Consider the following 69,366-nt stretch of genomic DNA (forward strand, 5'->3'; position numbering starts at 1 on the left):
CATACGTTAAAACCTCTACACATTGGAATCCATCGGAAATGTAAAAACAAACGAACGGTGGCACTTTTCTAGGTTCAACACAGTTTGAACTTTATTCTGTAAATGCCACTGAAAAGTTCACCCAAACTCCACAGAGAGTGAAAGTATTTGCTTTGATTACTACAGGCTCTGGGCTTTTCCAAATTGAGTTTGGAGGTGTGTGCGTCTCCCTGTGTGAGTCCTACGAAAGGGTTGCGGGGTAGAATCCCTGCCAAATCCCCTGTGACCAGCTGCTTACCACTGACAACATGTCCCACGAGCACTGTGGAATTTACATGGATGGATGGATGCATGGATGGATGGATGGATGCATGGATGCATGGATGCATGGATGCATGGATGGATGGAAGTTGTTCTACAGGTTGAGCTGTAGCTTTCCGTGAATGCTGAGCTGGTTTTTAATCAAATAACAAACAAAATATTTGGCCAGTGACTTGTGTGTTACGCCCCGAATGACTGTATTTGCTGCTGCAGTATGGTTGAATGATCTCTGCTTGCAGTCGCTGTTGATCGCCACTCACACCGTGATAAAATCAAGGATGGTTGAACTGTCAGTTTTACTATTTCCTGTGCTTTGTCAGTTTTATCACAACCACTAAATACATCAGCCGCTCATGTTTTTCATCACCCTGAGCTGTCCGTTGCCGCTGGTCAGTGTTTGTGAGAGGAGGAAAAGCTTTTGTGTAAATACATTGTGTGAAACACACAAACTGCTTAAACTGACAAAAATCACTTTTGGCCTGGTTTTTTTTTTTTTTTTATTGCCCCAGAGGACAAATAAGGTAATAAAACATGTTTATATGGAAGAGGTCAGTGTATTAACAGCATCAATAATGTAGAGATAGGACGAGTTATTGAATATCCTTCATCAAATACCTAATAACGGCTACATTTCCCTAAATTTGTATTAAAACGGTTTTAACGATTGCTTGGGACTCAGTAGATAGATAGATAGATAGATAGATAGATAGATAGATAGATAGATAGATAGATAGATGGATGGATGGATGGATGGATGGATGGATGGATGGATGGATAGATAGATAGATAGATAGATAGATAGATAGATGGATGGATGGATGGATGGATGGATGGATGGATGGATGGATGGATGGATGGATGGATAGATAGATAGATAGATAGATAGATAGATAGATAGATAGATAGATAGATAGATAGATAGATAGATAGATAGATAGATAGATAGATAGATAGATTTGATTCTGATTCTCCTAATATAAGTTGATAAGTTGTAGGTCTAGTATTTTGTTTGGATATTGATGTTTTAAGAGTTGCTGATTGTGGTGGGTTGTCTCTCAATCTGAAGGTTTTGTGGACTAGAAAAGACTAGAAAAGCACTGGTATAACTGAGACCCCATCGCTACTGTTTTTATTTTTTGAATAGAATAGAATACAATAGAATAGAATAGAATAGAATAGAATAGAATAGAATAGAATAGAATGCATTGTTGATCTCAGTGAATAATAGGATAAAATATTAATACGATATTAGAATATTAGGATTAGGGTTATTGAATGAAATAGAATATTAAATAGTAACATCAGTAGGCTATGCATACTAAAGGTGGACACTAAATTTAAAAAAAATGCAATATTTACACAGAGAAGGGTTTGAAATGGAGATAAGTGTACTACCATGAGATATAAAAAGAAAGAGAAAACACTTTTTCTTCGGGGTCTCTCGTGAGACAAATTAGGAATATTATACAGAGAAGTGTTGATACATATCTTGAGGGTTTAAATAGCAGCATATAAGAGACAATTAAAACGACCGGTTGACCTATAAGCGCAGTTTAAAGGGTTGCTGCGGAACCTGGAGGCGAACATAGAAGCAGGCCGGCCGGCAGCTGCTGGATGAGAGGGAGGGAGGGAGGGAGGAGGGGAGAGGGAGGAGGGAGGAGGGAGGGAGGGAGAGAAGGAGGGAGGGATGCAGGGCTTGTTCACATAATAGCCGGCGGGTGAAGGCGTGGTGAGTGTGGCTCAATACGAGGCGTGCGCGCGCGCTCCGGTACTACGGGAGGATGAACGTGGACAGCGGCTGCACCGCCAAACCGGGCGTGGAGGAGGGAGCCGCACGGGGCTGATCAATATGCCGGGGAAGATCTACCTTATCGACACCCGAAGCTGCTTTTGAGGAGTGCAAAGGTAAGAAGATATGTGGCTGCGATGGAGCAGAATTAACACGCCCCGGTGAGACAAAGTAGACCGAGTCATGCATGCTTGAGAGCCGAGCTGAGAGCATCAATGAATAGTGCTTTTTATTTATTTATTTATTTATTGCTTTCTCCTCACACTGTTTCCTCATATATATATAAAAGAAACATACAGGAGTGTGGTTACGTTTGACACATCTGTCCAGTCATGGGCTCAGGTGGAAACCACCCATGTACAGTAGCCTACAGTAGCACATTCATTGTTCTCCCTGCACAGTGGGAACTGGCCCTGGTGGGCTTCTCTCTCTCTCTCTCTCTCTCTCTCTCTCTCTCTCTCTCTCTCTCCCTGTCTCTCTCTCTCTCTCTCCCTCTCTCTGGTTCCCTTTTCTCATCTTACAGCTGATTGTAGTCTATAAACCAAGTGTGCAATAATCCTGTGAGACGCATGTTTTACTTGATGAAATCTGTATAAGACAACAATGGTCAGACAATGTCATGCAGTGGCTTGATTTAGATAGTGTGACTTGGTGAATGTTAAAATTGCTGGATGAATCATCATTTTACCCTTTGCAGCACTGTGAATCATGCACGTCTGGGGATTTCTTTTTGTCACTGGGCATTTCTGCAGCTCACATGCATAATTACAGTAATCGGCTTCACCGCACAGTGGTGTAGTGGTTAGTACTCTCGCCCTCACATTGAGAAAATTCTCAGCTTGAGCCCGGTTGGGGGCCTTCGTGTAGTGGGTTTCCTCCCACAGTCTTAAGATATGCGTTCGAGGTCACCTGGTCACTATAGATTGCCTGTAGGCAGGATGTGAGGAGTTCTCTCCGTGGTTGCAACTGTAAATGTTGTAACCTGACTTCGCCCATAGCCCAGTGCTGTATGACCCTGGATAGGATGAAGCGGTATAAAAGATGCATAGATGGATGGATAGTTTTGTACTTGGGTGACAATCGGGCCCGAGTGAAGCATTTTTATGATCAAATAGTTATTGTGTGTTATATGCATGGTACGCCTCTCCGCACTTTTTTTCTTCCTTTTCTTTATATTCATTGTTCCAGCTTCTATTCCAGATTTGTGTTTTTCCTGTTCTTGAGTCCAGCAAAGGCTGAAGGAAGAGACACACGTGTGGGTGTATTTAAAGCACCAGGCGGTGTAAACAGGAACTGTTGTTGCAAAGTTTGCGTCTGTGTGACACACACGAGTTCAGCATGAAACTTCGCCGCTCTTCCTCCTTCTCTCAGTGGAGGATGTCCTGGGTCATACATCAGCTCGGTTGAAAATGTATGCATCTCTGTCAAACTCTTTGACAGGCCCAAGAGTCACTGATGTCATGTTTTGTTGTTTAAAGCCGCTTCTTTGTCATACATCTCGACCCCCTTGTTGTCGGGGGCTTAACGACTTGTTGTTGTCAGGGTGTGAGTGATGCGCCATCACTCTGTTTCATGCTTCTGAGAAATTTCTCGGTTGGCAGCCGTCCATCTAGAAATCAAATCCTCACGAGACTTTCTGAGAAAAACAGAGAGTTGAGGGGAAGGCATCTATTTTCGGACGGACAATCCTGTATTAATATACTTAACTCAGATGGACAAAATCTAATAGATGTCGGAAGGTGGAAGACTTACTGCAGGGCAGCACAGCTGAAATGAAAAAGGTCGGCAGGTGACGATTTCAAACTTTGTCTTGTTCCACTTTCCTGGAAATCTCCAGAATTGGATTAAAGGAATTCCATGTTTAAAATATCATTTAATCCCTTATCTTCACAGACAAACTCATACAGTACATCTTTTTTTTTTTATCTCCCCGAGTATAATAATGTGACGATTCTCACGGTGCAGACACCCACCCACATGTTCTCCTTTCTGCACCCATCCACGTCCGAGCCTCAGTGCCACCTTCCTGTGCTCTGCAGAAAGTCACTGCAGCACTTTGTGATGAAACTCTGCAGTTTGTGTTATCAGGGTTGTCAGTGGAGGACAGATTTAAAGCCCTTCGAATGAGGACAAAATGTGGGAAAGCTCTCTGAATTGGAAGGGCACACGGTCTACAGAGGCGTCTGTGTGTTTTCAGACTATTCTGTGTCCTGTCCTGTGTGTTTTTTTAAGGAAAGCATCAAAACGTTTTCTGAATTTAGATAGCTGTAGGGAGCCTGAAAAGAGACATGTTTTATTGAACCAGATCAAAGTCATTACAACTTTAAAGAAATGACTAAATATAACCTAAAAAAACAAAAGTTGGAGAATCACTTTGGTACAAAGCAAAATATCTCAATTTCTAAAGCATGACCAGCGTCACCATCAGGACTTCTATTAAACTTGTTCATGTGTCGTCTAGATTTAACTAAAACAATTTCACATTTCCATGGAAATATTCACCGAATGCCTATACGTCATACTGTGTTTGTCAAACGCCTATTTGCAACATTCAAAGTTCTCTTCAAGTTTATAAATAAATGTAAAAGATCAGGTTTCTTCGTACGTTTTGATCGGGATTTACATTTCAGTGGATGTCTTTGGCTGCGCTGCTGTTTTAGCTTGAAGAGTGACAATTCCTATTTTTAGATTGGTGGGTCAATAATATAAATATCTCAACATCAGATAGTGAGCTATAATTTTGTTGCAGGGGCCCCACAGGGATGTATTTCTCTCTGATTGACTGTTCAAGGTGTGCGCTGCCTTCGCTCATAGCCAGCTAAGATAATAGTTCCACAACCCGCAATTAAAGATGTATAAATGATATATATAGATATAGAGCAAATAAAAGCTGGATGAATGGATCACCTTCTACCTTCTGATTGAATTGTGACTTTTTCTGCTCCAGCAACACATCAAAAGGACGTTTCGTCCAATACGTTTATAAGCAAATGCAAATAGCATAAAAGACAAACAACATTAAATTTGCTTAAAAAAATACATATTAACAAAAATATATACTAGTACAAGAACTAGTAGATTACACCAGTAACCGCCAGGTTCTAGATTGACTTATACATTTAGTATTGTCTGAACGTGATTAAAAGATATTGATCTTTTTTGCTAAATCTCTGCATAAACAGTGTGGGTTGTGGCACTTGTGAGCACGGTCAGTGACTTTTTGTGTCATGTTGTCATGATTTTGAGCGCGCTGCAGTGTGTAAGTCAGGTTTTATTCAAACTGAACAAAAGTAAAATGTCCCCATTTAGATTCTTCAGTTTTCCTGGCGCAGTCACGATCATTTAGGTTCTTTGTTTTTTTATTTTTTTTTTACAAAAAAAAAAAGCTCAAACTTTGAATTTCAAACACTTTGAGCTCAGGAGGGATCAAAACTTCACTAAGCACGAAAATATCACAAAGGCTCCGCACTTATGTTTCATCTGTTTATTTATTTAGATTCTCTTTATCCATCAGTGTCAAACTGAAGTGAATAATACAGTAAATTTGGACCACTGCTGTCACAGTTGCTGCTGATGGAATAATGTTTTTTTTTTTTTTTTCTCTACACTTGCAGTTGTGCAGCCACAAGGAAAAATGTGTCACAATCTCCTCCTGCCAGTGTAGACGCCCTTTTTGGAGGTAGAAAACGGAAAGATTATACTGCATGATGACATCACTCACATGAATCTCTCGTCTGTAATGCAGCCTGTCCTTGTTGTGTCAAAGAGGCGTTGCGTTATAAAAACAAAATTATTTATTCCCCTCAGCTTTAACATTTTCCACAATATCCTGGACCTCATCGCGTCCATGAATTTCCCGGATATCACAGACGGCCAAGACAGGCTCTCTTTGTGTGATGACGATAGACGGATACGTTTTGACCGCCGACAACATGAGTCATGATGAGATAAGAGATGGGCAGATAATCCTGAGCTGTATCCATCAGCCCGCTGCCTCTCTAAAAATCGCTCTATTCAATCTATGGCTGAACTCCTCTGTGTAGCTTTACTTGAAACGTCTTGGTTTGTGTGGGCACGTTATTTTTGGAGTCACACGCAAGCGGGTCCAGTTACCTTGATGACAAAACTGCATACATGCTCATGAGAGATGATCATATTCTATTACATTTTACGGGGAGAAAAAGGAAAACAGATGCCGCAGAAACAGAAATGTAACCTTCTCCATGGGCGAAAAACATGACACCTCAATAACACACCTGTTCAGGCGTGTTCTGATAGTTTCATAGGTAGATTCAGTCACAGGTGAGAAGTGAGCGGAGGCCTGATAATTTACATTCAATAACCAGGGACTTGGAGACCACAGGGTGCCGCTGCCTGGAACATCAGTAGAGGAAAACCGTCATGAGGGACAAGATGTAGCTGTTGTTGTACTTTACTCTTTTTAATTCAGACATGAGCTCATTTAATCCTCAGTCTCATTTTCAAGTTCCAAACACCAATGATTTACTGACTTCACGGGTGACTTTCACTGCAGTCGAGCCAGATTTAACATAAACGTGGCATCAAATGCATTTTAAGGTGAAAAATATGAAAAGCATGCATCCAGATAGTTCTCTCTTGTCATTAAATTAGTAACCACAATCTTATGCGTCTTGCTTGAATGGTGCTCGGTCTCAGTATGGCTGTGATGATATCGAAAATGAGATTCATGGGATCCTCATCTTGATAAAAGTTGCACATCCTTGTTCTCGGGGTGGTAAAGGTCAGCCACGGCTACAGATAAAGATTTGCGGATTGTACATTGTTTTAACATTACAGAGGAACTGTAGGATATTGTGTACTCTAAACACAGATATTGTTCTGTTTCCCTGCACCATCACAGTGTATTGGATGTCACATCCTGTTAGCTCGTCTCTTTCTTCCCACTTGAATTCACAAGCAGATTTTTGTTTCCCTGGGCTTCTTGTTTCTGCCTCTTAGCGTTGGTCACGGCAGCAAATGTTGATTTCATACGTTGATCTCCACAATTTAGATCGCTTTCTTCAAAATGAGGCGTACGTCCGCACTGGGCGTATTCATGAGAACATGTAAGCAGAGACAGCAGACACTGACTCATGTGTGATACGACCCTTCATCAATAATGCATGAAAACGGGAAACTAAGATAAGACAGGCTGCGCCTGGACATGACATTTAACCAGTCTGATGTATTAAATACTGACAGCCACTTTACTCAGGAGACTGAGAAAATCTCTTGTTAGCCTATTGTACAACTTTCAAGCTTGGCATTTTTTTTTTTTACATTTTCGATATTTTCTCATCATCAGAAAGACGTAGATTTTTCCATCTCGCCAGATCAGATGGCCCAGACATGACGAGTCTTTGTTCTAATGCACATGCATGTAACAACCTGTCTTTTATGCCAACCTCCCAGGTTCCCTGACTAAAGTCAAACCTGCACCCTGAGGCGCAATACTCAGCCAGCGTCTGTCCGATCTCTGGAGACACTCAAAGACTGACACTTCTTTCATCTCTTTTTGCTCTGTGCTTTTTTTTTTTTATACATAGGAGGTTTAATGCTTGTCTTAACCCCGTAGGGTCAAAGTCTAACCCCTTTGTTGAGGTTGCATAGGTTGTGTGTGGCTGACCGATCTGAGCTGTCAGCCGGGTTATAATGAGATGGAAAATATAGGCCTGATTCATTATAAGCATACATCTGTAATCGATTTGCATTCCGTAGTTTTTAAGACTGCACTGCTGTTGGTTTGCTTGTGTGATTTAATGAAGATGGTCTTCTCCGTGTCACACTGCAGGGTTAGTCAGCACTGCTGAACCACTCTGTCAGATATAAATAGCAGATCTTGTAGTGATTATTGCCCTCGGGTGTTTAATGGTCTAGATTACAGAAGAGTGTTGCTCCTTCCTTCACTCATCTCAACACTACTCATTTAGTCATCCAATGCTTAATCTGATTCTCCTGTGCCGAGCTATAATGTTCTATATAAGAACGTTTTCAGCACACAAACTTCTTTCATCATTTTGACTGTATTTGTTCACGTCTGTCAGTAACTCAATTCAAACACACCGCAAACAAAATACATGAAGCAAGTCATATTTAGGCACATTATATTGAGGTATGGTAGGAGTCAATGGAGTGTAAAGATTTTAAACTTGGAATACATTTTTGTAGGAATAAATGTCATGCAAAAACAATCAACAGGTCCTACAATATGCTCGAACAACACTCTTGGATGAAAACGTAGCTGTTGCTTTTTTTTTTTTATAGGTAGTTAGGCAGTAGTAAGGTAGTAGGAGTGGCTTATAAAGGGTTAACTTCATGCATGTAACAATCCCTGCACCATCTAGTGGCCAGTTCCTGTTCTGTACATACAACATCACCAAGAGTAATATCATGCTTACATGTCCACTAGTCTGACCCCTCGGTGATGAAGTGGTAACTAAATCAAACTTAAATCAATGTAATAATACTCCTGTGATTGTAACTGGGAGGCACACTCAACAATAATTGGATTCATTGAATGTGCACTTTTAATTTAGATCATGAAAGACAATTTATGGCCGTGACGATAAGAAAAGTTATCCCGGGTGCCACCATCGATGTGGTGCTCATTAAAGCAGTACAGATGGTGTAATTTAAAGGAGCGACTGGGAGTGTCCTCCTCATTTAGGAAGCAGGGCAATCACTTTAATTATTTATCAGGGCAGTGTGAGAAAATAATTAATTAGACGCGCAGTGTTGAGAGTAGAGTCCTTTTCCGAGGTGCCCCGTTAGTTCCGAGGGGATTTCTCTTGCTTCTATTATCAAATGACACGACTCAGTTAAAACGTCCAGTAGCAACGACGTGGGAGAAAGCTGATACTCACATTCAAACCCATTTGTGCTCAGAGCAGAGTGGTGACATTGCAGCCGGGTTAAAGTAAATTAAACTCCATTAGCAGACAGTTAAGGCATGATTGATCGCTGCTGTTTGTTGGTTGACCCCGTAATGTTTGTATTAAGAGGCAGTTAAACCCTCGGCTGTGATCAGGAGTCTTGGCTTAGCCTGGCCCTCATTGGGTCCGCTGTTGCTTCCGCACTGTGTAAGCCGTCATGGCTCGCAGTGAAGGCCCGGCTCCTCGCTGCTGCTCAAGTCAACACTAACAATTTCACCGTCTTGATCTGAGAGGAGTTGCTTTTCTTTTTTTTTTTTAATAAGAAGATGAGGTCCGGTCATGGATGCATCCACACCTGCACTCTCCCCGGAGAGGTTTACCAGGTACAGCAGCTGCTTGGTTCATGACGAGTGTTAGAAGCTGTGATCAGCCTCATTCTGTCAAACGAGGGAGGCTGCTGGATCCATCTGGTACACCTTTTCCTTCTGTTTGTGAGAAAGGCCTTGTTGTAAAACTGGTTAACCTCAATCTGTCATCTTTACCGGCTATTTGATTCATCTGGTGTGCGATGCTCTTAGTGTCTTCCAGAAGGTCGGCCCGGCTGTATTTTGAGTCAATTCTGTGTTTGACGAGTGAAAGCAGAGGAGATCATCCTGCGAAATCAAACACAAAGAATTTTGTTCATGTGTTCTTTGTTTGAATGTCAGAGAATCTTAGTTTACCAGAATTTAACACGCAAATAGTTGCAGGCTGTCTGCACGTTAAAGCCTGAATGTTTTGTGCTTCTGAAAACTAGAAAATACACAAGGAAGGATTTTCTTATTGCAAAGTGGCGATGAAACTTTCTATCAAAGTTATGCCGTCTTAAATGTCAATAAACCCCAGATTTCATATTAATTGATTATTATTTAGATCCAAATAGTTCAATCATAGTCAAACAGGCTTCATATGTTTTATTAAGAAATTTCATTTACTTCAGAGTGATTTAATCAGTTTCTGTCTATGATTTTTAAAAATGTTTCCGCGTAAAGTCCAAATGGGCAGAACAGTACGCGACTTCAGATAATTGCAGTAGAGTAAAAAGTAACAAGAATTTAAACTACTTGAATCAAGTCTGAGCTCCTGAAATGCGCATTTCTCCAAAAGTTCAGTGTGAAAGGTTCAAAAAGGAACTTAAAATCCTTCCTCTGGTTACCATGGAAACAAATCCTTAAAACAAAGGTTTTCTTGTCTGTAACTGTGTTTTGTTTTGTTTTTTCTCTAAAAGGATCACTGTATTCAAAACCAATTCCTTTATTTACCGGTAATAAACACAGTGTCCCTCTTTCGTGAGACTAAACATTCAGATACACTGATAACATTAAAAAATAAGTCTAAATAAAGTTATGGGGCATTTGGGATGTATTTCTTTTTTTTTTTGGACATTCTGTTGAAGTAATAAAAAACACTCTAAACACACTGGATCCTGTGTCACAAGCCTTGAACCTCCTGTTTTGTTTCCTCTCCGCAGATGACTGAGGGGAAACTGTGCCAAGTGCAGTTGCTGGATGACAGGAAGCTGGAGCTGCTGGTTCAGGTGCGACTGCTCCTCACGTTAACGCCACTATAATCAATATTTTCTTATAACAATAATAACGGCTCCAAGGACTCTGACGTCCATCTTAGTCATGTGTCAGTGAATGCATCTTCTGGTGGAGATAAAGGCCCTCTGCAGTTCCGCTCATCTTAATCTAAAGGCGGGTTTCAGCATCTTTCGGTCTCGACTAGAAACAGCAGCTGGAAGACAAAGTGTCGCAGTTAGCGACTGAAGAAGCAGGTAGTTCTCTCTTGAGCTTGTGCAGACTGAAACCGAGTCAGAGAGGCCCGAAGCAATATTTACTGTTGCTCACATGTTTGCTTTAAAAGGTGAGGATGTGTCAGAGGTGTACTTACAGCATGCTTCCACTGCCCTCAAGTGGGGAAAATATGGTTATCTTTATGCCTAATGAGAGGGAAGAGCACCAGTCAGAGGAATAATCAGGTTATCTGCGCTGTGAAAAGTACTGAGAGAACATCATTTGTGTAGTAGTGTGACTTTTCTCAGGAGAAACGATAGACAATAGATCTATGTATTTGCAGCACTTTGAGGCAGCACAATTCATGTGAACTCTTCGAATGAGATTAGAAGTCTAAATCCAGATCTTCCTCCCCACAGCCTAAGCTACTGTCGTACGAACTCCTGGACTTGGTGTCCTCCCACTTCAACCTCAAAGAGAAGGAATTCTTCGGACTCGCATTTTTTGATGACAAGTACGTTAACGGCTGCGTTTGTTTAGTTTCTACCCTCTTCAGCAGTACGGAGAGTCCCAGATGTGTGTCCGCGTCCGACAAGCAGCTCTCTGACGGTTTCGCTCTGTTTGCTCCTGCAGTGGTCAGTGTAAGTGGTTGCAGATGGACCGCAGAGTCCTCGAACATGACTTCTCCAAGAAGGCCGCGGTCGTTGCCCTCAACTTCCTGGTCAGGTAATGGCTCATAGTGGTTCGCACTGTTGCAACAAAGACAGAAAATCCCTGGCTTGTGTCGAGAGTTTTCTGTTGTGGAGGTTGCATGTTGTCTGTGTGTGTGTGGGTGTGTGTGATTGTCCTGTCTCTGGACTGGTGACTGTAGTGTAAAGAGCAGACGGCCCAGCAGGGAGCGCTACTTTGTTGACCTCAAGTTTTGTACTTAAGCTCCCAGCAAGTTTCTGTTATGTTTTACCCAACTTTTTAAGATCAATACTATATATGATTGTCCCGCATGTTTCCTTTCATTTGACTGTATTCCATCACTATTCTAACAAACCCAATATCTAATAATAACCATGTCTTTGCTTTCACCGTTCACAGGTTTTATGTAGAAAACATAACACAGCTTAAGGACATCATAACAGTAGAGCTCTTCTACCTGAATGCAAAATCTGCTGTCTACAATGTGAGTACCTCTTTTCCACCGTTTTTTTTTTTAGGTTTGAATAAATGAAAAATGACCCCGCTTTTGTTGTTTCTTTCTTTATTTTTTTTTACTTCTTAGCAGCTCCCTGATGATTCACTGTCTCTGGACCCTTGCAGCACCTCTGCTTAGCAGACAGTGGCTGCAGGGCATAGTTTTCTTACTGTGCGAGCTGGAATGTAAAGCAGACAGTGTGAAGAAGTAGAACATGGTGAGAATAGGCAGAGGTTATAATAGGGCGGCAGGAGAAGATTCTGTCTTTTGGATCTGGAGAGTTTTATCCCCGTGCAGCACATTATTTTCTGCATCCTATTTATCTTGTTTATCTATTATGTTTCTCAGGGGATTATCGAGGTGGAAAGCGAGAACGTCTTCAAATTAGCTGCAAATGCTTTGCAGGTTAGTGCTTTTAATAGACGAAATAAGCTGTGCATCTAACACCAGTCATCTAATCAGATTTCTTTTTTTTTTTTTTTGTGTCTTCAGGAAGCTAAAGGAGACTACACGAGGTAAGAGCACATTACCGGCCTGGTAAGAAGTATTTAACAGCTGCACGATGAGTTAATAGTGAGCTTTTAGCGAAGACATTCAATAGGTCACTTGTTTCTCCAGTGCAGACAACAGAAATCAATGGCGGAGTTATGTGAGGCTCACCACAGAGTGCTGAGACGCTCACACCGGGCAGCTAATGAATCTCACAGTGCCGATAGAGGCCCCGTACGGCCGAGCAGAGGCACCTTCACCACGCAGCCATTCGCTGTGTTTGACAGAGCTGCCGTTTGATTTGATATTTGATTGTGTTCACTGGACATACTGCAGGTCTTTATGCAGGGCGCCACCTGGCTTTGGTCAGCTGCTGAAGTCTATATAGACATCTTTGTTCTTTTCAGTGAGGTTTTGGTCGTGGTTTAGAGCTAAGTTACCAGTGAGGACACAGTGGCTGTATTCTTTGTAAATTATCTGGGATTTCGGTGCAGCCATAAGGAATATGAAGTAGTTTCAGATCAATAAGAGAGGACAGTTCAACTGTGTCATATAGTCTTATCAGTTTGGGTTTTTACTTATAAACGTTATTTATTAGCAACATGAACAAACTAATTCTTGATATCAATGTGAGGAAAATACATGAATACAACGTAAATGTACATAGCCTAATAAAGTCAATGTATCAAATGTGAAATAAATGTATTTTAGTCAATAGTGCTTTATATTATAGCACGTATATATGACTATAAGTCCAATAATCCTCATGCAAAAATGTATTGAGGGTTTTGTAATGCTGAAGCAGATAATATGAACTGCTTTGCATTCTATCTATCATATATGATAAGCAGGTTTTTAAAGGAAACTTAATAAACATAGAAAGTATTGTTAGATTTGTTGTACAATGATTGATTGAAACCAACAAAGCTGAAACAGGGTTTCAGGTCAAAAGTCTGGACGTCGCCTAACATTTGAAAACGTATTAAACTTCAATCTTGTGTCTGAGCCCACGTGCCTATTTCATTCCTGGAAGCCATAAATATATTAAACTTGTGCACTCTGTGCAATCACAAACTTGAGACACATATTCGCTTGTGAGTATTTGGAGCAACACTCTGGATGATGTATATGGCCCAAATCAGCTCTTTCTATGTTGTACTGGTTCATATGTTTGTTTAAAAAAAAAGTTCAAAAAAATCTATAATGTGAGACAACTGTGCTTGAAAAAAGATCTGATTGTTTATTTTATTTGTCGCTGTCAAACAAGTTTCTAAGAAATCCCTGGAACATATAAGCATGCACAACTATTTTTCCTATGTATTTCAGTGATGAAAACACTCGAGCTGATTTGAAGAAACTACCGACTCTTCCCACCAAAGTACTGAAGGAGCATCCATCTCTTGCATACTGGTATGATAGGACGCTTTTTCTTTTTTTTTAATGTCGAAAACGTCACACATTTTCCAATATATTACAATATAGCAAGACATCATCAATAATAATGAACCATAAACAAACAAAAGTGGATGTCAGGAGGTATTAAAAAAGATCATCAAAGATCAGAGCCGTAACATAAAAGAACAAGTCGAGGTTCCACAAAACAGATTCACCCCCAAACCCTGAATAACGTTAATTTTTGATGTATTTTGGGGGGCAAAATCACATGAAATTTTGAAGATTTCCTTTGCAATAAGCTTCCTTTTACCACAAATCATTTGTTCAAATCAATAAAAATTTTATTTTTATATGTAACTTTCACCAATTGAATTTATGTCCCCCCCCCCGTCTCCTTTATGCAACATCACAGTGAGGATCGTGTAATTGAATATTACAAGCAGATGAAAGGCGTATCCCGAGGACAGGCCATCGTGCAGTAAGTATTGAATCACCACGCGCACTTTGCCGCAATTTGTTCGACACCAGTAAGCAGCCAATGAATGTTATTAAGCTTTGAGTTCATTAATCTTCCTCTCACCTCCATTAGCCCTCCCTTATCCCTTTTTCCTCTCTGGCACGCCTCTTCTCATCATCTGATAGAAATCAATAGCTCCTCTTCAGTTGCAGTGAGATCACACTGGTCCGCTGGCCAGAGAGGAAAATCCCCGTTGAGCGTTTCTCACATTGCAATAACAAACCACGAGCAGACGGTAAATAGCAGCCGGAGGTTTTTAATAAAAGTCTTTCGTTTCAGGTATTTGACGTTGGTGGAGTCACTGCCGACGTATGGCGTGCATTATTTTGAAGTCAAGGTACGCCGTCCCGTGTTATTAGTGAGAGATGACCGTTTATCCAGCTGGACTGACGTCAGCCATGTAAAGCTGTGTTGTTGCTTCACAGGATAAACAAGGGATACCGTGGTGGCTCGGAATCAGCTATAAGGGCATCGGCCAGTACGACCTGCAGGATAAATTAAAACCTCGAAAGGTAAATGCTCCCAGCCTATAAAATGGCCGCTGAGGTTTCACTGCTCCGTCCGTCTGTCTGCGGACATGACGGCAAAGAGGCAACTGCTGCTGAGCACCGTGTGGTGATTCACATCATCTATTTCACTCCAGCAAAGGCCTCACTTTAGCTGCGGCAGACGAGGCCGGGCTTAAAAATCTCAAACTCTTTGTTTAGTGAAGTCTGTCCGTTCACTTTATGAAGGATTGAGAGGATTATATAAACCTGGATTTATATAATCCTGTTTGCATGCGTGTCTTAACATATGTCACTGAGGAGCTGCAGGCTATATCAGTCTCCCGTTGGGGATCTTTGTGGCCTGAGGGGGTGTTTTTTTGTTTTGTTTTTTAACTCTCTAAAGTTCACTGCATTTTGAGGTAAAACACATCACATGCATGCACACTGATGAATTAAACACACAGCTAGTTATATTCATGATATTATTTAGCATGATCCTGTTATGGCTCTATGGTAAAAGTGTGTTATCAACATTCTAACCCCGGGTTGACAATACAGGAGGAAAGTTGTTTGTCACTCATATCGATAGTATCAACACACTTTCCCTGTTTGTTTGGTCTTGTCTTAGCCGAGGAGTTAACTGGGTAGACGCCCAACATGTGAACACGATAGCACAAGACAACAGACTGCTGCTGCAGGACACAGTGTGGTGATTCAGCCAATTTATTTCATGCATCATCTATTTCATTCCTGCACTCCAGCTGCAGCACACGAGGCCAGACTTGAAATACCAGAGTGAATTTTCTATTCAAGGAAGTATGTTAGATGACTTTATAAAGGCTCGCGATGATGATATAACTCTAACATATGTGGCTGAGGGGCTGCAGGCTATATGTCTCTTATGATTTCGCTGGTGAAAGAAGGAGGGCGATTGCACCACTTTTGCACCAAATATCAGTTATAATTACTTTGCAATTAAGGGGAATTTTGAAGGGAAATAATAGCGCATGTATGTTTCAGTTAATTTAATGAAATTAGTAACCATATTTCTCTTATATCCTTGAGGTGGAAGTGTGTTCTTATAATTCTGCCCCCTGGTAGTGAGGATAAGAGTTGCCCATCCTTGATTTCAACTATATGAACCTGGATTTCCTGTTCTATTTGGATTTAGTAAATTGAGGAGTCACCCATGTGAGTGATCTGTCAGGTATGTTCTCCACTATGGCACGTCGACGTGGACTCGTGTGGCAACGTGCAGACATGCGGCAGCCCTATTATGAAAGAAGGTGAAAGTTCGGAACAATATGCATCAATTTATTTCGCGCTGCCTCGCAGACAAAGCCTGATAATCACTCACAAATGGTGCAATCCATCTCTGCTCGCTGCTCTTCAAAGTTGTGCAAGCCGCCAGCTGCCTGTTATGTCCTGGAGAGGAAAAGAGGGAGTGAACTGCTGATGTCAAAGGGAGCGAAAAAAGGGGGCTGGATTTGGGCGTTATCGTGCATATTCTGGGAATACCTGAGGAGACAAGTCGGGAGCTGACAGGAGACGGAGCAAAATATGTGTTTGTGTTGACAGCAAAAGAAGTGAGGACTTAAAAACTCGACAAACAAGTGGTTTTGAACATCCATTGTGCTGGTAAGACTGGATAATGTGCTTCTTTGTCAGGTCGACTTTCTCTCTTTGTCTCTTTAAGTTCTCACCCCGTGCCAAATATTGTGTGTCCTTCATTGACTTAACTTGTTTGCTCAGTTGAAAGACAGATCGATGGTTCTAATTGTTACTGTTCTAGAGGAGTAAATGTACGTTTCTCTCCCCATGCGTGTGAAGAATGTGACGCTCCCTGAAGCGTCCACATGTATTACATCTGTTTAAGTTTGTGCCTCATCCTGCTTTTGTACAGACATTCCATGAGTCAGGGACCCAAACAGGCTGTTCATATCTGGTGGTTGTCAGTGAGCACCTGGGTCCTGGGGGGTGGTGGTGGTGGAGGGGTTTGAACGTGATGAACCATAACACTACAATGACTTGTCCCGTTGTGGCGTTTGTCTCCCCCCAACACCTGCATTATTGCAGACTTGGCATGCAGGGCAGCCCAGACAGTAATGACAGTTCATGTTACAGTCTGGCTCTTTAATGAGTGTGAGTGAGGCGGGCCAGCCAAAACACCTGTGCCACTAATGTCTTCTGTTAGTTGTTTTTTTGTTTTTTCGCTCTCACGTGTGACGCTCACGCTGAGAGTTTTCTTGATGATTTTACGGGTGACGATGTGAATCTTCACCAGGTGTGAGGAAACAAAGAGGATGAGTTCCAAAGCTGTCGATTTAAGCATTATCCACTCACTCGTGCTGCTGATTCACACTGAAATTATACAGCACATTCCTCTAATCAGAAATGTGTGTTTGCCTAATTTTCCACCACCAGCTTTACCAGTGGAAGCAACTGGAAAACCTGTACTTCAGAGAGAAGAAATTTGCTGTTGAAGTTAATGATCCACATCGGTGAGCAGCTATGACCACGCACCACATTCTCACAATGGACAGTGCACTGGACGATGCTTCTTTTCAGCGTTTATCCATCTGTCCTACCACAACGTTTATCGCCACTGTGACAAAGGCGCTCAGTTTCTCTGTGCTGTGTGTTCAGGAGAGCAGTGACCAAACGCACATTTGGGCAGACAGGCCTACTCATCCACACGTGGTATGCCAGCCACTCTCTGATCAAGACGATCTGGGTCATGGCCATCAGCCAGCACCAGTTCTACTTGGACAGAAAGCAAAGCAAAGTAAGTGTCAGTGATGTGTCCATGTCTGTTTTGGTTTTTTTTGTTTGTTTTTTTAATACGATACCCAGTATGAAAAAAAATTGTCCACTGATTTTTAACACGATCTACTGTCTTATGTTTGCCAGGCTAAAACAGGAACAGCGAAGGGTGTGGAAGAAATAGCCATGGATCTCACAGAGCATGGAGGAGCGAAGATAAACCGACTGGGAGACGTCGTCCTAAAGAATAACCTGATAACAGCCAGCAACGGGAGCCTGGTGTCTACAGGTCGGTTGTAACTTAAGCCCATGCAAACCTAAGCAACTGTTCAACCTTATTCTGTATATAGTAGGTTTGCAGGAGGTAGAACATTATCCAAGACGTTATTGAGCAAAAAGCAGGGTACACGCTGCACATGTTGCCAGTTTATATCGAGGCAAATGCAGAAAGTCAATCAATATTATTCACTTTTTGCTTCAAAGGCCAAATAAAGCCCCATTTAATCTTAGTTAGCTGGTAGAATCATACCATGATATAAGTACTGAACAGAAATGTAGTGTTATTTTATAGCTCGCATGCGTGTGGTGTCTGAAATGTGGTGAGTGGGTGGACAAAATGATGCTTCTTGGATTTTGGTATTTGGTGATTCATTTGGTTTGGTGTTGGAGTTGGAGTTGTCTTTTTCAACATGTAAAAATGGCTTCAATCTGTGTCTCATGTTTAGATTGATGCGTGGCAGCACTATATGTTTACACAGTTAGTGCGTTGTTTCAGGCTGTCCTCCAGTTGGACGACCGTTGTCTTTAAAGGGAAAAGGTCGTGAAAAGACTGTCACTCGGCAGGCTGCTCAATTTCTGCAGACTTCAGGCTGAGTGATCTCACAAATTCGTCCTTGCAATTTGCATTTGAGTTTCAGATGTGAGTGTCTGCAGATATCACTAAAATAGCACAATATAATTTTGGACAAACTAGAAACAGCAGGTTTTTTTTTAAGTCAAATTACAGTGAAAGGGTTTTCCATAATTCTTACTGTTTCCAGTACAATGCTATCATTAAAAAAAAACAAAAACAAAAAAATAAACGTATTTAAGGACAAATTCCTTCCGACATTGAGTAAAAACACAGAGCTGTTAGAGAAAATAATGACATACTATGATCTAAGCGTGCATTTGTTTCCACATAACGTAATCAGGTAATTTGTATTTGTAAAGACATGACATGTTTTTCTGTGTTTGCAGGTTCCGCAGACTCTGAAATGAGCGAAGAGCAGAAGAAGGAGAAACTGTCTGAGCTGAGAAAAAAAGAGCAGGAGATTCAAGATATTTTGGCCAAGAAAACAAAGGAGCTGAAGAAGATCTGCCTGAGAGAGGCGGTGAGAAATCATCTTCTGCTACTGTTATTCTGCGTTTCCGCTGCACGGTGCAAATAAAGAAAAAAGACAAACCTGAACAGCTCCATTCAGGCCGCCGAACTCTCCTGATTAAAAGCGTATTGCTTTGCGGCAGGTGGCTTGTGGTTCGTTTTCTGCTCTTACATTCAGTTCATCACAGTGTCTCCTGTAATGGTCGATTCCGTGCTTTCAGGAGCTCACCGGCAAGCTGCCAAAAGAGTATCCCCTCTCGTCAGGCGAGAGACCACCGCAGGTCAGGCGGAGGGTTGGCACCGCGTTCAAGCTGGACGACCTCTTCCCCTACAATGAGGTGCGTACTTAACAGGCACACTTTAATCAAACGCAGTGGGAAAGTGTCCGTTTAGTTCCCTGTGGTTGCTTCAGCCACGTTTCCAAAAAGGTTGATATGATATGGAAAATTGAAAAAATAATAACAATAATAATTGAAATGCAATTATTTGCAAATCTCACAAATCCATATTTTTTGGATTGAGTTAAGGCTTAACCATTTATAGGGCACTCATTTAATTACTTAGAAAAAAGTAAATTTTACTTTTTATGTTATTGTAAAATATTTTAAGACTCTTTTGAGTTTAATGGCTTTATAAAATTTGCAATTTGTATTTAACAAATGTTTAATTAAAGACACATATTTCATGTCTTAAATTAAAATAAAAATGTCTCTACATGGGAAAAACAATGTCTAAATCATCAGATCTGATGACAAAGGGTTAAAAAACAAAGGCGACACCAGATATGGTCACTTTAACAATAAAGTGTAGAAAAAAGTAAAAAATTTGATGTAATTATTGAATTGTGACAAATGCGAAAGATGTTTAATACTGAAACAGACAAGATTTTGTGAATTGGTTCCAACTCTTGTATCGTAGTAATGAGGCTACATGCTCGAGTCCTTTATTTGCAGGAATCGCTGAAAACTAGTAGTGATTTTTGTGTGGATGTGCGTCTGTTTGTCGCAGGATCCCTTTCTGAGAAACCTGGAGAGCAGATTTGCCCTCCAGCAAAAGATTGTGGAGGCGGCCAAGAAGCTGGCAAACGAGTCGGAGCTGTGCAAGACAGTGAAGAAGAAGAGGAGGAGAAACTGTCTGGACGCCATGCACCGACTCCAGCAGATAGAGGACGAGATGAACCAGTACCGGATCAAGAAGGGAAAGAAGCCCACGCAGCGGGCCTCTGTGATCATCGCAGGTGTGGCGCAGTTTCAACCTGTTGTGTGTTCTGGCATTAATCACTTGGTGGTAAACATGGAGTTTATTCTCTGTCTCTCCGCAGATGAACTCATTCGTTCAGACTGTAGCTCTCTGTCTAGTCTCCCTCTGGATGACGGTGAGTCAGACGACACACATTCTGCGGAAATCTTCAGACCCGCCGGAGCTCTGACGACGAATACTTTAACCCATTAAAACCTGAGGCGATGTTCACGTTCATTGATTGGTGATTGTTTGCAACATCTGAGTGGCACATGACTTCACTTCTTTTTTGTAAATGTATTTTGAGAACACAGTCATGAGCTTTGATTCTCTACTCATTGAAACGTGTAGAAACATTTGTTCTTCTTGTGACTTCTAAAGTCAGAATGATATGTGAGAAATTGACAAAATGCACAATTATTTTGTTCATATTTACATGTGCATCAATTATGTCCAGTGAATGGGAATATAATCAAACAGCATTTATGAACTATTATAAACTCTGTGTATTGTGTAGTCCCTGATTGATTACAAATGTTAGTTTTGAAGAAACAGGAAGAGCTGAAAATAACCAAATATGGCCACTTGATTGATTATATGTTGCAAAAATGGCATCATGACGTTGCTTTCCTCTGTGTAAGATGACTTCACCGTTTTCCACATGTATTTCTGCAGAACATAATTTTGTCATTAGTCTTTAAACCTTCATAAGGGACCCATTGAAATGTGTAGATTTGGACATTTGCAGACATTTATAACTTAAAACGTCCCTTTGTTTTTTTCATATATGTGTGTGCATTAATTAGTTGTGATAACTGGGTGTAACAGGTGCTTCACCAAAGCAAATGGACCTAAACCCAATGATGATTTTGATATTATGAGAAATATGCGTTATTCATTGTCTCAATTTTGGCATATCCTGAAAACCCTACTCAAACAACAGTTATCTCAATGTTCAGGACAACTGATTAATTGTGTATTCTGCGATTATTGTTCGTGTAACATTATCAAATTGGGACAAACTGGAAGAATTGTGTAAGTTGCCAAACACATTCACTTCGCTTCCAGCTCTAGCAGGAGGATAATCAAGATGTTTTGGGGCAATTCATCAGGTTAAACAAAAAATAAACAAACAATGGAGTGACTTTTCTCGCTGTGTTTGCCCCCAGATGACTCAGACAGTGCCAGCCAGAGGCCAAGGTCACGCTCGGTTCAAGGCTCGCCTCAGCTCAGTCCACTGCGGTCGCTGGGAGCAGAATATGACGGGGCGCCTTCACGAGAAAACCACCACAACAAGAACCACAGCAGGTAGGAAAATGTTCTTTGAAACTAAACAGTTTATTGTTTGCATGAGGTCTATTTTTTTTATCGTGTGAAGTCTTGGTACAGTGCAACTTTTATCATTTTGCTTAATTGTTCCTAGAAAAAAAAAATAAAATGACTGCATGAGTTGGCATAAGCCACAGTATTTGTTGTGTCGTGTCTGCTGCCTCATTTTTCTTTCCTCACCACCCCCTCACTTTTTTTTTCTATTTTTGGGGGGGGATCCTCCTCTCCTATTATCACGTCCTTTTAGATTAGCTTTTGATGGCCAGGAGGCTTCCCATTACTACCAGAATCCACGAGAGGTCTCCTCCACCCACAGTAGTCCCTATAAAACCCTTCCCAGACCTCCCAGAGATCCACGCAGCATGCCCCCTACCCCGGCTATGACACGCAATGCCTACAGCAGCAGCCAGCTCAGGTGTGACCGTCGCTCCCTCGCTTTTCTCTCCTTCTTCCCTCCAGTCAAATCCCTGCTCGTCTCCAAACCTTCTCTTTTCTGACCTTTTTTCGTTCATTTATTTCCCCCGAAGTGATGATCTTGTATTGAAAGCTGTGTCCTCGGTCCAGGTCGGAGGGGTCTCCTCATTGCTTCAGGCATCGCAGTGGAAGTCTGGAGTCTCAGCCCCGGCTAAGGAAGGAGACAGACACCGACAAGCCGGTCTTTATCTTGTCGCCAGCCCATCGCAGCAACAGCACAGAGGTGTTGGAGGATTGCTCCTCCTACACCAGCCAGTCCAGTCTGGACTACTGCGGCGCGGCCAACTCCCACTACAGCACGCTGGACTCCCGTACCTCCACCATGCACCGTCTCCACAGGAAGGTGGAGGTGTACGGTAACACCGGGAGCATGCCCAACCTGGTCCAGCACCACTCCGGTTGTAACTACTCTTGCGAGAGCTCTTCACACTATGCACCCAGTGCCTACTACGTCGCCGGTTACCCCTGCCCGGACATGGAGCCTTACAATAACGGTGCCTACGTGTATGAGGACGAAGTGGAAGGCCACTACAACGTCAACCCGTCCTACCAAATGAACGGATACCACGGACACGACAGGTTCAGGCATTACAGCAGTGACGGGGCAGACAGTCTTTCTCAGAATCCGTACGCGACGGTGAGGCCACCGCGGAGTCGAGAGGGGCCCAGGAACGAGCTGCTGGCCAAAAACATGCAGAAGGCCCTGGTGGCAGAGCACCTGAGAGGCTGGTACCACCGCAGCAGAGGCCACAGGGACGGAGGGAGGGGACTGCTGGCCGGATATGACTTTGACAGCGGCTCTCAGATCAGCCTGGGATACCAAACCATGCCGGCGGGCTTCAGCCACTCCAGTCGGACCACCTCTTTCTCATCAGGTGGGACGATGATGTTTCTTAAACGATGAAAAGTGCATTCAATGTTTCTCTGATGGGCAAATCAAACAACAATACAAACTGCGTGACGATGTGATCCACTTTGGCTTTGTGCATTTAAAAATGTGCCAAAGTGTTTTGCCTTCATGACAGGAATATCGGGGGGGGGGGTGTCTGTCAGATCAAACTACTGGGAGTTTATTCTGATAGAACGACAAACAATGCGTTATGATTGTGTCTGTTTTCATGGTGTTTGACGATGATGTTATTAAGCTGAGCGTCGTTTGCTCATCTGCACCCCCACATTGTTTATTTATGGACTTTGATATTTCTTCTGATTACCATGTTGCGATTCTGCCTTAACGCTCCAATATTTTTTATAACCGCTCCCATTATATCACATATCTTCTTTTCACTTGTGTTTTTTTTCTCTTTAAAATGCATTAATTAAAATAGTAACATCAGTGGAATGCTCTTGGGAGTTACGGCAACGGACCATGGGATTTGATTTAGCCCAAGTGAGAGTAATTACAATTTAAATGGGGTTAAAATGTGGTTAAAATTATGATCTTGCTTCCATCAACAGTGAAGCCAATAAATAGTAAAAACACAGAGAGACAGACATTTAAAAATAACATTAACATCTACAGTCAATTTAGAGACATGTAGTAAATTAATTTGCATGAGTTTGGACTGTGTGAAGAAATATATACACATTTAAAATGTTAAATGTGTTTTGCTGCTTAAGACAAATTACATTTTGTAGGTTTTTTGTTGTGTAAATAGCAATGTTGACAAATATCACTAAAAGCCTTTTTTTATTATTCTTAAAATTCTGAGGACATTTTGTTGTATACATACATACGTAGTCGGAAATTCTGTCACAGCGAGCAAAATAACTTCAGAAGAGTTTCTATTTAAATGCTGGCGCCACAATGGGGAATTTCGGACTTTTTAAATCACTTGTCAAATAAATTTTTGTAGATTATCGTATAAAATTACTTTTATAATACTTTGAAAATATAAAACTGCCACACTGGTGGCAATATTAAGTCCATTATAAGAGCTTTTTGTCAGCCTTTGGTCATAAAATGGCGCAGTTTCCATGTAAAGCGTCAATAGCAGAGCTGTGATGACATACTCCCATGTCATGCGAGAGGTGTTTGTTTGTTTCACAACAAGTGACACTGTTTCCAATAACAACAATTACCACTGAGTTGCGCTTCCCCCATCAGCTGAGTGTTGTTGCTCTCTTCTTGTTTGCAGTGTCTTCGGCCGAGAGTGCGGGTAACTGGCGCAACCAGCTGGCAGTCGGCCTGGCGGAGTTCGACTCGCCTGACGCGTCCCTGTGTCCTCATCCCGGGGCGCCGGCGTCTCTGTACAACCGCAGCCCCACACACCACAGGTAAAGCTGCAGACATCAGATATTCCTGGTTGCCCGTTATGAGGAGAATCCATGTGGCTAAACAGACAAGAAAAAAAAAAAAAAATGTCTTTGGTTATCTTGTCTGCCGCGCCGCTTGTGTATGTTTCTATATATCTAACAAATCCTTCCATCTTCTGACTGTGTGACCTGGAATTACAAGCTTGTACTCACGAGGATCTTCTCTCTGTCTCTCTTCACTCTTTTCATTTACGGTTAAACGCTCTGGCGGGCCAGATTCTCTCCAGAAAACAAAGAGTCTGACACGTTGCCTAAAAAATCTGAGTCAGTAGATGTGGTTGGCGCTGAGGTCACTAGTTCAGACGAACCAACAGAGAACCATGCTAGCACTTAAAGGGTGAGACCGAACACGGCGAAGGCGTTTCGTGTTGTGTTGCCACTCATCTCCATCTCGACACCCCCTTCCGCCATCTGTGTGCTTCTCCTGTGCAGCTCAGTTTTACTCAAGTCATCCGTCTGTTCTCACCGTGGTTTGCTGATTTTATTTTATTTTTTATTTTTTTTCCTTTCCGCAGAGTGTTTTTGAGTTTTCTCACAAATGTGTCTTGTCATCAAAAGACCGATCACGCACTTTGCATACAAAAACAAGACTTGGAGAGTTCGATTGGACGTACCGAGAGTAGAAGGCCCAATGTCCGGGGCTGTAACTGGACGCAGAGATGTTGCGAGGTTTAACACGTCAGCATGTTAACACATGCAGTTTCAGTGTGATGCAATGTTATGCTGCACCTTGTTCGCTGTCATGTAATCACACTCGAATGATTAGAACCAGTCTCACAGTACGGGTAAGGCTTGAAGGGATGCCGTTAGATATTTCGTCACGTGTAAAAAAAACCTGATTAAACATGTTTCAGTTTATCACGATAGGCAGCCGATTTTCAAAAGTCACATGATGTTTACCATCAATTTATTTAATTCATAACGCAAAACCTCTCGTATGTAAAGACATACAAAAATATGTACATTTTGAATGTCCAAAAAGGAATATGCTGGTATGAAAGACTTATTTAATATTCTTCTCAACAATACTCCAAACTTCAACACTCCATTTAATTTCATCACATTTCTGTATTGTATATTAATTCTCGCTTTACGTGATGCACAAAGAGCCGGACCGCATGAATAATGGACTTGTGGAAACACGATAATTAGCATTATTTATTAATCTAATAGCTCTTTTGTGAAATTCTACTATTGAATATATAAACATTTTTCCTACGTTGCCCATATTTGTTCACACAGTTGAACATATACAGTGCTGGAAGTGAAAAATAAAAGATACACATGCAATTCCTCCTCGTCTGATCTCTAGTTTTACATTATGTTAATTTAGCTGAATGGAATTAAAGTCTCCATGTTGTCTTTTCTTATTGATCGAAACCCAAAAACCCAAAGCCTCATCTGTGCCTCAAAACTGCCGTCATAATCTCCTGTGGTAATCTGGCAGACTGCAGCAACGTCTCGTTCCCTGTGACAAAGCCTTGTCCTTCAGCATTACACGTGTAAACCTCCTCCAGTGTGAAAGCGTTCCAAGCTCAATGTGATTGATTTAAAAAGTAAAACATTAACTTTCCCTAAATACGTTTTGTTTCGATCTCTTGATCAGTGGGATATTTCAGTCTGGACAAAAGCGAAACCACATCTGTGAAGTTATGTTGCGACACTTGTTTCTCTCTAGACAGTCTTGCTCATGTTTCACACCGTTTTGGTTTTTTTATTCCATTGCCATCCCTCGGTTTCATCTCAGGTCCTTTGTCCCTTTTCTCCTCGAACCGTTGACCCGCTGTCGACTTGACTTGCTGTTGTGTCGTTGCCTGTGCAGGTTTCTTCATGACAGAAGCTACATGAGCATCCGCTGAAGAGGACCAAACCAAACATGGGCACAAGCTGAAGCCAAGGCCAGCAGCACATGAGGGGAATGAAGCTGAAACAAACAGGCTGTACATAGAGGTTTTTCACCCGGTCGTCTGTCATGTTCTGTCCTGTCGAGTTTCTGCAGAGAGGCGGTGTGCTGCCCTCGTGGTTAGAAACTCTCCGAGCATAGTGATGACACTCCTGAATGACTTTCCCATGTGCCTTGGATTGGATGAATTGTACAGGCAGATGAGAATGTGTCATGAAACTTTGAGATGTTGCACAACCACCCTGGATTCAACTCTTATTGTCAATTAAAGATTTAAAAAAAAAGAAGAAGAAGAAAAAGAAGAAGAAGCGACAACTTTTTACTGAATCCCACTCGATGTATTTTAACAGGAATAGCTACTGCCCTATTGAAAATAGTAGGTCATAGAGTCAAAACGAGCAGCATTTTCATCCCCCATAAATTAAAAGTCTTAATTAAGTGCATCCAAATAGAAAGCAAGGCTTTAACATTTCCACAGATGGTGAGAGCTGTTTTAATCATTAGAGCGAGCTGTGTTTTTGATGAACTTTCATTTCTTCATTCCCTTAAACTTTGAAACAGAATGTAATATGTCAATATCGTTTATAGAGCCATTTGTCTTTGTTGGTGCAGTAATGTGTTTTACAATGCATGACGAGAAAACGGAATTTTTGATAAAAAGAAAAAAAAAAAAGACAGTCTTTTTTTTTATATCAACAGAAAACCACTGCCATAAAATAAACATATCCATGCTTTGGTTTTTTTGTGTTTCCCACATATTTGTACAGTCAGTGTGTAGGTATATGTTGTTAGATATTGTCATAAAATATTTTCCATTGGGAATCAGGTGGTAAATAAACATATGTGTGACACACACTTGGCCTTTGTCACTTTCTTTGTTATGAAAATCTATAAACTGTAAAAAAAAAAAAAAAAAAAAGACTCCATAATGACTAGATTGATTTCCAGTCTCAAACCTTTACGGTTTGCAGGATGTCTACCTCTAATAGTACAATCAACTATTCTTGACTGACTAAAAAAAATGCAATGATTCATGAAACAAAATGCAGGGTTTTGTCTTACTTCTTTTCCTATTTGCTCGACTGAAGTTCTCAATACCAGTTGCTTGGTTACTAGTCAATTATACGTATATGAAAAAATAACATGAACATTGTGCAGCAATAACTTTTTGTTGTTGGGATTCCTAAGAGTTTAATTGTAGCACATCTCTTTTTTTTGTTGTTGGAATGAATGGACAGAACCTATTTTGATTTAAAGTATCTTAAATATGTTTTAGAAGTACATTTTTCTTCTTATTCCTTTGTGTACCTCAATTTATGACAACATATTTCCAAAAAAGAGGACACCTGACTTGCCCGAAAAAAATGAGATAAGAAATTAGCCTAATGCAGCAGCAGTGTTTGTATTTTTGTCGGGTTCAACATGTACGTTTGAGTGTTTTACAATAATATTTGCAGTTTTGGAAAAAGCTAAGCTCACTATTAAATTGTGTCATGCTAAAATAATTCTTATAATTTTGTTTTTACTTTTTATTTATAACATTTAATTTCCCAAAGGAACATTTATTTATTTATTTATTTAATTAATTATTTATTTATTTATTTTTAGATCTGTAGTCTTATACCTTGTCGGATCTATCTTGTCTTATTGAGTATGTACAGTTTGTATTTTTAGCCCCTCAACAGAAATCCCCCTTCAGTTTGGTATCAAAGTATAGTTTGAGTTATGATCCGTTAATAGACACAGAGAAAAATAATACATCTTTTTTTTTTTCTAACCATGAATATCTATTCCCCTAAGTAAACATCTCCTCTGGCCCGTACTGTGTTATGGTGCGGCACTTCAGAGTTTGGGCCTCCGAGAGGACGAGCTCTGTTTGCAGTCAAGGCTTTAACACCTCCAACTGTGTCTGTGAAAACGATCCACCTGCTGCCATCAATCCTGAACTTATCTTTCGCCAGAAGCAACTGTCATCCTGAAAGATCCTGATGGCCCGACCAGCTGGGAGGAGGGGCTCTACATAGAATGTGAGCATGTGTCCCCCCTGCGTGTCGCTGAAATATCTTCCATGAAGTTGACAGAGTTTAATTTTAGACCACACATGGGGCCGAGTCAGAAGTCAAAGTCAGAGGCTTCCCAGTTTGCTCCGTCTGAGTCACAGACTGGACTGAAATTATCCTTCCTCTAGAAGTCAACAGAATCAAGAAATCACAGCGTAAACATGTCTACCGATAGAGACCTGGAGGATCTTAATGAGGAGGATATCGACGAAGATGAGATCCTTGCAATGCTTTCACCTGAGGAGATCCAGGAGCTCCAGAGTGAAATGGATGTGATGATCGCCCCGGATGAAACTGTGCCGGTGGGACAGAGGCAGAAGGATCAGACAGAGAAACCTCCGACGGGGTCATTCGACCACAGATCACTGGTCGATTACCTCTATTGGGAGAAAGAGTCTAAACGAATGCTTGAAGAAGAGAGAGTGCCCGTGACTCTGCTGCCCAGCGAGGTAGGAACTTTCAAGCCCACATGTACAGGTCAACTTAGAAAAACAAAACATTTAATTGAAGCAAAAAAAAGCTAAAACAAAAGGTCTTGATCACATATATATTGTTAATGCTCTGATTTGTTGTTTCCGTTAGAAAACCTTGAGAACAGAAGCAGAAAAGAAAGAAACAGAAGAAAACTCTGGTGACGGGAAATACGAGGTCTATGAAGTGATTGAAGAAGTGATTGAGGAAGAAGATGCAGACTGTACAGACGGAGAGGAAATCATAGAGGAGATAATTGAGGAGATAATTGAGGAAGTTGATGAGGTTGATGAAAAGAGCAAAATAGTAGAGGTGAAAGAGAAGGAAGAGACGAAGCCGCCCGTGAAAACTGTAGTTACTGAAAATCTTCTGCAGCCTCCGCAAAACACAGACGAAGTACCGGGTGAAGGTAGAACTGACCGGCAGCCGTCTCCGGTGACAGAAGAGACGCCCGCAGCGCCAAAGCACAACACCGAGGAAGAAAAAGAGAAAGATGCACCCACAAACAGCTTGCCTCCAGAGAAAGCTCCAGAGCAGCCAGAGACAAAGGACGTCAGTGATTGGGTGCAACCAAAAGAGGAAAGACAAATCAATAAGTTAAAACTTCCCAAGCTGACACTGAATACTATGAAAATGACATCACGGCCTTCAGGAAACGAGACAAACTTGGAGTCGACCCTCGACAGGATCCGAAACAACAACCCCTCCATCACGGAGGTGAACCTCAACAACATCGAGAACATTCCCAAAGAGATGCTCCTGGACTACGTGAACGCCTTGAAAAAGAATAAACACGTGAAAACCTTCAGCATAGCCAACACCGGGGTGGATGAAAACATTGCTTATAACCTGGCCAACATGCTCCGGGAGAACCGCAGCATCACCACTCTGAACATCGAGTCCAACTTCATCACTGGCAAAGGCATCGTCGCCATCATCCGATGCCTCCAGTTCAACGAGACCCTCACTGAGCTGCGCTTCCACAACCAGAGGCACATGCTGGGCCACCACGCCGAGATGGAGATCTCCCGCCTGCTCAAGGCCAACAACACGCTGCTGAAGCTGGGCTACCACTTTGAGCTCCCGGGCCCCAGGATGGTGGTGACCAACATCCTGACCAGGAACCTGGACCACCAGAGGCAGCAGAGGAAGGAGGAGCAGAAGCAGCAGCAGCTGAAGGAGCAGCGGGAGCTGATGCAGATGTATGAAGACAGCCTGAATCTGCCTCCTGGTTTGCTCCAGATGTTGGGATACCTGCCGCCGCTAGAGCTGCTACAGGAGCACGGACTCATCCCGCCGTCCGCGGACGTGAAGGCTTCAGCTCAAACACACAATCAAACCGAGCATCCAGAACCGCAAAAGCAGCGCAAGCTCAACAAAACCCCCAAAAAGCCCGCGGCGACGAACCAGCCGAGCAACACAGAAGCGACGCAGAACCCCTTGAAGAATGTCCAGCTGAAGAGGACCCCCAAGAAACGAGATCCGTTTCTGGACATTGACCCGAGGGAGGACAGGAGAGGACAGAAGCCGAGTTTCCAGCTGAGAAAGACGCCCAAAGTGAAGGCGGCAGACAACGCCGACACGGGAGATGAAAAGCCCAACTTGAAAGACATGATAAAGACTCTGAAGCCCATCCCTCGCCGACGAGTGCCTCCGAAGATCGACCCCACGCCTCGCGACCAGCTCCTGGACGAGATCAAGAAGAGCAACGTGGCCTGTCTCAAATCTGTGAGTACAAAACAGCATGATTTTTCAATCAGTGTTGAGTTTGTGTGGGAAAAGCATTGATCCCACGTGACGTGTGTAAACAGTGTTTTAGGGCGACGTGAAATGATCTAAAACTTCATGAGCTGAGCTGAACTCTGCCGTCTGCTGCTGCTTGCAGGTGCCGCTCCCCAAAGGGCTGGAATCAGACGAAACAGATCTGCTGTGATAGACTTCGCTTCAAGCTGAATGTTTTTTTCTCCACGTGACTGGTATTACTCAACGCACAGCGACGGTGCATCAGGCCGTACGGCCGAACTGCGATGCCGCTGCACTTAAAATAAAATATTGACTTGTAGCTGTTTTACTGTTTATGTTGCAATATTTATAAAGTTATTACAATTAGATGTTAAGTTATTTAAACACACATATACTGACTTTACATTGAAATGTGTTCCTTTTTTTTTTTGCTATCTTTTAATCTCACAGAGGAGTGTTTTGTCATTTCCACTATGTGCAACAATTTTGTTTTGTGTGTGCTAGAAATGGATGGATACTGAGCTGGATTGTTTGATTATGGATTAAAACTTTGGCACAACATTCTCATATAGTTGCATTTTGCTATAAAAAAATAAAAAAATCTTACGTTCTTTGCCTGGGACTTTTTTCAGTGTATCTAAAATCTAACATCACCTTCAGCCTGTATAAGACCCAAATGTACCAGATAATATTTTTCACTAGTTTTTGCGTCAAATTGTTAGAGAGCTGCTGGAATGTGTGTTTAAAAAAAATAAAAGAGTTTAATATATATTATAAATGGGTTCATTTAACATCAATAATGATGCTTTGTGTGAAGCAATGTCTTTCACCCCGTGGCTCTGGAACCGCCTCATCTGCTGTTGTTTTCCCAAAACTACATAAATAAACCACACATTTTATGGAATCTCACACAATCTTGAAGAAAGGATTCATGTCTCACAGTTTATCGAAACGACCAATATCAAAGGCATATCTGGTAATGAATCCAAAGACAGAGCAAGAACAGAAGGTTTAACTTAATGTGGACAGGTATTTGTTTTCACTGCCTTCAATGCAGGTTTACTTGTTTGTTATGTGGAGGGAAATACAATAAAAAAAGACTAAAACAGCACAAATGAGGTTAGAAATAGACTTTAATATGAGGCGGGGCTGCTTAAGCTGTTTAGATGGCAAATTTATCAATCATTTCATTTGGAAGAAAGTTGGTAAAAAAAACAAAAAAACAGCTCTTTTGGTCATTTAAGTTTAAGTCATCAAAATTGTTTGTAAAGCATTTTTAGTTTAGGATTACTCGCAATTTGAGATAAGTTTCACTCTTTCAACCACCACTGTGGCGAGAGTCGATTCCAGCTGACTCTGGGCGAAGGCTGAATATAACACACATCAAACACAGAGACTTGCACGCAGGAGGAGAACATGCAAACTGGGAACATCCTGACCGTGAGCTGAGAGTGCCAACCGCCACACCATTCCGCGGATTCTCTCTAAGAGCACACCAGTTTTTTTTGTTTTTTTTTATTACTATTGTGAAATCATAACTTGAAATTCAACATAAAAGAACAAGGCAGACTGCAACATAAGTCAAGTTCATTTTTATTTTTGTGGAGGAGAGACATGTTTTACTTCCAGTTCATTACTTTTCGTGAATGAAAAGGTCACATTAAAAACGTCAGGAATACATAATGAAGCATCCATAAAACATGAACAACCTCTCATTGGGGAAAGGTAGCATGCACCACCTGCCATCAATGTGCATGTGTGATGAAGAAAAACAACAAAAAAAAACTGAATACAAAATGAGCACTTAACATTGCAGTTGACAAACTTAGTTTGGCTTTTCGTAAAGGGCAGGAGATGCGATATGGGGTGGGGAGGGTGGGGGGGCTAATCCAGTATTTACTCCTCTTAAAAGTGACACTTCAATACATTTGTCTGGTTAGAAACTAAGTACTTTGCATCCAGCAGCCATTTTATACACTTCTGCATGCTATATTACGAAAATAAAGACACACTAAAAATAACAAGAAACGTGTACATAACATGGCGTATATTCAAACAATAAAGCTGCACTTGCCATTCATTTTTATTTTTTTTTTCAGTTTTGCATAGCTGTGATCAAAGGGGGATACACAGGAAGTGTGCGCACAGACCGTCTGACTCCGGCTACCCTCCAGTATTCTCCATCCCACACACACACACACACACACACACACACCTCATCTACACTACAAGTAGATTGGTCTCGGATGAGTCTTCATAGAGCTCCTGTCGTTAAAAAGATGGCCATTATTGCTGTTAAGTAAAGTGTGTCACTGGCTGTTAGGTAGGTACGTCGGTACTGTGGGTCTACTTGGTGAGAACCGAGAAACACGTGCTCCTTCTGAGGTAGCGAACTGAAAAGGAAATCATTTCTTTTCTGGAACGATTTTAACTGGTATCAAATACCTGCAAATAGCTTTTCTGTCCAGACGTTTGCTGAAATGATGTCGTGAGTTGTGTTTTTTTTTTTTTAAATGAGAAAACAAAGTGCACAGTCGACAAGGGGAAATGATGCTTCGGGGGACGATTTTAGACAGGAATGCTCAAAACCTTTGGTAAATCTTTAACACATCACCCATCTCCTTATCTATTTCATAATATGTTCCTGTGTTTATCTGAACACATATGCTCTAAAACCAAAGTGGGGGGAAAAAAAGAGGGGTGGGAATGCTGATATCAGTAACTTTATGTGTTTTGGAGTGGGGGTATAAAATAGGGACACATGGAGCAATGCTACTAAGATTTGAATCTGCACTGTATGACACCACTTCCCTTGGCACAGTTGTGGCCGGAGCCTTAATCCTTTAGTTTGCCTTCGATGAAATCTTGCATCTTGTTTATTTTCTCCTCCTGCTGATCCAAGAGATCCATGATCATTCCCATCGGGGTCTTCTTCAGCCCGACACCTTCCATCTTGTTCTCGAGCCTGTTCTTCATGTTACGCAGCCTCAGGGAGGCATGGATCAGGATTACTGCGGGAAACACAACGGCAAGTAATTTCAAACCTTTTATCAACGAGCACAAGAACAAACAAACAAACACATTTTCCGCCTCAAGCGTGTGAAATTCTCTTAAAGACAAAATGCGATACGGCTGCTGCTAAGACTTTGAAGCAGGTGGAGGGACGGGCAGATCTTTTATTTCCATTTTAAGCAGATACTGAATGCATGACATCAGCTAGTAAATGCGGTTCTCTCCGAATCAACAGCCCATGGCAACCCATCAACACTGGTGGTGGCGGCGGCGGCGGCGGCGGCGGTGGGCCGGCCTGCTGGGATGTGATCAAACTGCCACAATGTTCGAGCGGCTACAGTTGCTCCGACGATCCAACCCACCAATTATCCAAACCACTCTGCTGACGCTCCGAATCTCAGTGTATTTATAGATGCAAAGCAGAATCCCCCCCCACCCCACCCACCCAAGTTCACAGTATAGCTCACAATGCTGACTTTATGCTTCGATCGGTGTCGTGCGTAAATACTAATCAGTAGTACTTCACATACTGTGAGTCAGAATGAGCGAGAGTTCGGAAAACCTTGCTCATCCATGAAATAAATAAAAAAATAAAAAAAAAAAAAAAAAAAAGAGTGACTGACTCACCACTGTTTGCATTGTACAGCACAACCCAGGAGGAAAATGAATCTCACACACAGTAAAACACAATGAAACGCTTTCAGTGGAGCAAAGAAGACGACTGATTGAAAGGTTTCAAGGCAAAAGAAAAGAAATGTGTGGTCTCTCATCAGAAAATATCAACGTTGAGAAAAAAAACCCCAACCGATGTTATTCTGAATACACACTCTTGTCTTCTTCATTGCATACAAGTGTAATATCTATGTAATATCTATCTTTGCCCATACAAATGTGGTCGTACTTAGGTTTGCTTAAGATCTGCAATATGATCTGTGTTGAGCAGCAGAAAGGTTTTTAAAACACTCTGACACCCCAATCACACCCGTCACAATTTATTATAGAGAGCTGCTCTACTGGATCACTGCAGATTGTAAAAGTGCACAAAATAGTATAGAACACCACGCTGCTTGTCAGAACTGCTTTGAGTTTATGAACTTGTAAATTTCCTCAGCTCCTCTAGTTGTTCAGCCATCATGTTACAAGACCCCCGAGATAATATGAAAGAGGGTCAGCTAATATTGATTTTTTTTTTAAAACAGAAAATGTATAAATTACCTTTTCAATGAGGCTTGGAAACTTGACATTTTATCTTATTGCTTTGTGCTCAATTATATATTATTTGTAAAATGAAATTTGTATTTTATTTAACTTTTTTTTTTCTTCATTTCTTATAATATTTTTACACCACTGAGACTTTTATTTTAAAGATCATTTCTAAGCTTTGCTGATTTGGAAAAGGCATTTCATGCGTCGGCAGCTTAAACATCAGATTACCGCAGTTCCTTTTATTCTGCTGTCGGTAAACATAAACACAAATAGACTATAGGTCATCCAAAATTCTGCTGCCAGGCTTCTCACTCTGCTTAACTGGCTCCTTGCGGGGTTTTGAAATTGATTTGAAGATTTTATTGCTTATTTTAAAAATCCATAACCGTTAGGGCTCCTTCATATTTACGAGAAGTTATAACTCCTTATGAGTCTGTTTATTGCCTGAGCAGCTCTGAGTTTCCTTTGAGCGGCATCGAAAAGGACTTTTCAGGAGATCTTTGCTGTTCAGGCTCTTTGGTTGTGAAACTTTACCTGGGAATCTCTTATAGCGTTTACTGATTGTTGGTTTTTGCCATTTTTGTTGTTGTAGTCTGCATTTTAAAAGATGTGTTTTGTTTGTTTTAAACCCATATGTTACATTCTATTGTATAATTTTACTACCCATTTGTAATTCACTTGTTTTGCACAACTATTCTGGTCTCCAGATACAATTGTATGGCTCTCGGTCTCTGTATGTCTGAAAAGTGGTACAGAATTAAAGACTGTTTCAATAAATAATGTGCGTGTGTCATGCAGATACTCACACAGCAAAGGGAAAGTGATTCCAAAGATGAAGACCATGACGCCGCCGCACAGCGACAGCAGGAAGTAACTGGTGACCATCACGACAATGACAAACAGAGTGGGACTCTTCTTTTTGAAGTTCTTGACGATGGACTGGTTTTCTCCGGCCCACACCGATCCCATGAAGACCAGAACCACAACGGTGCCTCCGAGGAACATGCCAAAAGGATTCAGGAATCTGAAGACGAAGACATCCGAAGAACATATTGAGCATAGAGGTTAAAGTTACATTTCCACAGTGACGTTTTCCAGTATTTTAGATTTATTGAGCATTGACTGAAATGTCCCATATATATATATATATATATATTTTTTTTTTTTTAAATATAATTTTAGCTTTTAAGTTATGATGTTAGGAGTGTTTAAAAAAAACTGACAAAATAATGAAGTTACTGATTTTTTTTAATTTTTTTTTAAGATACATCTGACTTTCTTTCTGAAACAACACAACCTGCTGGCTGTAAGACGTACATTCCGGGAGTGTATGAGCCTGCGGTGTCGCTTATGCCTCATTAGGCTGAATATTTCACAAGATCTGATGTTTTTCTTCACTTTTTTAATAGATACCAACGTTAACACAATTAAAATTCTTGAAACTATCTTCAGAATGTACGAATGACTGGCAAACAATCAACTTTTTCTTTTTTCTTCATTTATGTACCGTTTATTCTGGTGCACCAAGTATTTATTTTTATTTTTTTTCACCAACAGCACAACCTGCTGGCAGTAGCAACAATAGGTAACAGAAGGGTGTGAACTCTGGGAGTGGAGAAGCCTGCAGCCAAGCTTAGAATCTCCTTTTTTTTTTTTTCTTTTTTTTTTCCCCTTCTTCCACTACCTCGTCATCATATAATCAAAGCGTAAAACAAATCAACAAAATCACACAGGGAAATATTAAGATTGCACGAGCAGCAACACTCGTCATCCCCTCAGGGCTGATTTTGTGGGTATTTGTGTGGAGACTTGTGGCTGATCCTTCACAAAGGAAGGCAGGATGTTTTAAAACAGCCATGACATCTCTTAATGTTACAGTAACTGTGTGTTTAGGATAAAAGCTTGTAGGTCAAACAGGGTTTAAACGTACATGAGTTAAAGATGATATATATATATATATATATATATATATATATATATATAAAAAAGAAGAAGAAGGGCTTGAACAGTCACAGCACAGAAATAGTCTGCTGATGGGTGTGGATCAGAGGTATGCGGGCTGATTAATCTGATGCTGGCCTGCTGCTGCTGCCACGACTCACCCCACGATGAGGAACACCACCAGGGCCACGGCGAAGTAGTTGGTCTGGTAGTACATGAGATTACTGATCACCCTGTTGTTCCACTTGGTCAAATCTCGGAACTCCGGCTTGGCGAAGCGGTCCGTCCCGGGGTAGAAATCGTCCCACGGTCTGAGAGGCGCCAGCTCCATGTTCGCTGCCATGTCTTCATGAAGTTACCAGGCAGGTACGGATACAAACAAACCGACGCACGCTGCGTCACATTCTGACAGTTCGGCGGATTACGTCACAGTCCGGAGGACGGGAAACCTCGCGAGACTACATCCTCTCGCGAGATCTTAGTCGAGACGCTTCCATTTGCCGTCTGTAAAAGCCATATTTGTATATGAAAATATCCAAATTAAACAAAAGTAAAATTAAATCATTTCTAAGAGACGATGATTAATAAAATTAAAACTGTGCCTCAGTTATCAATGATATACTCTGTAGACATCTTCCTGGATATATTAATATACTTCCAATGTGCCTCTATATTTTGCTGCACTTGTTCTAATATTTTCTGTCTTTTTATTACATGTAAACTTAAATTTTTTGCATATTGTAACATTCTTCACACTATATGTTTAAGTGAATGGCTTTCATGTTTATCTGTGTATATTGTATGTCATGTTTTCCTCTTTATAGTATGATGTTTTTATGTGTATGTCAATATATTTCTCATTTTTACTATTTTTTTTGTGCTGTTTAAAAAATATATTTTTGTACGTTTGTTCATGTTTTGTGATTATGTGCTTGTTGGATTGTTTGTAAATGCTATTATATTGTGTGTGTTTGTCACTAAGCATGTCTGATGTTAAAGAGAAATAATTTCCCCAAGACGAGCAATAAACGTAATGTAACTTACATGCTCGTGTGTATGTTAGGTTTTGTGTACATGGCAGATTTTTATTTATAATTTTTTTTTTTTTTTTAATGTTTTGTCATGTTCCTGTGTATAATACAAACATTGTATTTTATCTGGTGTTTGTGGCGGTTGTCATGGTTTCCGTGCCTCTCATTGTACTATCCCTCCCCCTGTTCTTTTAACCCTTCCTGTGCTCGGGGTCGTGCAGACGCAGTGTGTCTCGCAGTTCCGACGCTCGTGAACGCATCGCGCTGAATCGAGGACATGGGACCGTGAAAGTATGGCGGATGCCGAGGAGCCGTAAGTCTCAATGAACGCAAAATCTCATATTACTACAGTTAAACCGCGGCGTTGGGGTCCCACAATGTCCCGTTTAAACCCCGTGTCATTCCTTTCTTCCAGGGAGAAGAAAAGAAGGCGAATAGAGGACCTGACTGAGAAGTTAGTGACGAATGCTAAATGAAGGTCTCTGACTGGCAGCAGGTTTGCGTTGCACAGTGAGCAGCGACTGCTGGGCCAGGAGACACAAAAACAAACATTTTTTTATCCAGAGCCAGCCTCGGGGAGCCGGCGAGCTGTTATTATAAGATACCCCGACTCACCACGTATTACGTTTACGTAACGTATATACCGTGCAGACTGCAGCTGCGGTGTTATGGTCGTGCTTAACGACGGAAATCTGACATGACTAAGATATTAACGTGATATCTGTGTCCCTTAAACGCAACACACTAATTCTAAGAGGGGGTCTAAAACCTAGAAAATACCAGAAAACTTAAAATACACATTCAATGTAGTTCATATTGATTTCATACAAACGGACTAGTGCTGTAAAATCATTGTCGGGAATGAAGAACACGACAGTCAAATATGTTATATATGTATGCATATGATATATACATGTGGCTGCAAAACATCCTTTAAACAACATGGGCTCTTGGACATGCGTGACATTTTGTATGCCTAAGAGTAAATACATGTCTACTTTCAAATTCTATTAACATTTATTTCGTCAGTTCAAGGTGCAACAATATAGAAAAAAACATGCAATTGTGATTATTGGCTACAAACATAATATAGGTGAGACTCACTGTCATGCCAGAAAGGGATTTCAGACATGGATCTGCATTGTTGGTAAAGGAATTGGGGTACACATCTTCATCGCAGTGACAGGACTATGCAACAACTGCGAACACTGTAAGACATAAAAAAAAAACCTCTAGAACTGCCGTTTGGAGCATCTTCTTTAATAAAGCATTGTCTTAACTCTTATTTAGAACTGCATTATTTCACTTTGACAATAAATCTTTGTCAATGCACACTCCAACAAAACATTTCGACAGTTCTCCTCGTCAGTGCTAAAAACATTCAATGAAATAAAGGGAATGCCCTTAACAAATCTCTATATCAATGTAAACAAAACAGAACACAAACATCTAAGACTGAACAATTACACAGCATTTCAGCTCATATTTTTTGCATGCCTTTAATTAGTTTTTAACCTATTTTGTTTTAATTACTGTTCTAATTGTAAATGTCTCAATACTCGTTTGTTGGCGTGACCCACTTTGAAAATAAGTCATGATGTAATGTGCAGTGAACACTTATTAAAAGATTTTCCCAGTCAAAGTAATGCAGGACGTGAAGAAGAAGAACATAAAACAAATGACTCCTTAAATAAAAACGCCTGCGAAAAACGGCTTCTTTTAATCATTTCTTGAAGAAAGGAGCTTCTTGCAAACAGTGGCGTATCTAAACTAAACTTAAAAAAAAGCAGTTTATTGTTGTTTTGTTGTGAACGGAGTCAGACTATAAGGTTGGTGTATGTTGGCGTGTCTTGTGCGCAGAATGGCTGTAGATGCCGGACACAGGGACGGTGGCTGCGACTGGGACGGCCGGTGGAACCATGTGAGGAAGTTTCTGGAGAGACCCGGCCCATTCACCCATCCTGACTTTGAATCGAGCACCGAGGTGATGCAGAAACATTTTTGAATGATACTCGTATCACCGTCAGATTAAAGGGACGCTTGTGTTCTCTTTTCAGCACTCATTTAACCCTCGTACTGCCTTTTCATGTCAGTCTTTGCAGTTTCTGTTGGAGACATGCAAGATACTGGTCATTGGTGCGGGAGGGCTCGGGTGCGAGCTTCTTAAAAATCTGGTATTCAACTCTTTTATCTATGTTGCACAAAGGTTCCTCATTCTTTGTAAAGTGAATAAAAGTGCACAGTTTCTACCAGGTTGGATATTTTGTCACGTTGTCTTTTTTTCCTTTCTCCCCTCAGGCACTTTCCGGGTTTCGCCTCATTCATGTGGTTGACATGGACACTATTGATGTCTCCAACCTCAACAGGCAGTTTCTTTTCAGGTCGGTACTGTCTCCAGAGTTCTAGCTTTGGCTGGAATTCAACACGAGACACATTCAAAATGTATTTGATCTTTATTCTTTGCAGTTTTTCATTTTTCTTTGATTTAGAAAAATCGGTGGTAAAACTCTTTGACTCTGGCCGGATATCTCTTACAGTGATAAAATTAGCCTGTGAACAAATATCTGTATATTTGTTTATTTATCCATTTAGGCCCAAAGATGTTGGTCGACCAAAGGCAGATGTGGCAGCTGATTTCATCAACGGTCGTGTTCCCGGATGTAAAGTTGTCCCGTATCCTTTTCTGTTCACTTCAAAAAAACAAAAAAAAAACACACAAAACTGGTAAATCTGATCTGAAATGTATCAAATATTCTTGCTCTGTTTTCTTAATTATCTATAAAACACAGTCACTTTAAGAAGATCCAAGATTTTGATGAGTCTTTTTACAGGCGTGAGTGTGTTTCCTTCCAAATGGTGCCAGATATCAGGAATATTTACCGTAGAAACACCCGACTCATCATAAAATTGTCCTCCCTTTTGCAGAGTTTCACATCATCGTCTGTGGACTGGACTCCATCATCGCCCGACGTTGGATGAACGGGATGCTGGTAGGAATGCTTTCCGGTGTTGTCTTTTATTGACGCGCGTTGACGCTTTACTCAAACGTACAAAACAAAGTAAGTGAACATAAGGCGAGTTACGATTGTTATTAATCTTTCCCAGATCTCTCTCCTGAGCTATGAAGACGGCATCCTGGATCCCAGCTCCATCATCCCCCTCATCGATGGAGGCACAGAGGGGTTCAAAGGAAATGCTCGAGTCATTCTACCCGGCATGACCGCGTGTATCGACTGCACACTGGAGCTGTACCCACCACAGGTACCACAGAATAGTTAAAAAAAAAAAAAAAAAAAATGTAAACTATTATTTACTGTTGAGCTCCTTTTTTTTTGTGGTAAAGTGTCTGTGATGCACACGCTGTGATGTCACAGTGACGTCGCGGTTCGCATTCTGGCTATTCTGTGTGGAGTTTGCCTGTTTGCTCCAGCTACTCCAGTTTCAACCTCATCGGACCCCCGCCTTTAGTCTCGTTCAGCCAACCTCAAACTCCACTAGGTTGACTTGAGTGTGGCCGGTGTGAAGGCGTCCTGAATCGTCCTTAAGTGTGATTGTCTCCGTGTTTGAACTGTGATGGACTAACGATCTGTCTGAGCTGTACCCCGCCGTCACCCCAAGTCAGCCCGTATTGATCCCAGAAGTATAATAAAAGTGAAAACTATCGAATTGAACAGGAAAAAGAGCCTGTCGGGATAGAGGAGGCAGCTCACTGGGGAAATGTGTTTTATGGTCAGACTTGATCATTTAAACTGCAAATGTTAATTTTATTGTCACTATCTTGGTCTTTAGGTTGTCTCGGTTACGCAGAGCCAATAACTGGCCTCTAGTTCTCGTTTAAATGCATCTGCATAACGTTCAATTGAACTAAATCTTCCACAGATCAACTTCCCCATGTGCACCATCGCGTCGATGCCGAGGTTACCGGAACACTGCGTTGAATATGCCCAAATCCTACAGTGGCCCAAAGAGAAGCCGTTTGGAGGTATCCTGAAATAGTCCCGTCTTTATCGACTCGTCACCAGTAATCACAACTCCTCCCTCCGCTGTGGTAGAGGAGCTTTTCATTATCGAGGTGTTGTTCTCTGTCAGAGACGAGTTTAGACGGAGACAATCCGGAGCACATCCAGTGGGTGTTCGATCGATCCCAGGAAAGAGCTGCAGAGTTTAAAATCACAGGAGTGACGTACAGACTCACTCAAGGTAAACCCTGTGAAACTGAAGTTTTCGCCAAATCTCACAGCTCTCTGTGGTGCTGTGTTGAAACTGAACTCACATCTCCTTTTCTCTTTTTTTTCTTCTCTTTGTTTGCACAGGAGTTGTGAAGAGGATTATTCCTGCTGTGGCGTCGACTAATGCTGTTATTGCTGGTATGATTCAAGAAATGGTTTTGAGGTTTCTTCCCAGAGCTGTTGTGTATTCATAAAATGTGTGAAAAGACCAATGGATGACTGGGTAAACCACCTGCTTTTACTGTCAGAACACCAGTTCCCGTGCAGCACTTTTGCACTTTACACTGACTGTAAAAGCCAGTCTTCACAACAAAACGTCCCACTCACTTACTCTTGTTGGGCATCATCATTTTTTTTTTAGTAACCACTCCTGTTTTGACTCCGAGTCTTTTATTCAAAGTCTTTCCATCCATCAGCCCATCTTCTATACACACTTTATTCCAATTACAGTTGTGGGATCAACACAAGGAGACAATCCATCACACACACACTTTCAAACCCAGGACAATTTAAGAGTTACTGATCCACCTTCAAGCATGATCTTCGGCTTGCCTCTTCTTGCTATGAGCCCGCACCATGTGAATGTAATATAATACCAACTGCATTTTGAAGATAAATATAGCTGCATGGATCAGTTTCATTAGTTGACATTCAAAAAGACCAAAACATCAACAATGCTGATCAATAACAGTGTGGAAGACATCTCTGCAAGTGAAAACAGTTCAATGGAATGACTTAAGTTAATGACTTTGTTTGAGTTATTTTTGACTGCGAACCAGAAGAAGGTGCCACAGTGCCTTTAGTGATGCAACATGGAAGCTTCAACGTGCCGAAGTGTCCTTGAGCAAGACTCTGAACTCCAAACTGCTCCAAATGAATGGATAGAGCACCTTTCAGCTTACATACGGCAGGCACCTCGATCAGTTAAAGAACTTCGCTCTGGGTTTATAAATTATTTCTCTTCTATTCTGTACCTGAAAGCATGTGAAGTAATATTTACTTTCAAGCTATTTGAAGTCAATTCCAGTGAAACGTAGATGCTGATTTCTGCAGAAGTTCTTCAGTCCCAGAAGCGAGAGGCTTTTGTCAACAGAAGTCTGAAAAGAGACGCGGTCGCAGTTTCAATTTCATATTGGCCTTTTTTACTTTTTTTTTTTTTTTCCTCTCTCATGAGAAATTCGAAGTTGGTCATAACGTGATTTGGCATGCCTGCTTGTGATGACTATAATTCCCAGGTGTTCATGATGTGTAGAGAAATTGGAAAAGCTTCCTGGAAGCAGAGAAATGGAGCTTTACAGCTTTTGTATCAAAGTCAGTCCAGTGGAATCCAGCACTTTTGCAGCACGATCATCCAAACACAGCGTGTGCCACATTTGCAACATGAGCTTCTCGGCACCAAACGTGCACCGTGATCACAGTAATCCCGAGGCACTGACAGGTTGTTGAAAGTGAAGATTGTCGAGGGAAAAGGTGGAGAATCACTCAGTCGTTGTCCGGCCGTAAAAGCAAAATAAATCCACTCAACGTGTTCCTTTTAACAATTAATCCAACATTAGTTATTTTTGCTTGTCTTCCTCTCAGCTGCGTGCGCTCTGGAAGTTTTTAAAATTGCCACCAGGTAGGTTGCACCAACGCATCAGTGCGCACAATCTCTCACTCGAGGCTCCTGCCAGTTTGATTTGTGGAATAAAAATAATTCTCTCGTGCACTTTCCAGCGCCTATATTCCCTTAAACAATTACCTGGTCTTCAACGACGTGGATGGACTGTACACCTACACTTTCGAAGCCGAGCGGAAGGTTGGTGCGATGCTGTAGTCGCACATTTTCTCTGCACGCGTGACGCGAGGTGTAATCTGAAACCTTTTTGACTGACAGGAAAACTGCTCAGCGTGTAGCCAGGTGCCTCAGGACCTCCAGTTCCCTCCTTCTGCCAAATTACAGGAGGTCTTGGAGTACCTGACAGAGAACGCCTCGCTGTGAGTACTCAGACACGCTTCACAGTGAGCCTCACAGATTTAAAAAAAAAAAAAAAAAGCAACCATCACATCGAGATTGCCTCTTATTAATTTTCCAGACAAATGAAATCGCCGGCCATCACCACAACTCTGGAAGGGAAGAACAAGACGCTGTACTTGCAGGTGATAAATTCAACCGTACAGATATCTCTGCAAGGTAATTTGCTGCCGTTACTTAAATGGTGATCGCTTTATGTATTTATTTTTCTTGTTGTTGTTGTTGTCTCAGTCTGTTAAATCCATCGAGGAACGGACCCGACCAAACCTCTGTAAAACTTTAAAAGGTGAGAAGAAGACGATGGGCCGCTTCGTAAATACGATCTGTCTCCACGGTGCCAAACAAAACATGTAAAAGAGTTTTGTTTTTTTTCTCTCTTCTTGTTGCAGAGCTGGGATTGTCGGACGGACAGGAACTCGCTGTAGCCGACGTCACCACACCCCAGACGGTCCTCTTCAAGCTCAACTTCACAGCTTGAGCCTCTGTCAGGAACAAATAACAAAAAGCAAAACAGCACTGAGGCATCTGAACGCAAACTGGACGCTGCGCCACAGGCTCACTGTGACGTCGCAGTTGCACATTTGACATCATGACGATGTAAATATGAAGAGTGAGGCCTCTCTTCTGGGGTGGGGCGGGGGGGGGCGGACATGACTGGTCGCTGTATGAAACATTTAATCTTTTTTTTTTTTTTTTTTTTCAGTTTTTCTATTAGTGACGTTTACTTATTTGTGCATTTTGTTTCGTGTTGGCATATAATGTAGTGAGTTCAATCAGATAATATTGTGCACTATACGCTGAAGAATTACCAAACAGATGCCTCTTTCACAGTCTTGTCATTTCTTTCATGTACGAACAACAAGGCGGGAAACCTCACAGTGGTGTAGAGGTGAACACCGTCTTCTCACAGTGATAAAATCCTCCACTTTCAATCGAGGTTTGAGGGATTTTCTGTGCACTTTGCATGTTTCCTCTGTGTGTGCATGCGGTTTTCACCCCCCCCCCCCCAAAAAAAAACCCATGCATTTCGTAATCATCCATAGTGGGTTAAAATCTGTCCGAGTTGGATAAAGGAAGGATCGCTCTACAACAGGATAACTTTATGTTCTATATTCATTTATCCGTGACATAAAGTCTCACAGGTAGCCGTGATGTGTGTTCCAAGATAATACATTCAAAATGTTTTAATAAACTGCAAATTCAAACAGCAAGGCACAGCGAAATCTAATAACACTGGCCCCTCCGCTGGGGCACCTGCAGTGAGAGTATGACGTTTGAAATCCATGTTGTTTCTCGGTTATTCAAGCCGACGGGAAAAATCTGCTTCTTCTTAATCAAACCAATTAGACCGTAAACAAGTTTAAATCTCTCGTGGCTTGAATGGGTGGGAGTTGCTTAAGTCCACAGGAATTTATTGATTCAATGTGAAATCTCACAGGAAAGTGTTGAAGATCTTGTCCCTAAGAAATCGTTGAAGCATTTTCTAGTTCTGTTAAGTTGATTATTTCAAATCTCATGCAGTCATTTTAGAAGATCGTAATACCCTTGTAACCTTAAGTACAAACATGTTGGCAGGTTCGGAAAGCTCTTCTGTATACATTTGGTTCCGGACCCAAAACCCAGAAGAATGGTTCAGGAAGGATTTTGTATGTAGAAGAGCAGAAAGAAATCCGGTATACAGATTACGTAATCCACTGAGGCCGTCTCGGTAGGCAGCGGCCAAAACACAAACGCGATGAATATCAGAAATATGATTTCTGATACTCAAAACAAACTGGTGTCTGCTTTGATTTCTAAAGTTCACAGTGTGATAAAGATTTTAAACTTGCTTTTCCCACAATCTGTCGGCAGGTTCCAAGGCCCCGATAACTCATGACCCCACATTTAGGATGAAACCGGATGAGGATTAATTTGAGATTCTCTTGTACTGTTGTATTCATGTGACAATCACCAACCTGCACATTTGGAGAGTTAATGCATATTAGTGAATGACACTTCAAATCATGGCTTCTATATGACCACAGTAATTCGTGTACAAACAGTCTGAATGGATTAAATGAGGAATATGAGAGTTGTTTACAGTATTAATGCCAATCTATGCTGAACATGTGCTGTTATCCATCTCAGTTGTTGTAAATAGCTATGGCATATTAAAAAAAAAAAAAAGTTTTAAAAATTTTCCAGCAAGGCTTAATTGGATGTTTTGTTTAGTTTTTTTCCAGTTTGACATTTGGTTTTGAATATTATTCATTAAAAGACTGCAAGTCTGACAATGTTTTGCAGAACTCCAAAGCTGAATAGTGTTCAGTTGTCTGTGTGTGTATAAAATGTAAATTTATAATTGTTGTGGGCGCCTGCATCTCTTTACATGTTCATATTATGGGGACTTGTCCTTCTGAGGACATAAATCATATTGTGAGGGGTTTTAAGGTTCTCGGCAGACACTTTTTAGGTGAAGACGTCTTTACACGTGTCTTGGTTAAGTTGGGGTAAGACGCAGAATGAGGAAGATGGTTACAAAAAAGTCTGAAGGAAATAAATTTAAGTCAATCTAATTATCCCTGAAAAACAAGAAGACGCAGAGAATGTGTGTGTTTGTCGGTTGGTGTTTACTCCCTCGCACATTGAGGTTGTCTCATAATATCTCAAGTCTCCATAAGGAAATTCAAAACTTTTTACTAAAACACATGTTTAAAGGGATCATATTATGCCAAATTCACTTTCTAATGGTTTTCCAACAGTAATAATCGAATGACGCCCCAGAAGTGAAGAAAGTCCGTCATCTCTCTCCCTGGCTTATGTCAATTTTTTTTAACTCAATCAGGAAATCAAACCCTATATGGTGTCATCAGGAGTTTAACCAATCCCAATCAAGGTAGGTCCTCCTTTTGACTCCTCCCACAATTAGGCAGCTCTGCTCTGGCGCATGGCACCATAAGACGAAGTACTTCCTCCTCTTCCCAAGATGGGCGGAGCCAGTCCAGCTCACACAGACGCAGCAGATTCTGAATGAAGCTCATGTGATCCAATATTCAAATGGAGGAAAAGCTGGATTTGGGGCAATAAACGTTGACTACAATGTTTTTGGACCAACAAGACCCAAGTGAAAGTTTTGAAATGCTGGATAATATGACCCATTTTAGAGGTTAAGGCACCCAGTAGTGAAGTGGATTGTGTTCTAGTGAGGGAATGTGAGTTTGAGTCTTGTGCAGAGCTTCACTGTTCAACCCTTCGCTGTAGGTGTGAATGAGTGTCTATTTGTCTGTCTCTGTGTTTTCCCGGGATGGACCCGTGACCTGTTTGAGGTGCAGCCTGCCAACTCCAGCACCTCGTGATCCCGAACTGGATAAAGCAGTACAGACGATGGACGGGTGGTTGAAGTTACACAGAATTAGGGTCAGGATTAGGAAAGTAGTCTGCAGGAAATGAATGTAAATCAATGTAGTGCACCCAAAGGACATGTCAACACCAAGTGCGTGTGAATGTTACTGCTTGGCATATTGGCAGCGTGAATAAAACAGCTTTCCGTTTGTTTCTCAGGAGAAAATCGTAAAAAGAAAAGAAGAAAAAAAAAAAAAGGTGTTTAGAGAGCAGGCCAGAGGTCTGGGCCTCCTGATGCAGTTTATCCACTGTGTGACAGCAACTCAATACTCACTTTAAGCTTCTTATGGCACTAATGAAAGTGGCCAGTGGCCACATATTGTCCAGGAGACAGATGGTTTCTGTCTTGATTGAGCTTTAATTTTCCTGACGGGGGGGAAGCTGACAGACTCGTCCCGCACCGCGTTCCCACAACATATCTCTCACATGGCATCTCGAAGCTGAAATGTAAGGAAAGTGTGCAGAAACTCCCTGGAGAGCAGCTGAGCTGTGAAGGAGCAGGGAGATGTGTTGACTGGTAATCAGCAGGAGCACCGAGGCGACACTTTTTTCCCTTTTTCCCTCTCATTTCAGGCTGAAAACTTCAGGAACAAAGTGGATTTGTTTTCAACTTTCCTATCTTTTTGCTGCGGCAGTACAGTGTGAGACTGATGGAGGATTTAGCCGTGGTTTATCATGCACATCCATGACCTGAGCTCAAAGTAAGTGACTGAATGACACAAAAAAATTGCAATTAAATCAGTTTTAAAACACAGATTTGAACACAAAACATTAATTATTTGTTTATTGCCACTTGATTATCACTTTTAATGCTTAGATTTGATCAGTAATGAGGAATAGATTCATTTTAGATAAAATATATATTTTGTTTTAATAATGTATGATAGTTGGTGTTAATATTTGTGTAATACTTTCAAGCTATGTAAGTTTGATTCCAATGTCACCTTTATAAGCTTTTAAAGTATTTATTTCTATTTAATCCTATTTTTTTTCTTTAAGTTTTAGGGACACTGACAATGTAGTACAAACATTGATGCCTGATTAACTAAATCAGGCTCTTCTGCAGACCTATGTTACACATTATTTTCACTTAAAAGAGCAAAAATAATTAAAAATAAAGGAAATGTCATGAATACGAGTTGTGTCATTTAATAGCAAACTATTTATCATCATGAAAATGTGTTTGAATATTGTAAAAGTATTGATAAATAGCAGACTACTATCCCAGTTTCTGATTAATTGCAGTGCTTTTTTCCCCCAGCCTTTTAAAAACAAGGACCACTGTGTCATAGACTTTGTTAACTTATTTTTGATCTCTTCTCTGTGAGAGAACCATTAAAAAAAAAAAAGAAAGCAGTTTTATGGAGTAAACAACTGAGAAAGTGCTTATTGGATGGAGGAGCAATTACAATAATAGTTGCACTCGTAAACTTTACAGACAAAGGGTGAAGCGATGAATGAAAACGCCTCAAAGTCAAAGCAGTGCAATGAGGTTTTACAATCTGTTGCCATTTCCTTTGGAGAATTTACTGCCGCAATTTGAAGTGATATGTCTGCGTTTGTCCGTGACTCATCTGGAGTCCGGCTTGTTTTGGTAGAGAGTTTAGCCCGGCACGCAGATGTTCACAAGCCGAAAGGATAAAATGACTCAGGAAAAGAAGAGCAAGGTCCCACTTTCCTTCACACGAACAGGCTTTCATCAGCTTTTCTTCATCTGTCGTTGCTCAAGCTGGATGAGATTAATGATTGAGAAAACACGCCGAGGGTTGACATTTGATAGGGCGCGTTAATTCACTCAATGGCAACATGGTTCACAGAAAACACTTCACATGATTCCTTACTTTCCTTTCACAGGCGAGTTGAGGATGATGATGATGATGATGATGACACAGCCATTACACTGGGGTTTCCTCCTCCTCTGCATCCAGCTAGTGTCCAGTGGCAACCAAAGCTCCCGGGGACAGACAGGTGGGTCTCAGGCCCAACCAGACCAGCCGCACCCCCCCAGAGGGACTCATTATGGCTCCTGGTCACCGCTGGTCTGACACAGATCATAATCAAAGTTACAACACCAACAGACCCATTAGATTTTAATTAAAGGATGACGCAAATCGCTTTGGTGATGCTCAGAGTTTTGGTGTTAACTGAACTTTATTAGCTTGGATTCAATATTTAAAATCTGCAGAAATTTGGTTTATGCGGCAGTATTTAAACTCCAGTTCTCGTTCAGTTTAAGAGGTGATGTCATAAATATGAAGTGTTTTGAATTATATTTTTAATAATATGGCGGACAGGCGTCATAAAGTCATCCAATCTTGTCAACAAGGATGGTTTAACAAAAATGACATTTATGTGATTGAAGATTATGTGTATTTTTATCCAATTTCTTATAATTGTAAAGTTGAATCCACATTCACCTCATGCTCATAAAAAGTTGTGGTGGGAAGTTGGTAGTTTAAGGAAGTTATGATGTAACAATTCAAAAATATGGATGATACCGGTCAGTTTGATCATACATTATAAATGGCGCACGAAAGAGTTTCTTTAAACTTCAAATATCCTCAAATAACAGTGACTGATATTTTCCATTTTCAAGTATTTTCTTTACGAGCGCTATAAAAGGTTTCTCACTTTTTTGGGGGGTCGTATTGAAAAGTAAAGAAACCATGGACTTGAACAAAAAAAAAAAACCCATCTATCTTTTTCCAATACCTTTATTCGAGGTGGAGTCGCTGCTGGAGAGCTGGACTCTTTTTCTAACTGACACTGCACGGGAGAAAACCCTCCATAGAAAGAAGATGCAAACTTAACATAGAAAAGCCGCTGCACATTTCTGCTGTGAGTGCTAATCGCTACATCCCTGTGCTTCTCCTTAAACATACCTAATGTCTTTAGATGTGGCGTCATTTTATAAATAACTGTTGGAAGAACACATACATGCACAGGGGTATTATGCAAGCTCCACACAGAAAGCACAAAAATAAACCATGATTTCCTTGTTGTCAGGTGAGAGTACTAACCACTCCACACCTGTGTCAGAATACAATAATATTTTAATGTAAAGTAATCTTACAGGTTACAAAAGAACAAAACAAAATCAATTCAGTAGGGAAAACATTATCCAACAGCCATGTTCTGGACTTAGAGTACAAAAAAAGGCCAGTAATGTATTTTTAAATTACACATTGATGCCACACCTGAGTTCATATCTTTTCTCCCTAAATGCACTGGGTACCTTGAATCTTATATTTCTTTTTTTTTTTTTGACTGAGTTAGGATTCTATCCACCTTTTATACTGCTTCATCCATTTCAGAGTTTTGGGATTGCTCAGATTGAAGTTTGATTTTAAACTTCAAGTAAATCGACCTCTTCGCCTCACAAGTATTTTGCTTTTAAATTAATCCAGGAAGACACATCTCAAGTAAAAATAAAAATACAACAGGGTTTTGTTTGGCCTCACGAATCATATTTGATGAACTGCGATTCAAACACTTTGATTTGACTTGGAAATGATACAGAAGCATATGTGTGTTTGTTTGTTTTTTTATTATTATTACTGATGACTGAAAACATAAACAAGCCGCTGATGGTTGCATTACAATGATTTGCATTCCCTGTTGCGTTTATCCGGGTTCTCTTCATCCACTTGGTGGCGCCATAGCTTTAAACACAACAACCTCAGGATTCACAAGTGTTCAACTTGTGTTAAAAAAAAACAAGAAAAGTTAGTTCCCCCCCCCCCCCCCCCCCCCCTCTCTATGTACAATTAAATAAATCTCAGAAGTTCTGTATCATTATCCACATGCATGTCTCTTCTAAGTGGATGCAGAACTGGAAAAGCTGTCACCTTCCTTCCCACATCACTCTGTCAGGGTCACCACAGGAGAGGACAGGAACTTGTGAAGTGGTCGCTGCTCATCGTTGCTGCAATAAGAACAAGATTGAAGAACGCTCTCAAACAGTCAAGTGCTCCTGCTTCCCAGGACAGGTGGCAGGGACAACAAGGGCTCTGCCCTCTTGTGTGGAAGGTAATATTACTGGGACGCTCTTCTGACTCCCTCAAACCAAACTAGTCTGACATGACATGAATTCATTTCACGTGGAAGCATCACCAGACTCCACTGATGCCGAGGCTTTTAAGGACCAAAAGACTGTGACATCTGATTGAAATGATTTTTTATTTTTTTTTCAAAACAAGTAATCTTTCTCTTCTTTTTTTTTTCTGAAGTCTTTCCATTTGTAAAGTGACCTTCAGCTGCCATGGTTTTTATTTTTATTTTTTTTCTCTCCTGCAGCCTCTATTGTGCGTCAGAAGTGGTGGTGTAAAATGGAGCCTTGTCTGGAGGGGGAGGAGTGCAGAGTTCTCCCTGACCTGACTGGCTGGTCATGCATCTCTGGGAACAAAGTGAAGACCACAAAGGTGAGGAGCATGACGCCTGCATGAGTCACAGTCACAGTCGCGCACAAGAAACCCCGCAAAAAGACATAATGGCTTTCATTTAAGACGCAGAATTTATAGACGCCTAAATGCAGCCATACGCTAAATCTCCTCCTCCTTTTTTATTTTTTTTTATTTTTTAACTGCACTGCACTTTATGCAAACTGGCTCCAACAGACTTGTGAATTCTCTTCGTGAAGCTTTATTCCAGTAAGCTCTCCTTTGATGCTAAAAGATTCCACAATCAAGCGTAATCACAGCTCCCATTGGCCATATCAGCCCTCCTGCTCTCGGCAGGCACAGTGGGCTCAGAAGGCCTAATTCTATAATCTGGTGAATGATGAGGCCAAGGGGACGGACATGAAATAAGCTGTGAACTAATGCTGAACACTAAAACCCATGTAATTAAATCTGACAGCCAAAGGAAACCCCACTTTATTTAGAAATGCACTTTTTGTTATATATATATATATATATAAGTTTCCCTTTTTTTTTTTTTTTTTTTTTTTTTTGCTTGATCAGTTTGCAATCACAACAAACTGTCAAACATGAGAGCTCACGGTCCAATAACTCCTTGTTAGAAGTCATTTGCTGTTTAAAATTGTGAACCCTCTAACTGCAGTAAACTGATATTTTACACTCTCCACATCTTTCAAGATGAGAATGGACCGAACTTCCCTAGAGCAGCCACTTTACACTTTATCCGGATGTGCATAAAATAAAATAAAAATCCAAATATACCGTAGATTCAAGGTTGTCGTTTGAGCAGTTGCTTGATGTTTGGGATCAGGATTTACCAAATGCTTTATTGAACGACTCTCAAGTTTAATTTGTCCATGGTTTGAGTTATTTGCAAACACCTGGATAGTTTTCTCCACTGAATAATAAGTTCAGATGGTCTTTGATTTAAGATAAAATAATTGCGATGATTATCACTGTGAAACGTCTTAATTTATGTAGTGTGAACCCCCCCCCCCCCCCCAAAAAAAACCCACAACAAAACAATTAACTTTCAAATGATCTTGACATTTCTGGAGTAGATTCTGAAACGTGGCTGCACCTTAACAGGATTGTGCAGGAAATGTACGTATCATCATCATTAGTACTTGGAATTGCAGATCCGGTCTGTTTTACATTTGAAACAATTGGATCTGATGAACACGGCCTACAAGCTGACGTCCTTTGACCTCTGTTCACGTTGAGAAGACAATAATAGAATTATCTCTACGGACATCTTTGGATAGATAACCACTTTTCCTGAGGAAGAAGAGACATCCTCATCCTCGTCTTCTGCATATTTGCAAGTTATAATCACAATCGAGCGCCGGTGGGGTGTTCTGGAAAGTCTTGTTCTCTACCTAAAAGCTTCGCTCAGCTATGAGCAGCTCTTGTGGTCGTCCACATTTGTCAGAGAGAAATATACAATTTGGCAGGGCTGCCAACTCTGACTCTGGACTCAAAACTCAAAACTCAGCCTCACACATCAAACATGCCGGGTTTTTTTTTTGGGGGGGGGGGGGGGGGGGGGGGGGGGGGGGTTCTCGTGCTGAGAAGCAGGTTTTTTTTCTTTTTCTATTTCATAACTGCTGAAATTCCTGCGTCTCACAGTAAAATATGAGAGTGTATCCATTTGGCGAATGAATTTATAATCACTAATGGGCAGCGTTCACTTCAGAATCGATTGTCATTTTGTATAACTACAACCCGTTGTATAGCTGATCCTTTCACCAAAAACACTCTGTTGGTCCTCGAAGAAAATATTACGAGTTATACCTCGCTTTTCAATCAAATTTCAATCAAAGAAGAGGCATTCTGGAAAATACCAGATTCTTTTTTTTCCATCAGTTTCTCCTTCCTCTCTAACATTCAAGCATCCCTCTTCCAGAAGCAACTTGCACAAACATCTTAAATAAATGTTTCCTGACCAGGATACGGTTTGGGCAAGATATGGTTTTTTTTTTTTGTTGGAATGATGAACTATCAGTCTTTAAACACACGTTGGACTTTAATCCGGATTGTAATGAAAACAGAATGTGTGTGCACTCACAAGCATACATATGTATGGATTTGTACATGTGTGCTCCTAAAAAGAAAAGAAAAAAAATCTCACTGAGTTGAATTCAAAAGTTGTATGTACATCGTGATGTACAGGATCAATATATGATGGGTTTTTGCTGTAGAAGTTAGTAAATAGTCCCTCATGGTGATTAAATCTACATCATTAGAAACCAGACTCGACACGTCCTATAAATGTCATTAGGAAATTAACTCAGGGAGAGGTTAGAGAACGACCTGGTCATTATATTATTTTTAAGGTTCGAGTCCCAGGGCCTCCAGTTTCTTCAGGAAGCGTATTGAGTATAGAACTACGTTAAACGTCTCGTGACATGTACGTAAAGCAGGACTGACATCTGGAGCAAAACTCATACTGTTAAATTTGGTTAATTATCAGATATCCTGTATTTTTCCCTTAGAAAAACAAACAAACACCCATGCCAACATCTAATCCAGATGTAGAGATTAGATTTATTGACAGGTGCTTGTGAGCAAATCTCTAACTACAGTGTGCAACTGTTGCATCTGTTAAAATCCTGGTCTCCCTTTATAACTTTTTCTTGTGTAAATTGTTTACTGTATTATATTGATTCACATTATCACATTCAATCCAAAGTCTCTGTGCTTTTTTATCTGAACCTCATTTTTTAAATTTTTTTTTTTTAAATTGCACGTATACTGGGACTTTGGTTCCGTCAAACCTCACATCACATGTTCAAAGTCCTTTATCAAAGATAGCAGGCGACAAACATCATTGTGATGTAAATGACCAAAATCAATTCATTTTTTTTGTGTTGAATTTTAGGTGGCACGGTAGCGACGGCCCGGCCCGCTGCACTTCAACGTGGATAACACTGGACTCCAAGGACGCCGTCAGATGGAACAATACTGATCTAATTAGATATGTTCTGGCCGAGCTTCCAACTGCAAGAACTCATTATTTTAAATTCACTTTTTGTCTTGGAACAATTTTGCTCCGTGTTAATCCCGCTGAGTGGACAATTTATCAGCAAGATGAAATGATGTCACACACCCTTTCAGCCCCGGAGGCTGGCGGCTCCGGCTCCGGCTCCAGCCTGTATCATTGTGTTTGTGCTTGATATGCCGGGCACATTGTGATGCACTCAATCAAAGTTTGGATGGGCCTGCTGGCACACACTTAAAAAGAGATTTTTGTGGATTTTCAGCGAGCCGAGAGTGAATCCAGTCGGTGGCTTGTGACTCTCGCCGGCGATCAAAGCCGAGGACCTCAAATACTAAGAAATTTATGATTATCTAGCATTTGTAGGAGACGCTGTCCCTCAGCTTACTCTGAGTTCTTTTTCTTTTTTTTCCTAAAGAGGTCAGATCCCTTTGGAGAAGTCCACACCACACACACACACACACACACACACACACACACACACACACACACACACACACACACACACACACACACACACACACACACACACACACACACACACACACAAAGACAGTTTTTTTTTCCCGACTCCACCAGTTGGACAGGCCGCCACCTGCAAGGCTGTGATGGCATGCACACAAGCATGAAGCCCTGATGCAAAACAAGGACTGTTTGAAATGCTAATCATGGGGAGAAAAGGGGGAGAGAAGAGACGAGACGAGCGTCTCCACCGCTGAGAGTCTTTACAGCGTGCTTTCTTTTTTTTTTTTTTTTGTTTGTCTCTCGAAACTGAGTGCTCCTGTGGAGGGGACTCCGCTTATAGTAATGATGAGAAACGTCAGTGGTTCTCTGCCTCCGAGCAAATTGTCGTCGCTAACAGAAACAGAATGTTTACTGTTATTACCACTTCATCAGCCGTACTCTTCGTATGAATAATATTCCTCCTGGACCCACCCTGATTGCCTCACTTTTTTTTTTTTTTTTTTTTTAATCTCTTGACTTCAGCCAGACACTTTGCATTTTTACCTCCGCAACAAAGACGCATTTAAGAAGAAATGTAATAACACAAATTCAGGCGCTGCGAGTCAGTAGAAGGAAGGCACCGGGCTTGTATGAAAGCCACATGCTGTGCCAGTTGAAAGCAGCTGAATTATAAGCAGTTTGCTCTACATAACAAAATTACGCTTCGGTGATTGTTTTGGTCGTGACAGGATCCCTCACTGTTTGTACATTGGTTTGCTTTGCAAACAGTCACATTCTAACTGTTTAATGTGGATTGGTTAGCGTTGTGGAATCGCAGTCAGATTAATCCTGGTTTATTTAATGTCTGTGTGGAGTTTGCATTTTCTCCCTGCGGAGGCGTGGTTTTTCTTTAATCCCCTCGCAGTCCACGAAAGGCAAGAATGGCAGATTAATTGATGACTCTAAATTGCCGGTCGGCTGTGAATCTGTGTGTTTTAACTGTGTGCGTCTCCCCGTGTTTTTCCTCGGAAATGTACCCAAGCCAAGTCCAGAGGCCAGCGGGATCTGCTCCAGCTAGATAAAACCGCTCTAGAAGATGGATGAAAATAATGAGGCGGTGTTCAAATTTGCAGGAATTATGAGAAAATCCATCTCCCAAATTAGTAATGTCATTGGGTTTCTATCTAATCTCTTATCACACAACACATTGTTCTTTCATGACCGTGATTCCTTTCGGCGGCTTCGCGGACAGAAGCGTCTCCATCATATGTGTCATATCGTGGCTGCTTCCTTTTAAACACAGCAGACACTTGCGATGCAGCTGACAACCGTATTACAAACCTGATCTGACACTGGTGCAACAGCCGAGGATGATAAACTCCAGCAATAGTGTTTACATGAAAAACTGGGCTTATTAAATTGTGATATGAAAGGTAGACAATAATAGAAGCTCTTTTCAAGATAATGCAATTACCTACAGCATTGCCACAAAATACTGCTGCATTGTACAGTTATATTGTAACTCGTGACATTACACGGTAGAGGTCATGATATGAACGTGTGAACCTGTTTAGGATGTAGCTGGTGCTGTAATCCCCCCCCACTGCACTGAATCGCCACAACTCAGTATTAATTTCAGAACATTCCCACTGCATAGATTTACTCAATATGTGACTCCACTTTTTGTATAATAAAGTACAAAATCCGCCGTCTCAGTTGTGTTGAGTTGCAAATCCTCTTTTTCTCAGAAGAAAACCCAATATCTTTAGGATTTGGAGTGTCAGTCAGAAATTACCCAATCTGAAGCCGTCACCGCAGGCTTTAAAATGAAAAATAATCATCGCCTCGTTCGGTTTTGGCAACTGAAGCTCCTCTCGCGAGCGGAATCCTCTTAATGATGCAAACCAACTCTGGAAAATAAACATTAAATCGCTTCCGAACCTCGTCAGGTGTGCAGATTACAGTTTTCAGTGATGAACTTGAGCTGAGAAATGAAATTACACACTCTGGAGTTAGATATTATCAGAGGTGGAAACTACCACTACTACCTCAGTAGTACAGACACTTAGAAAAGAAGACTATAGTACCAATTCAACTTCTTTACTGGAAGTAATGTGAAAATGAACATGTTGTGAAATGTACTCAAGAATAAAATGGAACTTTTTGATCAATTCCGCCTTTTTGAAGCCATCTTAGACCATTTTAAAACAATAACAGTTAGGCTTTCTATGCATTCCCCAACCCCAACAATCCCATCACTATAGCTGCTTTTGATGAGCAAACTGCACAAAAGGAAAAAGAAAAATCAGTTCATCTCCAAAATTGCAGTCCTATCGATGTCATTTATTTTGGCAATTCAATAACCAAGTATGTATATTAACTGACATAAATCATGATCATCTTCCCGTGGGCTCACCACCCGCAGGAAAGGGTCTTGATCGGCGCAATGTGATCTGGGTGACAGTGCTCAGACTGCCACCCCCCCCGTGACCCGGAAACAGATAAGCGGGAGATAATGGATGGACGGATGGATTTCATTATTATCAAGTTATTACAATAGTTTGCATTTCAAATGTCCAATATTATTACATCATTGCTCATTATTGGTTGCTTCAAAATACTTGAGTAAAGTGCAGTGGGCTGCACAGAGAGTTAGAGGTCCAGGCTTCCACCTTGCAATCAGAATATCTCCAGTTGGAGCCTGGTTGGGTGGCTTTCTGTATGCAGTTCTCCCTGTGCAGGTACAGTTCAAAAGCCATGCATTTGAGGTTGTTTGTGACTCTTATATTGCCAGCATGTGTAAATGTGTGGGAGCTGTTCTTTCTCTCTGTATTTGTCCTGTGGTGGACCAGCGATCTTCCAGGCTGTACTTCGGCCTTTTGCTCATCATCAGCTGGGATCTGCTCCAGCATCTGAATCTACTTATGAACAGTTAGTAGTACAAATACTTTATCTGCCGTCGATGGGCAAGTTACAGTTTGGAACTTAGAGGAGCTTTCCGAAAATTCCATCACTGGTTTCTCTCACTGAATCCAATGTTGTACTTTTCATATTATGCAAATGCGAAGCTCGTTGGAGTTAAAGGCTCCAACAATTTCCCCGAGTACGTTTGAAGCTCGAGTAGACCTGGACAAGAAAGCTTTGGAAAGAGGAGCAACTTGTGCAGCTCCACAGATGCTCAGAAAAGGATGAATCCACAGGGAGTCGAACAGAAAAAGCTGATATCTTACTTCTCTTTACCATCTTTACACTCTCTTCTATTTACTTTCTGACATGCATAAAGATTTTAATTTTTTTTTACTGCTGTAAACACTCCATGGATTATGCTGTCATATTTGTACATTGTAACATCCATGTTTGTTTGGTTGTTGTTTTTTTTTAAATCAGCAATTTTGTTTATTGAATTCTCACCACGAATGAACTTTGTCGAATAAAAAGTTTGAAATAAGCTGAAATACTTTACACCCCACTGGGGTTTTTGTCAACAATGACAGCACAAACTCCCAGGTTTGTGACTCCATTCCCCTGAAACACCGGGTAGCACTCGCAGCTTTTCTCATCCCGACTTGCTTTCAAAGGCGCCGGCGTGACATTCATTAGGTGACTTTCAGATCAGATGCGCACAAGATGAACTCGAAACGATTCACACTCCCTCACGCAGAGTCTCGGGAAAGTTTAAGAAGCCCGTGCTGTGCTGTTTGATTACCTTTTTTTAAAAGAAATCTTTAAAACACACTTAAAGTCAATCAAAGAAGCTTTATCTCTGTTCTCTGCGACTCTTCCCAAAATGAAGTGAAAACCCTCTCAGGGCCTGTCATAATACACCGCTTCAAAAACTAAAAACCACTTCCCCCTTAAAAATCCAAATGAAAGCAATCAAAATGAGGTAATTAAAGTGTGTGTGTGTGTGTGGGGGGGGGGGGGGGGGGGATCTACACTTTTATCAGAAACTTGTACTGCAGATGAATAGAGGATCACATAGGCACAATATGAGACAGAAATAAACTGTGTTTGGAAATTTCTTGCAAGGGAACAAAAGGAGTTTTTTTTTTTTTTTTTTTTTTTGTAACACCTAATTCTCGTGATTCAAAGCAGCCTCGCAAATAACACATCTGGCAGCTAGTTTGATGTGAGTTTCGGGGTGATATGTGGTTGGAAAGCTTCCTTTTCTCGCGGCTGTCTGCTGGGGACAGTAGCTCATGCTCACTAATAGAAAATAAACTGTCCTGGGGCCCATGAATAACATAATGGAAACACTGTTCTATTCCCCTTTAACAACATTTCCCTCATCTGGAGTTGACACTAATAAAAAATGTAAACACAATTCCCCCTCTCTCACACTCTCTGTCTATATAAATTGTGCAAGTGTGTGTGTGTGTGTGTGTGTGTGTGTGAGAGCTAAATTAGCCCCCTTTTTTTTTTCTCACCCACTGCTGACAACTACATAAGCGACTCGGAGCTACCGACTGCATGTAGTTCTTCATGGCTCAGGGGTTTCATCTATTTGCTTTGTCATTATGCATACAGACAATCTGGAAAAGAGATTATATTTTTTTTTTTTGCCTAATTAAAACAAAGAGCAGAGCAATTATACGTCAATGAACAAACATTAATTGGACACTATTAATGTTATCAGCTGTGTGTGTGTGTGTGTGTGTGTGTGTGTGTGTGTGTGTGTGTGTGTGTGTGTGTGTGTGTGTGTGTGTGTGTGTGTGTGTGTGTGTGTGTGTGTGTGTGTGTGTGTGTGTGTGTGTGTGTGTTCATATGTGCTGCTTCTGCACCCATACTGGGAGAAGAGGATTGTATTCTCAATGTCGAAGCACACCGGATCACTACCTATGTCTCTCTGGTTGTGTAAATTTTACACCTCTATTGTTTAAGGATTTTTTATTTTTTTTGCCACATGCTGAACAAAACAAGGACTGAATTTGACTTTGCTGGTGCTTTCCTCAACCAAGTGATAACGAGGCTTCACGTCATTGCTTATGTGTGAAGTATTTTTGTTTTTAACAATTAAATGAAAAGCTTCTTTTTACATGAATATATAAAAGACTAAATAAATGTTGTGTACTTTTCAGGGTTGGTGTACAGAGCTAAAGTAATGCCATACCTACAGTCATCTAAAATGATCAATGAAGAGGTGAGTAAATATTACTAACCTTTTAAAGGACGCTTATCAGAATGTTTGGAAAATTCGAATTTCAACCGCAGAGTGGGATTAAAGCATATTTCAATACTTTACCATGTTAAACGTGATAAGCAACCACATGTGCCTTTTCTATCAAATACATTGTATTAAAACTGACCAAGTAACCTTTTTTATCCTAAAAAATATTTTTTTAACAATAGAAATATGATACATATCTTCCTTAGATTTCTGTAAAAGATTACAACACACTATTGTGAACCACTCTCCTACTAAATACAACACGACGCTGCAAAAAGGGGTAGCCCCAATATAAGATATAAACACTAAATTTGAGAATGAAATTATTTAAACCTAATGAGATTGTCCATCGATGCAGCAAGTAAAATTTACTTGATAAGAAATCTTGTAATACGATTTTTAAATCTCGATTTAAGATCGGACCATAAACTCAAGCACTAAAAATAAGTAAATAGCTTTCAAAACAAGGCAAAATATCAATCATGTCTAAAAATAAGATGTAACATTTTGACAAGTGCCAAATAATATGCAGTATATGTAATACTTTGTATGCAAAAATAACCCTAAATATCATTTACTAGAATAGCTTCTTATGGCTTTGAAAAATGAAACCTTAAATTGTTCTTTATACTTCCTCTGAAGTCCAAAAACAAACATTTTACATTAATTATTGACTCTGAATTGACTGTATGTGAATGTGTGTGACTCCTGTCTCCACCTAGAGTGAGCTGGGATCTGCGCCAAACCCCCAGGACCTTCACACGAATGTGAAAATAGCAGGTTTGGAAAAAAAGACTCCATGAACATTGATGTTTTACAAGAGATGAACAGCAGATATATATATATATTTTTCCCCCAACACTTTTAGACATGTGCATGCATCACTGTTTTCGCTCGTCTTGCTGCTAAAATAAGTTTCCTCACACACACACACACACACACACACACACACACACACACACACACACACACACACACACACACACACACACACACACACACACACACACACACACACACACACACACACACACACACACACACACACTCTTCCCAAAATGTCAGACGACTCCTTCAAAGTTTAAAACTTAATAATTACAGGGAGGAAACGTCACCCAATTATTATCGCGTATGCTTTCCAGTGCATAAATCCATGATTATTAAGTCTATTGAGTCATTAATCTTTATATTTTAATGAGCCTGAATATTTATGGGCAATGCTTTTGTTGTACAGTCCTTCTGAAACTAATCCCTTCATTTCCAGGATTTTAACACAAAAAAAATAGAAAAACCAAGGGGGAGTTGGGGAGCAGACAGAAAGCTCTGCCACAAACAGACTCCATCATGGGAAAATAGATTGATAAAACAATTTTTACATGCTTCTAAAGCACCATCAAACCAAATAATTTGCAAATATTCAAAATCAACGCGGCCTCATTTGGTAAGCCCACTCACTTCATTTAGGATGCTGGTGCCAGTTTATCAAGGAAAAGACTCCACAGATTATGAATTTGGAATTGTTTATCAAATTTGAGAAGAAGCCTAAAAAAAAAAAAAAAGTAAAGAAATTCAGGTTCAAAAGGTTGAACTCCATTGAGAAACACTGCTCAGCATGTGCCATGTGTTCCCGCGCTCAGCCTTTCGGATTGAGGCACCCTAATTTCCTTAACTATTTTTAAAGTGTCTTGTATGGGTAATTGTGATTTACTGTCAGCCTCCATTAAAGTCAAGCGTTAGAGAGTGGTCGAGAAGAAAATAACCTACAGCAAGTCACCGCGGTCGGGACGAGGTATTGGACAGGAATCGGTCGCTGCTCATTTCGAAACCTTTGCCTCGACAGATGACGCTCACATTATGTCATTGTCAGTCATGAAACACACGGACCGAAAAAAAAAAAAATCTTCAGACAGACATTTTCCGGGGTCATAAACACAATATAATCCACGCATAAGAATGTCTAAGGGCCGACATGTGAATAGGTGGGTCATAACTCATTTCGCTGGAATTGAAAGTCTTTCTTCCAGAGGCACAACAGTTTTCATTTTTAAAGGTGAGACATTAAAAACCCAACGACCAGCCCAAATCCAACATAAATAACAAGAGCATGCGGCCCCCTTCTCACTCAGCCTGGAAGGCACTTCTGTGTCATGGTAAGTCCTCTCGGCGTCTCAACAAAGCCGAACCATTATACCAAACCTATTTTTGCATACCTGTAGGTATTGTGTACAATAAGCTGTGCTGTTCACAATAGCCCGACAAAAGACAGGAGAGAGCTCATCTTTAATTCAAGGCAGGCATTTTTCACACAGAGATAAATCCTCTTCCCACTTATAGAAGAGGAGGGAAAAAAACAACCTTCCAAGTATTCCTCTAACCATTCAGCAATTATTTAGCCTACCAGTATTTCCTGCGATTTCGGAAAAGGATTCAATTTTGAGGTGTTTGTTCAGCATTTAGTGCACGCTTCCACACTGCCACTCCTCAGCCTTCGTCATATGGCCGCGGCACTCCTGTCACGTTCTTTTTCCAAACAATCACGTCGCGCTCCCAGCAGGTTAGGCCCTTTTTCAAAATTACCACACCTGGAATCTAAACATTTTGTTTGTTTTCTGTCTCCATAATAAACCCTGATTCAATTAGGAAATGTTCAATAGGCAATGTTTTGCCCTCTCATTTGATTTGGGCTCACTTGTTTGCCAGCATGAATACCCCCCCCCCCCCCCCCCCAAAAAAAGAAGAAAACATCCCTGCATAACCATAAACCATCAGCGGAGTGATTCTGCATTGCTTTGACATAACTTGATATAAGCCAGTGCAACAGATACTGTGCTGGTGTCATTGTAAATCTGTCTATGTTTGCTTTGTGTGATCAAGTTGTTATTCCTTTGTGAGGACCTAACGGCATGAAAGGCCTGGTGTTCTCTGCATGAATCATTTAGATGAAAGCCCGAGGAGGAGGGGGGGGGGGGAAAGGAGCACGAGGCACCTGATGTCAACTTTAATTAGAATCCAGTTTGGCCCGTGTTACCTTGACTTTGAAATCCTAGAGTCCTGCAGGGAAAGTGGAGACAGTTCTTGGTTACAGGATGTGATTAGACTGGGTAATCGTGACGATTGCTCGATACCACGGGGGAAAAAAAACCCCCCCAAAACAACAACTGCAGAGAGGACCTAATGAATTTTACCTCGCTAAACGCTTTACATGCTATGCGTTACATTTCTGCCAGTTTCTTGAGGATTTGGTGCATTCGCAAGAGTCATGCGGCTGATTTTATACTTTTAATGAACCAGCATCCCCGGCATTGATCTTCTCTCAAGCAGGTAATTATTGCTGTGCAGGGATTTTTTTTTTTTTATCTTGATAGGAGCTATTTCACACTTAACACCTTACCGCGATATCCCATTGCTCTAAGTTGCACCTTGATAGTCACAAAAACAAAGACGAGACTTCCAAGCGCGCCGAGCCGAGCATGACTTGACTGTGTGAGTGTTTTTTGAATGAAATGTGTCTTCAGAATAAAACCCATGGGAGCCTCGAATCCCAGGACGTCCCCGGTGCGTCATGAAAGGAAGTCAGGGCACATCACCATCACTTGTGTCTTATTTCTCACTGCTCTGTGGCGTGATGTGAGACATCAGAGCCTACAGCTGCAGCCCAGAGAGCCACTGTCGACAGAAACAGGAATGCATACTTTGCTGCCGTCTTGCACACATTATGCCCATTTAGCCGCCTTGTGTTTGACAGAATGCATTATTATTTACTCGTTAGAAGTGTGGAGGGTCTGACAGAAATAAAGCAAGAACTGAGAGACGTGTTCCTGGTTGCATATAGCCGCATACAGCTGTCAGTGTTGCCTCTGCTGAATATTATAATTTCGGCACAATGAATGATGGACATTGTGCTGCAATTTGGCATCTGTGTTCATGCCGCATGATCCTCGGTGCAGATGGAGCCAACAGCCGACATGTCCAAGGGCAGAAAAAACAGCAGGCAAATGCTGCAAATGCATGCTATTCAGATGTCAGATGTAATTTGCCATTGATCGATAATACTACCGTAACGGGATTTTACAGTGGAATTTGCCCCCTTCCTGTCCAAGATAAACACAGTTGTCCCTACTCGTTATCTTCACTAAGTCAAAGTCACAATTTGTACGCGAACAAACTGTGGCGGCAATTGCCAGCGTAGCAAGGCACGACTGGTAGTAATGATTTTCTGTTTACCCTCGGTGCTGCACAGAGAAGTTTGCGTGCGGTTTCTCTGAGAGTTGAACTCCTGCCCCTCTTCAGGGTTGTGCTCCTCTCGCTTTTGTAGCGTATTGTTGCACAGTTAGTTTTTTGGGTTTTTTTTGGGCAGAAAGTCTTTCTAAAAAAAAAAAAAACAACAACAAGAGAAATTTATTCCAGGTTTGAGGCTTTGATTTGGCCACATACAGTTGTGTTCCCCTGCACAATCTCCAGACAAAACGTGAGATCATTATTTCCCTACCTGTTATGTCACAGCGGGCTGTTTCTTTAAGGGTAATTCATGTATGTTGCGTGCCTGAGGGCACAACCAATATTCAAATCCACTATTTTTCATAGACTGTACGAGTCACTGCTGTGTCATCGGCGGCAGATTTAACACAAAGTCCTTTTTGTTGTTGGCACCACACACATTTCCTTTATCCTTGTGGACTGAAACTAAAAAGCTGTGACAATACAAAAGTACTTCTAGAGTTGCAGCTTGTGCTGGATAACCATCTATCCTCTATAAATGGATTATCCTCAATGGAGAACACCCTGGATAGGACACCGGTCCGTCACAAATAAAGAGACACTCGCTTACATCTTTGGGTAATTTAGAAAATAATTAACCTAATACGTCTTTGGCAAACTCTACACAATGGCCATGAGCTATGAGGCAACAGTGCTTGAATAGCAAAGAAGATTGACCGCAAACACTATGCTTAAGATTTATTTATTTTTTATCTTAAAATGACAATACGCTAAAGATTCAAAAACTCTATTATACATCATTAATACCTTTGAAATAAATGGTATTTGAACTGTGTGAGAGGTTGGTGAATAAAAGTTAACTTATTTATTTGTATAAGAAAATGACCTTTTTTAAAAAGTTGAAAGTCGATGACAATAAGCCCCCCCCCCCCAAAAAAAAAAAACCAACCCAGGATGTATTCCCCACCTTATAAACAGCAGCTCAGGCACATTTGAATGAGCAGGCGGGCAATGTTGTAAACTAAAACTGAATATAAGTGGACAGTAGAAATAATGAAACAAGGAGAAAGTCCAGACAAACAGCTATTTTTCCAGAAGATGGATGATGGCCCGCACGGCTCCGGCAGCCACTACTTCCTCCTGGAGTAATTCCTGAGGGACTGAGGCCACGGAAACAATGGGCAGCGTCACACCGTGTGCTGCATTAAAATGCTGTAAATACAAGGGCTTGTCCTCTTACCCATTCATCTCTCGGTGTAATTCTGTGTGCACAGAGGAGGAGGAACTCCTTAATTGATGATCGTGGCGTGAAGCTCAAATGTACCATGCATGTGGTGAGTCGCTATCGTGTCCAGGCTGACCTCAGTCCTTCCAGAGTTCAGCAGCTTCTTTTTTTTTCTGCCATTGAAGCATTTTATACTTTTTCTTCTTCGACAAACGAGTTGCTCGAGTGGCTTTCTACGTCATCACATGATTTGGGCGTAGTGAATTTAAAAGCCGCTTCTTCTCCCCTTATTCTAAAAATATGATTTGACATGACTGGATGAGTTTGGGATGGTTACGGTTTCTTCGACCAGAGGTAGACCAGACACCAGAGCGACATTGTACATTATCTCAAGATGCAACAAATTTCATGAGACTTGATTTGTCTCTGTCAATTCAACTGCATGCTAGAGTGACTTCATCCTCTTGTGATACGGTTTGATTAGAGCCGACTTGTAGGTGGGGAGTAGTGATTTTGATGGCTTACAGATATAGTATTTAGTTGTTTTTTTTAATATTGACAGACTTGACACAAGAGTAACTTCCTACTTCCTCTTTTGATGAATTCTAATTTTATATTACTTGATTAATTGTGGGGTATTAAAGCCCCCATTCAAACATTTTTTCAAGTGAAAACGGATAACTTTTGCTGCGTTTTGGGTGTCTGTTTACGCGACAACGGTGCTGGGATCCAGTGAAAACACAACTTTTTAAAAAATGGCTCCCAAGGTGGAACTTTTCGAAAACGTTTCCACAACGTTGACAACTTTTCTGAAACGCTGCTACTGCACAAGCGCACCACTTCTGCACATGCACATTCTTCTGCATATCGACAATGACAACGACATGAAAACTTTGTGAAAACGAACGGCGTTTCTAAAACGTTTGAACATGAAAAATCTTCTGAAAGGAAAAATGCAAAAACTAAGGGTTTTTACTTGAAATGTTGTCACGCGAATTGGGCCTTAATTCAACTGTAAACGGGTACAATGTTTTCAGTTTCTTCTTCCAGAGACAAACTAGATCCTTGACTTCTTGAGTGCAAACTTACGTGTGAAAAGTTATTGACAACTGAGAAGTCTTTGGAAACTTAGTCAAGTCAAACACTTCTTTCCACACTTCATTATTAAACCTGTTTCCCAGCGGTTTGAAATTGTTAAGCAATCAAAATCCTTTGTTATTTGAGCAAAAAAAACCCAACAATTGATTACTTTCTAAAACACCAAACAGGTCCAGCGAAAATTACACACGCCCACAACCGTGTTCCCTCGACCCGTTCGCACAAAGATTTAACAAAAGCGATGTCACAAGAACCGACAGAGAGTCACCAGGTGTGTGATTTTCAACTGTCTCTGGCTTCACACACAGCAGTCAGAAACAAAGGTGGAACAATAGCTGCTGTGTGCATGTGTGTGTGTGTGTGTGTGTGTGTGTGTGTGTGTGTGTGTGTGTGTGTGTGTGTGTGTGTGTGTGTGTGTGTGTGTGTGTGTGTGTGTGTGTGTGTGTGTGTGTGTGTGTGCGGTGTGTGTCACCCAGTCACACACTCACCTCTGTTTACACCTCCAGCACTACCTGCGAAGCTGTGGAAAGGAATCTTTCGTCCTTCTGCTTCAGTGCTATTCAGTCTAAAGGTGAAACAGAGGTGCAACATGGAGGTGGAGGCGTAGTGCAACAGCACTTGAGAACTATCAGTAACAATGGGTTTCCATTAAAGGCTGATACGCTTGGTGCTTATTGAACGGCTGTGTTGAATCATAAAGAAAAGTTGCCCTTGCACGAGTAGCTGGTTTCGGTGTGTACATGTGTGAACCTTCAAACTTTACTGCAAATTAGGCGAAATAATCCAAAACAGCTGCAAACTGCGCAGAGCTGTGCAGCAACGGCTCTATTAGACAGAATCCAGAATCGGCGAAAATGAGGCTACAAGTTAGGGAAGTGAGCTTGTGACCAAAAGTTTGCTGAATGAAATGTCATCCCTGAGTCTCATTCCCGACGCCACTGTTCAGGTTACATCAGGAGGAGAGCCGTCAAACCGGCGACCCCAGAAGGGAGCAGCCAAAAGACTACGAAGAAGGAAGAAGAATGTAAACAAAAACAACTGATTCGTGATAATCTAGTGAGAAACAGCAACAGCCTCATGTCATGTCAAATATTTGTCAAATCCTGATTAAAACATGCCATGAAACGAGTGGAAAATGAGCCCAAACCAATGAGTCTTGGATTTTGCATATTTTCTGTCATGGCTCTTGCATTATGTTCTCATGTGGTCACGTTATAGTTTGTCTTCATGTTTTTAGCTTTTATCCGGCTTAATGTGACCATGTCAATGTTTACTGCCTTCATATTTATTGTCAATGGTGTTTTAAAAGTATCCACACGGGTGTCCTGTTGTTCGCCCGCTCGTGTGTCTCACCATGACTTTATCAACCAGCGTTGTCAGCTGTGTCTTATTGTCTCTTCACTCCCAGTGCGTATATACAGTATATATATATATGGGCTGCCCTCAATCTTGCCAGTTTGTCTTAATATGTCTCATGCGCCACAATATTAATTGGTGCAGCCTAATTAGAGGCTTGTTTGGCTTCATGTACGATGAAAAATAATGCATCCAATCAATCAAATGAGTAAGTTGTGGTTAATTAGAATGAATTACGAGTTTAATCATATTTCAGACATGTATTTTTCAATTCAAGCTGATTTTGGTGGATGAGCAAATCAAGAAATAGACTTGAGTGTTTAACAATATCATGTTTAATTCCTTTTTATTAATACTAAATTTGTTTTAAAGTGAAATTTTCCATTCATCGGGCAAAGCAATATGTTATCCTTTTCAGGTTTTTACATTTATTTGCCTGCTGGGTTTTGTTGTCTGCTTCATCAGTGGTGTAGCCGAAAAGAGGGAGGAGGAATCGTCCTGCAAACTGCTGCTTCATGAAGGTAAAGAAACGGTTCCCGTTGGCATTAATCTTGTGGAAAAAAAAACAAAACAATGCCAGTCACTACCTCATAGCACATCATGCAGTTCTCTCTCCACCCATCTCTCGCCACACTCCAGCTCCCTCAAACCCCTTATAGGCCCGTCCTGTTGCGACTCCATCAAACCCAACGTATCATTGACAGGAAACACCGCTGAACACATTGAACAATACAGAGTTGCTAAATGCAGAGAACTGAATGGAGTTTGTTTTTTTTCAGGCGCACTGACAGAATTCTGTCTTGGAAAGTCAAATTAAGCAAGATTAAATGCACTAATCTTATCTTTTTATTAACATATTGAGACAATATTGACACAAGGCCCAGCACTAATATCTCGTCATGACCCTTGTCATGCTTGGATTACTCTCTGCGTGCATTAGTTGACACATTTAAGGTTTGTTGAACGCTACTCGCTTGACGTATGGGATTTCTTTTTGTACGCCCAATACACGATTACTCTGTATTTTCGGCGTGTCTTCCTGCGATTGGCGATCTATGCAGGTGTACTCTGCCTTTTCCCACGGGTCAATTGAAATATGTGACTAAAGTAGTTATAAAAAATGGATGGATGTCTC

At 41.1% G+C, this 69,366-nt stretch overlaps 4 protein-coding genes across 6 annotated transcripts; 3 read left to right on the forward strand and 1 right to left on the reverse strand.

Moving 5' to 3' along the window:
• Window positions 1-1,991: 1,991 nt before the first annotated feature.
• On the forward strand, window positions 1,992-27,075 carry frmd4bb (FERM domain containing 4Bb). Of its 2 annotated transcripts, XM_080468956.1 has the most exons (24): window positions 1,992-2,205; window positions 10,493-10,558; window positions 11,177-11,271; window positions 11,391-11,483; window positions 11,847-11,931; window positions 12,292-12,348; window positions 12,436-12,458; window positions 13,759-13,842; window positions 14,240-14,305; window positions 14,624-14,681; window positions 14,770-14,856; window positions 17,257-17,333; window positions 17,479-17,617; window positions 17,743-17,884; window positions 18,835-18,968; window positions 19,180-19,296; window positions 19,967-20,195; window positions 20,280-20,333; window positions 21,367-21,505; window positions 21,774-21,941; window positions 22,091-22,875; window positions 24,139-24,277; window positions 24,533-24,653; window positions 26,139-27,075. In XM_080468956.1, exons 2-23 carry the CDS (start codon window positions 10,493-10,495, stop codon window positions 24,648-24,650), a joined length of 2,955 nt encoding a protein of 984 aa, XP_080325082.1. In that variant the 5' UTR covers window positions 1,992-2,205; the 3' UTR covers window positions 24,651-24,653; window positions 26,139-27,075. The 2 variants fall into 2 exon arrangements, with proteins under 2 accessions (XP_080325082.1, XP_080325083.1); XM_080468957.1 differs by lacking the exon at window positions 24,533-24,653 and having other exon boundaries at window positions 2,014-2,205; window positions 26,139-27,074.
• A 1,220-nt stretch (window positions 27,076-28,295) lies between these two features.
• On the forward strand, window positions 28,296-31,237 carry lmod3 (leiomodin 3 (fetal)). Its single transcript, XM_080468958.1, has 3 exons — window positions 28,296-28,728; window positions 28,862-30,478; window positions 30,636-31,237. Exons 1-3 carry the CDS (start codon window positions 28,441-28,443, stop codon window positions 30,681-30,683), a joined length of 1,953 nt encoding a protein of 650 aa, XP_080325084.1. The 5' UTR covers window positions 28,296-28,440; the 3' UTR covers window positions 30,684-31,237.
• Window positions 31,238-32,070: 833 nt separating this feature from the next.
• Window positions 32,071-37,003, reverse strand: LOC308113061 (PRA1 family protein 3-like). The gene is made up of 3 exons (XM_080468974.1): window positions 36,814-37,003; window positions 35,518-35,735; window positions 32,071-33,504 (listed from the first exon to the last, which is right to left on the reverse strand). Exons 1-3 carry the CDS (start codon window positions 36,993-36,995, stop codon window positions 33,329-33,331), a joined length of 576 nt encoding a protein of 191 aa, XP_080325100.1. The 5' UTR covers window positions 36,996-37,003; the 3' UTR covers window positions 32,071-33,328.
• LOC308113053 (NEDD8-activating enzyme E1 catalytic subunit) lies at window positions 36,759-46,264 on the forward strand. Of its 2 annotated transcripts, XM_080468961.1 has the most exons (19): window positions 36,759-37,018; window positions 37,905-37,996; window positions 38,099-38,137; window positions 39,544-39,667; window positions 39,777-39,857; window positions 39,982-40,064; window positions 40,276-40,356; window positions 40,473-40,516; window positions 40,609-40,673; window positions 40,789-40,944; window positions 41,563-41,665; window positions 41,773-41,883; window positions 41,997-42,050; window positions 43,494-43,530; window positions 43,629-43,710; window positions 43,789-43,889; window positions 43,988-44,051; window positions 44,158-44,212; window positions 44,316-46,264. In XM_080468961.1, the coding sequence occupies exons 2-19, from the start codon at window positions 37,977-37,979 to the stop codon at window positions 44,402-44,404; spliced, it is 1,389 nt and encodes a 462-aa protein (XP_080325087.1). In that variant the 5' UTR covers window positions 36,759-37,018; window positions 37,905-37,976; the 3' UTR covers window positions 44,405-46,264. The 2 variants fall into 2 exon arrangements, with proteins under 2 accessions (XP_080325087.1, XP_080325088.1); XM_080468962.1 differs by lacking the exon at window positions 36,759-37,018 and having other exon boundaries at window positions 43,988-44,085; window positions 44,316-46,222.
• Window positions 46,265-69,366: the final 23,102 nt, after the last annotated feature.

This window comes from Lipophrys pholis (assembly GCF_963383615.2).
Source record: "Lipophrys pholis genome assembly, chromosome: 8".
Taxonomy (NCBI): Eukaryota; Metazoa; Chordata; class Actinopteri; order Blenniiformes; family Blenniidae; genus Lipophrys; species Lipophrys pholis.

Excerpts from the sequence above, each read along its gene's own strand:
- LOC308113053 (XM_080468961.1), top strand. The coding sequence starts at position 37,977 with ATGGCGGATGCCGAGGAGCC. Across the intron at positions 40,065-40,275 it reads AACAGGCAGTTTCTTTTCAG|GCCCAAAGATGTTGGTCGAC; the intron begins GTCGGTACTGTC and ends TTATCCATTTAG. Across the intron at positions 40,357-40,472 it reads CCCGGATGTAAAGTTGTCCC|TCACTTTAAGAAGATCCAAG; the intron begins GTATCCTTTTCT and ends TATAAAACACAG.
- lmod3 (XM_080468958.1), top strand. The coding sequence starts at position 28,441 with ATGTCTACCGATAGAGACCTGGAGGATCTTAATGAGGAGGATATCGAC. Across the intron at positions 28,729-28,861 it reads TGACTCTGCTGCCCAGCGAG|AAAACCTTGAGAACAGAAGC; the intron begins GTAGGAACTTTC and ends TGTTTCCGTTAG. Across the intron at positions 30,479-30,635 it reads ACGTGGCCTGTCTCAAATCT|GTGCCGCTCCCCAAAGGGCT; the intron begins GTGAGTACAAAA and ends TGCTGCTTGCAG.
- frmd4bb (XM_080468956.1), top strand. The coding sequence starts at position 10,493 with ATGACTGAGGGGAAACTGTGCCAAGTGCAGTTGCTGGATGACAGGAAG. Across the intron at positions 22,876-24,138 it reads GACCACCTCTTTCTCATCAG|TGTCTTCGGCCGAGAGTGCG; the intron begins GTGGGACGATGA and ends TCTTGTTTGCAG. Across the intron at positions 24,278-24,532 it reads CGCAGCCCCACACACCACAG|ATTCTCTCCAGAAAACAAAG; the intron begins GTAAAGCTGCAG and ends CTGGCGGGCCAG.
- LOC308113061 (XM_080468974.1), bottom strand. The coding sequence starts at position 36,995 with ATGGCAGCGAACATGGAGCTGGCGCCTCTCAGACCGTGGGACGATTTC. Across the intron at positions 35,736-36,813 it reads GTGGTGTTCCTCATCGTGGG|ATTCCTGAATCCTTTTGGCA; the intron begins GTGAGTCGTGGC and ends CTTCGTCTTCAG. Across the intron at positions 33,505-35,517 it reads AATCACTTTCCCTTTGCTGT|TAATCCTGATCCATGCCTCC; the intron begins GTGAGTATCTGC and ends TGTTTCCCGCAG.